This window comes from Dreissena polymorpha, chromosome 5 (assembly GCF_020536995.1).
Source record: "Dreissena polymorpha isolate Duluth1 chromosome 5, UMN_Dpol_1.0, whole genome shotgun sequence".
Taxonomy (NCBI): Eukaryota; Metazoa; Mollusca; class Bivalvia; order Myida; family Dreissenidae; genus Dreissena; species Dreissena polymorpha.
This window is the reverse complement of record NC_068359.1, coordinates 8,839,715-8,911,803: the sequence shown is the minus strand read 5'-3', so window position 1 is coordinate 8,911,803 and position 72,089 is coordinate 8,839,715. Positions and strand designations below refer to the sequence as shown.

General features: G+C 34.2%; 2 protein-coding genes across 2 annotated transcripts; one reads left to right on the top strand and one right to left on the bottom strand.

Annotated features, from left to right (window-relative positions):
• Nucleotides 1-24,513: 24,513 nt before the first annotated feature.
• Nucleotides 24,514-26,440, bottom strand: LOC127880739 (uncharacterized). The gene is made up of 2 exons (XM_052428108.1): nucleotides 26,098-26,440; nucleotides 24,514-25,767 (listed from the first exon to the last, which is right to left on the bottom strand). Exons 1-2 carry the CDS (start codon nucleotides 26,312-26,314, stop codon nucleotides 24,767-24,769), a joined length of 1,218 nt encoding a protein of 405 aa, XP_052284068.1. The 5' UTR covers nucleotides 26,315-26,440; the 3' UTR covers nucleotides 24,514-24,766.
• A 19,032-nt stretch (nucleotides 26,441-45,472) lies between these two features.
• Nucleotides 45,473-51,118, top strand: LOC127880741 (uncharacterized). The gene is made up of 4 exons (XM_052428110.1): nucleotides 45,473-46,194; nucleotides 49,119-49,290; nucleotides 49,906-50,054; nucleotides 50,244-51,118. The coding sequence occupies exons 2-4, from the start codon at nucleotides 49,184-49,186 to the stop codon at nucleotides 50,417-50,419; spliced, it is 432 nt and encodes a 143-aa protein (XP_052284070.1). The 5' UTR covers nucleotides 45,473-46,194; nucleotides 49,119-49,183; the 3' UTR covers nucleotides 50,420-51,118.
• Nucleotides 51,119-72,089: the final 20,971 nt, after the last annotated feature.

Genomic DNA, 72,089 nt, shown 5'->3' with positions numbered 1-72,089 from the left:
AGCCTCGCAATCTTGACAATTATGGAAAAATAAGTTGCACACTTTTCAAAATTGTGAACAAATGTGTTGTGACTGTTGAACATTGTGAAAATAATTAATTGAGCATTGTTCAAATTTGTGAAAATATGAGTCTCAGTAACGACATCAGCAACCATATGCCACTCAGCGTAACAACATCAGCATTAGTCGCTAACTGTTGTGAAATGTGAAAAAATTTGCACGCTTTTTAAAACATTGACCATTTGCATCGCGAATTCCTATTATTTGTGCAAAAACAGCTATCACTATTAATAATTGAGGAGAAAAAAAAGTCTATTTTAAAAAAGTTTTCAGTTTAAACAAATTCGTAATTATTTTTTATTTAAAGTTGTTTACGGCCATTTCATATCACTATCATATTTTTTATAATGATATTGTGTGCCTGTCTATTTTGTAATTTGTTCAAGTTGTTCTATAAAGATGTTATTTTAATAATCTTTATTTTGACATTTTGTCTCATGTTGGATTATTTGTTATATTTTATTATTATATAAAAATGGCATCGCATGATCCAGTAGTCATGGTATAAGCAACATTGAAGCCTAATATGCATTCATCTATTATTATTTGGGCACAAATAATTTTACCGTGTGAAAACCTTACATAAAAATGCTGATTTTTTTCTTACTTGGTATCTGGCGACACACATTTTCAAGTCTTATTTCATTAAATTTGGCATAGATATTTTTAAAAATGGCATCGTATGAACCAGTAGTCATAGTATAAGCAACATTGAAGCCTAATATGCATTCATCTATTATTATTTTTGGCACAAATTATTTTACCATGTGAAGACCCTACATAAAAATGCTGATTTTTTTCTTACTTGGTACCTGGCGACACACATTTTCAATTCTATTTCATTAAATTTGGCATATATATTAATAAAAATGGCATTGTATGAACATGTCGTCATAGAATAAGCAACATTGAAGCCTAATATGCATTCATCTATTATTATTTGGGAACAAATAATTTTACCGTGTGAAGACCCTACATAAAAATGCTGATTTTTTTCTTACTTGGTACCTGACGACACACATTTTCAAGTCTATTTCATTAAATTTGGCATAGATATTTTTAAAAAATGGTATCGTATGAACCATTAGTCATAGTATAAGCAACATTGAAGCCTAATATGCATTCATCTATTATTATTTGAGCACAAATAATGTTACTGTGTGAAGACCCTACATAAAACTGCTGATTTTTTTCTTACTTGGTACCTGGCGACACACATTTTCAAGTCTATTTCATTAAATTTTGCATAGATATTTTTAAAAATGGCATCGTATGAACCAGTAGTCATAGTATAAGCAACATTGAAGCCTAATATGCATTCATCTATTATTATTTGTGCACAAATAATTTTACCATGTGAAGACCCTACATAAAAATGCTGATTTTTTTCTTACTTGGTACCTGGCGACACACATTTTCAATTCTATTTCATTAAATTTGGCATATTTATTAATAAAAATGGCATTGTATGAACATGTCGTCATAGTATAAGCAACATTGAAGCCTAATATGCATTCATCTATTATTACTTGGGCACAAATAATTTTACTGTGTGAAGATCCTACATAAAAATGCTGATTTTTTTCTTACTTGGTACCTGGCGACACACATTTTCAAGTCTATTTCATTAAATTTGGCATAGATATTTATAAAATTGGCATCGTATGAACCAGTAGTCATAGTATAAGCAACATTGAAGCCTAATATGCATTCATCTATTATTACTTGGGCACAAATAATTTTACTGTGTGAAGACCCTACATAAAAATGCTGATTTTTTTCTTACTTGGTACCTGGCGACACACATTTTCAAGTCTTTTTCATTAAATTCGGCATAGATATTTTAAAAAATGGCATCGTATGAACCAGTAGTCATAGTATAAGCAACATTGAAGCCTAATATGCATTCATCTACATGTATTATTATTTGGGCACAAACAATTTTACCGTGTGAAGATCCTACATAAAAATGCTTATTTTTTTCTTATTTGGTACCTGGCGACACACATTTTGAAGTCTATTTCATTAAATTTGGCATAGATATTTATAAAAATGGCATCGTATGAACCATGAGTCATAGTATAAGCAACATTGAAGCCTAATATGCATTCATCTATTATTATTTGGGCACAAATAATTTTACCGTGTGAAGACACTACATAAAAATGCTGATTTTTTTCTTACTTGGTACCTGGCGACACACATTTTCAAGTCTATTTCACTATTTTTGGCAGAAATAATTTTACCATGTGAAGACCCTACATAAAAATGCTGATTTTTTTCTTACTTGGTACCTTGCGACACACATATTCAATTCTATTGCATTAAATTTGGCATATATATTAATAAAAGTGGCATTGTATGAACATATCGTCATAGTATAAGCAACATTGAAGCCTAATATGCATTCATCTATTATTATTTGGGAACAAATAATTTTACCGTTTGAAGACCCTACATAAAAATGCTGATTTTTTTCTTACTTGGTACCTGGCGACACACATTTTAAAGTCTATTTCATTACATTTGGCATAGATATTTATAAAAATGGTATCATATGAACCATTAGTCATAGTATAAGCAACATTGAAGCCTAATATGCATTCATCTATTATTATTTGCGCACAAATAATTTTACTGTGTGAAGACCCTACATAAAAATGCTGATTTTTTTCTTACTTGGTACCTGGCGACACACATTTTCAAGTCTTTTTCATTAAATTTGGCATAGATATTTATAAAATTGGCATCGTATGAACCAGTAGTCATAGTATAAGCAACATTGAAGCCTAATATGCATTCATCTATTAATATTTGGGCACAAATAATTTTACTGTGTGAAGACCCTACATAAAAATGCTGATTTTTTTCTTACTTGGTACCTGGCGACACACATTTTCAAGTCTATTTCATTATATTTGGCATAGATATTTATAAAATTGGCATCGTATGAACCAGTAGTCATAGTTTAAGCAACATTGAAGCCTAATATGCATTCATCTATTATTACTTGGGCACAAATAATTTTACTGTGTGAAGACCCTACATAAAAATGCTGATTCTTTTCTTATTTGGTACCTGGCGACACATATTTTCAATTCTATTTCATTAAATTTGGCATATATATTAATAAAAATGGCATTGTATGAACATGTCGTCATAGTATAAGCAACATTGAAGCCTAATATGCATTCATCTATTATTATTTGTGCACAAATAATTTAACCGTGTGAAGACCCTAGATAAAAATGCTGATTTTTTTCTTACTTGGTACCTGGCGACACACATTTTCAAGTCTATTTCATTAAATTTGGCATAGATATTTATAAAAATGGCATCATATGAAACAGTAGTCATTATAAGTATAAGTAACATTGAAGCCTAATATGCATTCATCTATTATTATTTTGGGCACAAATAATTTTACCGTGTGAAGACTCTACATAAAAATGCTGATTTTTTTCTTACTTGGTACCTGGCGACACACTCTTCAAGTCTATTTCATTAAATTTGGCATACATATTTTTAAAAATGGCATTGTATGAACCAGTAGTCATAGTATAAGCTTCATTGAAGCCTAATATGCATTCATCTATTATTATTTTTGGCACAAATAATTTTACCGTGTGAAGACCCTACATAAAAATGCTGATTTTTTTCTTACTTGGTACCTGGCGACACACATTTTCAATTCTATTTCATTAAATTTGGCATATATATTAATAAAAATGGCATTGTATGAACATATCGTCATAGTATAAGCAACATTGAAGCCTAATATGCATTCATCTATCATTATATGGGAACAAATAATTTTACCGTGTAAAGACCCTACATAAAAATGCTGATTTTTTCTTACTTGGTACCTGGCGACACACATTTTCAAGTCTATTTCATTAAATTTGGCATAGATATTTATAAAAATGGTATCGTATGAACCATTAGTCATAGTATAAGCAACATTGAAGCCTAATATGCATTCATCTATTATTATTTGGGCACAAATTATTTTACTGTGTGAAGACCCTACATAAAAATGCTGATTTTTTTCTTACTTGGTACCTGGCGACACACATTTTCAAGTCTATTTCATTAAATTTGGCATAGATATTTATAAAATTGGCATCATATGAACCAGTAGTCATAGTTTAAGCAACATTGAAGCCTAATATGCATTCATCTATTATTATTGGGGCACAAATAATTTTACCGTGTGAAGACCCTACATAAAAATGCTGATTTTTTTCTTACTTGGTACCTGGGGATACACATTTTCAAGTCTATTTCATTAAATTTGGCATAGATATTTATAAAAATGGCATCGTATGAACCAGTAGTCATAGTATAAGCAACATTGAAGCCTAATATGCATTCATCTATTATTACTTGGGCACAAATAATTTTACCGTGTGAAGATCCTACATAAAAATGCTGATTTTTTCTGATTTGGTACCTGGCGACACACATTTTCAAGGCTATTTCATTAAATTTGGCATAGATATTTATAAAAATGGCATCGTATGAACCAGTAGTCATAGTATAAGCAACATTGAAGCCTAATATGCATTCATCTATTATTATTTGTGCACAAATAATTTAACCGTGTGAAGACCCTAGATAAAAATGCTGATTTTTTTCTTACTTGGTACCTGGCGACACACATTTCCAAGTCTATTTCATTAAATTTGGCATAGATATTTATAAAAATGGCATCGTATGAACCAGTAGTCATAGTATAAGCAACATTGAAGCCTAATATGCATTCATCTATTATTATTTTGGGCACAAATAATTTTACCGTGTGAAGACCCAACATAAAAATGCTGATTTTTTTCTTACTTGGTATCTTGCGACACACATTTTCAAGTCTTTTTCAATAAATTTGGCATATACATGTATATTAATAAAAATGGCATTGTATGAACATGTCGTCATAGTATAAGCAGAGAAGCATAATACGCATTCATCTATTATAATTTGGGCTCATACAATTTTACCGTGTTAGCACCATATATCAAGTTGCAGATTTTTAAAATATTCGCCACATACCCAAAGGCATTTTCATTAATATCTCAGAAAAATAGACCTATATATTAATACACATGGCATCTAAAGAACATTTTATCATAGTTAAACATGGTTCCCAGCCAACCTGGAAATCAGGGAAAACCTGGAAAAAGACTTTCACTTTCACTAACGCCCAGTACAAATATATGGACAGAATGATTTTTTCATTTACCGGTATGTGGGTGTATGTTGGCTCCACTTCACAAGATACAGTCATTGTAGTTTAATTGAAAAACGCATCTTACAATGTGAGATGAGTTCTGGGTTTAAGCCCCAGCAGTGCCCTATCATGTGTGATATACAGAGCCATTATGATTAAATATACAGTAACACAGTTATCTTTTTAAACAATACAATTAAATATAAGTGTTTCAAAGTTAAGAACATATAGAACCTTCAAAACTGAATTTGTTTGTGAAGAATATCTGACACTGAACTTAAAAAGAAATGAACGCGCCTTATTTGCGCAATTCAGAACCGGAATTCTACCACTTAGGGTCGAAACCGGAAGGTATGTGGGTGAAGCCCCCGAGCAAAGACGGTGTAAGCTGTGTCACAGTGGACTGGTCGAAGATGAAACTCATTTTCTTGTTGAATGTGCTCTTTATGAAAACACAAGATCAGTTATATTTGGGAACATTTTGAACTCTGAAGAATATGCTACCTGTCAATCAAATAAAGATAAATTAGTTCTCTTGGTTAAATGTCATCCAAGAAAGTGTGCGAAATTTGTTGTAAATGCTTTTTATATCAGAAGCAGTATTTTATATAAGTAACAATATCTGTTGTATGATGTTGTGTCAGTTAAAACTTTAAAATAATATAATTATGTAAATGGGCTTCTAAGTATCAACTACGAATTACGAATTTTTCAGGCATATGTCTTCTTACTTATGATAAAATTGTACATATCATATTATCATTGAACTCTTGCTATGTTCTTATACATATATTATATAGAAGATGCTAACTTATTCATTGAACTAAGTATGTTGCTCAAATATTTCATTGTCTATTTGTATAATAATGATCACGTTATATTTTACACTGTTGTTAAGGTGACTTATAGGCCTATTAGGCCGGGTGTTCTTGTATGCATTGTATATATGTCTGTTAATCTCCTGTACGTAAACACATGTCACTATAATAAAAGATTATCTTATCTTATCTTTATAAGGAATAATGTTAAAGGGGCATTGCTGCTTAGCCATTTTTGGGATTGTATTGTGATTTTTGGCCAAATTTGACACTGAATAACAGGGTTTATACATCCCAAGCATAGATGCTTCTAAATTTGTAAAAAACAAACAAGTCGAAGTGTGCAGAATATTAAAAATTTGCAACTTTCTGATGTCTAAAGGTCATTAAATGCCACTCAAAGTTTACATTTTTTGTACAAAATTACCCATTTTGTGCTGTCCATTATTGGTTGATGTTTTACGCTGTCTGGTCCAAAAACGCTCATTCTGTAGCTTGTTAATTTGGACTATAATCTATAATGTGGCCAAGTTTCAGCATATTCGACCCAGTGGTTCTGATTTTATACGCCGTGCGTAGCTTTTATTAGTCCACATCCGGTTTCACCGGAGGGGATTTATGGTTTGTGCTCTGTGTCCGTCAGTCAGTCAGTCTGTCACACTTTTCTGAATCCTGCGATAACTTTTAAAGTTCTTAATATTTTTTCATGAAACTTGAAACATGGATAGATGGCAATAAGGACATTATGCACGTGATTTCATTTTGTTCCTACGTCAAAAATTCTGGTTTCTATGGCAATAAATAAAAAAATAAAATAAATTCTGACAATGGTGGAGCCGGTAGGGGACAAATTTGCTTGACAATAGTCTTGTTGAGTATTACTCACTGACTTATGCATATGCGCTCGGCTGTTTTCGGAGAATACCTGAGGTATTGTCATAGCCAGCTCATCGTGTCGTGTCGTGCCTTTTCGTTCCCACATTTTCTTTCCCAAAATTTTCGAACCCACATTTTTAGCTCATCTATTTTTTGAAAAAAAATTATGAGCTATTGTCATCACCTCGGCGTCGGCGTTGGCGTTGGCGTTGGCGTTGGCGTTGGCGTCGGCGTCCGGTTAAGTTTTGCGTTTAGGTCCACTTTTCTCAGAAAGTATCAATGCTATTGCATTCAAACTTGGTACACTTACTTACTATCATGAGGGGACTGGGCAGGCAAAGTTAGATAACTCTGGCGTGCATTTTGACAGAATTATGTGCCCTTTTTATACTTAAAAAATTGAAAATTTTGGTTAAGTTTTGCGTTTAGTTCCACTTTTCTCAGTAAGTATCAATGCTATTGCATTCAAACTTGGTACACTTACTTACTATCATGAGGGGACTGGGCAGGCAAATTTAGATAACTCTGGCATGCATTTTGACAGAATTATGTGCCCTTTTTATACTTAGAAAATTGACAATTTTGGTTAAGTTTTGTGTTTAGGTCCATTTTATTCCTTAAGCATTAAAGCTATTGCTTTCATACTTGCAACACTTACTAACTATCATAAGGGGACTGTGCAGGCAAAGTAATGTAACTCTGACTGGCATTTTGACAGAATTATGTGCCCTTTTTATACTTAGAAAATTGAAAATTTGATTAAGTTTTGTGTTTAGGTCCACTTTATTCCTACAGTATCAAAGCTATTGCTTTCATACTTGCAAGATTTATGAACTATCATAAGGGGACCGTGCAGGCAAAGTTATGTAACTCTGACTGGCATTTGAACGGAATTATGGGCCCTTTATACTTAGAAAATTGAAAATTTGGTTAAGATTTATGTTTTGGTCCACTTTACCCCTAAAGTATCATAGATATTGCTTTCATACTTGGAACACTCACAAACTATCATAAGGGTACAGTAAAAGGACAAGTTGCATAACTCTGGTTGTCATTGTTACGGAATTATGGCCCTTTTTTGACTTAGTAACTTTTAATATATGGTTAAATTTTGTGTTTCGATCCACTTTACTTCTTAAGTATCAAGGCTATTGCTTTCAAACTTCAAATACTTACATGCTATCATGAGGTTACTGTACCTGGCAACTTTAATTTTACTTTGACCTTTGAATGACCTTGACTCTCAAGGTCAAATTATTAAATTTTGCTAAAATTGCCATAACTTCTTTATTTATGATTAGATTTGATTGATACTTTGATGAAACTACTCTTACCTGACATACCACAATAGACTCCACCCAAACCATCCCCCGTGCCGTCCCCTCCCCCCCTCCCCCCCTCCCCCCCCCTATTTTTTTTTTTTTTTTTTTTTTTTTTTTTAAGATCATCTCACAAATGACCACCACACCCTCACACTATACCCCCCCCCCCCCACCCCACCCCCCCCCCCTAATTTTTTTTTTTTTTTTTTTTTTTTTTTTTTTTTTTAAGATCATCTCACAAATTACCACCACACCCTCACACTATACCCCCCCCCATTTTTTTTTTAAAAATGGTTATGTTTGAAATACCGTCCAACCATCGCACCCAAACCCCCCCCCCATCGCCCCCCCCCAACCCCCCCCCCCCCCCGGATTTTTTTTTTTTTTTTTTTTTTTTTTTTCGCTTTTTTGGAAGATAATGTAATAAATGTCCACAACCCCACACTATACACCCCTCTTCACTCCACTCCTCCCTCCTTTGTGATTGAAAATGAGAGTCCCTTCACCTTTAAAAAGAAAATAGATGAGCGGTCTGCACCCGCAAGGCGGTGCTCTTGTTTTAGTTCCCACTCATTCCATCCCGCGAAACCCTTAAGGTGTCGCAACTCTAGTATGGAATGAGTGATGTATTGGACGTCATCATTGATGACGTTCATTCGAACGAATGATAAAGGGGGCTAAGTTTCATTAAGTTGAGGCATATAGTCGCGATTTGTGGCGCTTGAAAACTGGCCCAGCACGTTTGCTGAAATTTGACATGTATATGGACAAGAATGCGATCTACCTGTTGGCGTAGGCGTTATACCTGGCAAAAATCAAGTTTTCGAGTATATTGTGTTTAAATACTTTTATGGGAAAGGGCACGCGCACAGATAAACATTGTGACGTCACTTCACAAACAGCGTTAGACATCCGCCATCTTGTAACGCAACAAAGAAACTCAGTGTTATTAATTCAATAAACACAGAAAATATGATTGTGTTTAATTATCATTAATACAAATGTCTATATTTTGTGCAGCGGATGTTTATTCAGACGGATACGACAGAATTATGTAAGTATCATTCATTCATTGTGTACTTTACAGTAGATTTTACTACGCAAGAAATTTATTAGATCTATATCTCACTGACAAAATGAGCTTGACACATAAACAACAACCGGATCGGATTTACATCCACATAATATTGTGCGAATCCGATGCAATTCAAATTACTAATGTTTGATAACGTTTGATGAATTCGTTATATCAATATGCATTAACTGCAAGGGGAATAATTATAATTGAAATGTGCGATTCAATGACAGTGTTATATTGGGATAATTAGTCGTTTAGCCGTAACAGATAAGTATTTAGTTTGTTGTGTTTCATTTTCAACATAGTTTTACCGTTTTTTGCTTAAAGTAAAACAGTTCAGTCGTCATTATATCTTGAATTTTAAATATTGAAATACATGTCGGATATTTCATATTTTCGGACGTTGCTACGTAAGCTAGTTGTCAACATAATTATTAAGATACATATTTACCTTTTACCATACAGTTGTGCAGCTGTTGTCTACTTAATGACGCGCTGTTTAATGTCTATAATGTTTTTCTGCCCGTGATGATAATAAGTCTTTAAATCAACAAACCCCAGCAATATCAATGGTCTGTCAACATTAGAAAAATATTAGCTAAAGAAACTTCAGCGTACAATTGATATGGTATTGACATACCTGTACTCTGAAGCCAACTCTGTATCGAAAGTCAACCAGAGTCGTAACATATTTATGTCACGCTATAAATCAAAGAATACTCATTTTCTTGGATACATTTCTACATATATTGGTGAATGAATATAAATTACTGCATCGAGGAATATTTTAAGGTTTAAATGTTTCAAATGCATCTAACAATAGATGAAAATAACTCTCATCAGTCTGAAATTCACAATTTTGAAGCCATTGTCGCTTTGTCCAAGACTAGTTTTCATTTGGATACTGTCGAATCATCCTTGACATCTTTTGCTGATATTGTAAACATTACCTTTGTTTTCTGAAATCTATTATTTGTGATTAACAACATACGTCTGGTGGATCATAAAACTGATTCAGTGTGAATTGGGTAGTTTTAAATATTTACTTTGAGTTTGTATTTACACTACAATTTGTTAACAAAACAAGCCAGAATATTCTAAAATACCGGGAAATGTCATTCTGAATTTGAAAACACTTGAGCACATGGTATACAAATACAAATTTTATTTTAGTTTGTACATAACAAGTATAACATTAACGATGTATCGCTATTGACCGACATATGGTATGTTACTAAAAGTAGAAATACCGTGAAATCTCGGGAGATTCGCATTTCAAGAAAGTTTGTCACATCGCTGTTTTTCTCGATATGAAAGAGCAGAATAGATAAATTTTAAATGTTTATGATAGTATTTTGTGAAAGAATGTATCGGTTAAATGTGAAAAATGTCAATCTTTCCAATCAAGTGATTGATTTGGGCCAATAACTGCATTTAAAACCTGTTTTGGACCGGTCTTTGTTAACTGTCAACTTTTCGGGATTTTCTGGTTGACTTTTCTAATGGGGTTGGTCCATAACTATTAAGTCGCGCCAGTCAAAAATCATAAAAAGCGACATTTAAAGTTATGGTAGCCAGAATTAGAAAAATATGTACAACTGATCAATATCAATCATGACAGACTGATGTCTCAGGTTAGTGCAGTGATTTTTACACCAGATTCTCACAAAGGTGATCCCGGTTGATTTCTCCACAATTGAATATATGTCAGTACACAAATAAATTATACAGCAGGTAATGACAATCGATAAATGTCTAAGTTTTAATTTAATTGTTTGCACAAATTTGGACACTCTTTGTGGGAGAGCATCCCGAATCCCACATACTATGTGACAGTCTGCAACAGATGTTTCCTGGTCGAGTGGTAGGTAAGTTTCATCGTTATACATGCATATTACACATTTTACATTATTTGTGCTATTTTTGACACCCATTTTTCATGCTGATGAACCAACGGTCAGTGCCAGTAGTCCTACTGTCATTGGTCTGTGTGATTGTTGAAAGTACATGTAGAAAGGGTTGTTTAGCTCCAATAAGCCATGTTGCTATTTTTTGGATAAAATTTATGGCAGTGGGCTTTTTTATCTTGGTGCAGCAACCTCTGCCGCCTCATTTTGTGAAAACATTAGGCGCACACTGTTCATATTGTGGTAAAAGGAGTCGCGCAATGTTCAAAGTGAGAAAAATTGGTGGTGACTATTCAACATTGTGAAAAAATTTGTCGCGCATTGTTTAAAATTCATAAATATCAGTAGCAAACTTTTAAAAATTGTGAAAACAAGTGTCTCGCAATGTTGAAAATTGTGAAATATGAGTCGTGCAATGTTGAAGATTTTAAAAAATGAGCCTCGCAATCTTGACAATTATGGAAAAATAAGTTGCACACTTTTCAAAATTGTGAACAACTGAGTTGTGACTGTTGAACATTGTGAAAATAATTAATTGAGCATTGTTCAAATTTGTGAAAATATGAGTCTCAGTAACGACATCAGAAACCATATGCCACTCAGCGTAACAAACAGTATTAGTCGCTAACTGTTGAGAAATGTGAAAAAATAAGTTGCAAGCTTTTTAAAACATTGACCATTTGCATCGCGAATTCCTATAATTTGTGCAAAAACAGCTATCACTATTAATAATATTTAGGGAAAAAAACAAGTCTATTATAAAAAAGGTTTTCAGTTAAAAGAAATTCGTAATTATTTTTTATTTGAAGTTGTTTACGGCCATTTCATATGACTATCATATTTTTTTATAATGATATTGTGTGCCTGTCTAATTTGTAATTTGTTCAAGTTGTGCTATAAAGATGTTATTTTAATAATCTTTATTTGACATTTTGTCTCATGTTGGATTATTTGTTATATTTTATTATTATATAAAAATGGCATCGCATGAACCAGTAGTCATAGTATAAGCAACATTGAAGCCTAATATGCATTCATCTATTATTATTTGGGCACAAATAATTTTACCGTGTGAAGACCCTACATAAAAATGCTGATTTTTTTCTTACTTGGTACCTGGCGACACACATTTTCAAGTCTGTTTCATTAAATTTGGCTTAGATATTTATAAAAATGGCATCATATGAACCATTAGTCATAGTATAACCAACATTGAAGCCTAATATGTATTCATCTATTATTATTTGGGCACAAATAATTTTACTGTGTGAAGACCCTACATAAAAATGCTGATTTTTTTCTTACTTGGTACCTGGCGACACACATTTTCAAGTCTATTGCATTAAATTTGGCATAGATATTTATAAAATTGGCATCGTATAAACCAGTAGTCATAGTATAAGCAACATTGAAGCCTAATATGCATTCATCTATTATAATTTGGGCACAAATAATTTTACTGTGTGAAGACCGTACATAAAAATGCTGATTTTTTTCTTATTTGGTACCTGGCGACACACATTTTCAAGTCTATTTCATTAAATTTGGCATAGATATTTTTAAAAATGGCATCATATGAACCAGTTGTCATAGTATAAGCAACATTGAAGCCTAATATGCATTCATCTATTATTATTTTGGGCACAAATAATTTTACCATGTGAAGACCCTACATACAAATGCTGATTTTTTTCTTACTTAGTACCTGGCGACACACATTTTCAATCCTATTTCATTAAATTTGGCATATATATTAATAAAAATGGCATTGTATGAACATGTCGTCATAGTATAAGCAACATTGATGCCTAATATGCATTCATCTATTATTATTTGGGAACAAATAATTTTACCGTGTGAAGACCCTACATAAAAATGCTGATTTTTTTCTTACTTGGTACCTGGCGACACACATTTTCAAGTCTATTTCATTAAATTTGGCATAGATATTTATAAAAATGGCATCGTATGAACCATTAGTCAAATTATAAGCAACATTGAAGCCTAATATGCATTCATCTATTATTATTTGGGCACAAATAATTTAACCGTGTGAAGACCCTAGATAAAAATGCTGATTTTTTTCTTACTTGGTACCTGGTGACACACATTTTCAAGTCTATTTCATTAAATTTGACATAGGTCTTTATAAAAATGGCATCGTATGAACCAGTAGTCATAGTATAAGCAACATTGAAGCCTAATATGCATTCATCTATTATTATTTTGGGCACAAATAATTTTACCGTGTGAAGACCCTACATAAAAATGCTGATTTTTTTCTTACTTGGTATCTTGCAACACACATTTTCAAGACTTTTTCATTAAATTTGGCATATACATGTATATTAATAAAAATGGCATTGTATGAACATGTCGTCATAGTATAAGCAGAGGAGCATAATACGCATTCATCTATTATAATTTGGGCTCATGAAATTTTACTGTGTTAATCAAGTTGCAGATTTTTTAAATATTCGCCACATACCCACAGGCATTTTCATTAATATCTCAGAAAAATAGACCTATATATTAATACACATGGCATCTAAAGAACATTTTATCATAGTTAAACATGGTTCCCAGCCAACCTGGAAATCAGGGAAAACCTGGAAAAAGACTTTCACTTTTTCCAGTCAGGGAAAAGTCAGGGAATTTGGGAAAAGTTTCTGAAATCAGGGAAAAATCAGGGAATTTTGTTTGGGCAGACTTTCCCAACTTGTCTCGAGAAGTCCATACAATTAAAACAGCAAATTATTTCCTGTGCATGGCTATGGTGACTTTGTAGTATACATGTAGCTTTAAAAATAAGTTATGTCTGCAACTGCTATTTATTTAGGGTGTCTAAAACAAGAAATAGGTTGAAATTATGATCCTGGACGTTATATTTTCCATCAAAAAGCTGGGAACCCTGTAATAAAGCAATCTAGAGGCATGAAATGCATTTTTCTATTATGATATGTCCACAAATTATTTCACTAAGTGATGACCCATCTTGAATATGAGGATTTGTTGAATATTTCATGCTAACCAACATACATTTTTATTGTATATCAGGATTCAATACCTATTCCTTAGTGAAAATGGCATCGGAAGAACATTTGTTCATTGTACTAGATGGAATGAAACATTATATCTATCCATCTTATAGTTTATTGCAGTTTCAGTAATATTCTGTGTATAAATGATTTCAACATGATATAATTATAAATCATTGCTAGCAAATGTGTATATATGAAACAAAAATTAAAAAATAGACGGTTTATTTTTTCCCCATTTATGTATATATACATGTTTGTATCTATGTATACATCTTTTGTTGTAAACAGTTATGCGACATGTGTCAGAACCCTTGTCAAATAAAAACGCACTTTTTACCAAAACACACATTTAGCGCACTTAAAAGTGCGTTAATTGTGTGTTTTTTGTTTATATGTGCGTTTTCAGTGTTCAAAAGTGCATTTAAGTGCGCTTTTTGTGCGTTTTTTCTTTTCAATTGCGTTATTTTAGTGAAAAAGTGCGTTTTTTGTGTGTTTTCTTCATCTGTAAGTGCGCTTTTGAGTGTAGATGTGAGCAAAATGTGTGTTTTTTATCTAAGAAGTGCGTCTTTTATTTAGGAAGTGCGTTTTTTTGTGTGTTTTCTTCATCTGTAAGTGCGATTTTGAGTGTAGATGTGAGCAAAATGTGTGTTTTTTATCTAAGAAGTGCGTCTTTTATTTAGGAAGTGCGTCTTTTATCTAAGAAGTGTGTTTTAAGGTTTACAGATGTGGGTTTTTTCTCACAAAAGTGCGTTTTTCTATTTTGATGTGCGTCTTTTTTAAGCATAAGTTAGTCTTTTATTTCATAAGTGTGTTTTAATCATATGATCTGTTTTAAAAGGATGTATCTAAAAAGACACATGTTTAACACACTTCTTAACAACCGTTTAGCAAATGTTGTACAGAAATTGAACAAGAAACAAAATTGTTGCAGGCTCTAACAATTTATTTACATAAAATGATTAAACATAGACATATATCTCAGTAACCTGTAATAATATAAGGGGCAGTTTGAATTATTACTGGTTGTCCATATTAACCTGTTTAATGTTTACATACTTTATCATACAATTTCAATGCATACCCTATTGCTTACGTTTTAATCTCAAACATTTCTAAAAATTTCCACCTAAATCAGACTGTGTGTAACTAATTAAAAATATTGAAAGTGTCAAAAGTATTATGTGGGCTTGATAGTATCAATTATATTTCCTCAACATAAATAAGTATTTGAACTTTCTTATACTGATATTTATACCCTAATACAATTAATGTCTACCACATTGACCATAAACATACATTTTAAAAGGCAATTAAAATAATATTTATACTATTAATATTATTTGCTAAAACCATTCAGCATGTTATATTTAAATATTTACAATTAAATATAATGTGTTAAGGGTGCTGTGTATTATTCAATAAATATTTTGGTGTTGAAATGACTGCCTTATCAGTATTTCTCAAATTATGCAATTTTTGGCTTAGACACAGCATGGTATCAGATAAGAGAATAGCCAGTCCCTATCAGTCCTCCATCTAAGCCTAACTAAGGGGTGTTGATATACTTTTGATTTGTTCAGGCACCATCTATTTGAGAACCACAGATAGGAAGTTATTTTTTTAAAACAAGCAGCATCAGCAACTGACTTTAAGCTAGAATTAAGACTTATTATTCTAGTGTAAAATGTCTTGAAATACTTTCAGCATGAAGTATTGTGTGATGAAAAAATGTGTATTTACTACAATGTGTAAATCAACAATGAAGGAGATTAAAAGTGGGTGGTTAAAGACATATAAAGTGATATGGTCTAGTTCAACAACTGCCTGTATTTTTGGAATACTGAAGAACAGTCTGTTGTAACAGGTTCGTATTTTCAATTTTGCATCCCTTTTTTATTTAGTTTATTGAATTAATTATGATCATTATCATATTTATGTATTGTCACTGGGAAATACAAATGGATGAGTAAATGTAATGCAATTTTAAAGAAAAACAACACCATTTGAATTATTATGGCTGTATTTTATGGTTATTGTCATCTTAAAGTTATTTATACCTATTTTTGGTCATTAATGAAGAGATTTTTCCCCCATATTAAATGAGAACTTTTAAATTTAAAGGTTAAACCCCATGGAAAGAATGTGCATCATCGCATCGCCTGCCAAAAAAGGGAGCAAAAGAGAGACTACCTGATGTATGGACTTGAATACCAGGTTTTACCCTGCACAAGCTGGCCGACATGAGGAGAACAGGAGTGGGAAAATCGCGCCCTCTCCTTGACCAAGAAAAGCTGGATTTGTTTAGAGGTAAAACTATACAGGGTACTGGTTATTGCATTTTAAAGGTGTCACACTTCCGACCAGTCCACACAGCAAAATGAGACCACGTATCTTGGTACATTTTCGAACAGTATTTTCTATCAAACGTATTTATTTATGAAAAGCGTTAAGTCACATGTGATCAGGGGATTAAAATTGCAAAATAAACAACCAAATACAACAAGCAAACAAACTAGTTTTGATTTAAATTTATAATTTTTATAGCAACAAGATTACCATAACAGCAATATTCAACACTTACATTATAAAATATCTTTCAGGACCTGATCAAATGAGATCATGCACGAGACACATCGCGCAAAGGCCATGACAGTATAATAGTTGCAAAGAAGTTTGACCGGCTGGTGGAAGACTTGGAGAGAAAGATGAGAGCTGCACTCCGCTGCCTCAAAGAAATGCTGAAAGGCCTTGATTGATATGCATCTTTCTTATGTATATAGCTGTTCGTGTGTATATACTGTACATGTTATTATAGTATGCTATTATTTTTTGTTTATTTATAATCAAATTATGTTTATATTTATTTCATCAAATTGCCATTGATATTTAATTACTCATGTATGTTAAAAAAATGTTGGTGTACATTAAAGTATAAAATTGAATTATCTTGTAATTATTAAAATACACAAATATATATGTTTATATAATTATTGGTTTTTATTGCATATCTGAATTAAAAAAAACTTTTAACAGCATATAATTGAATCAACTGTTAAGGCAAAAGATGCACCTTTAACGCACATGTGTGCTTTTCTGAGTGCGTTTTTTGCTGCCATTCATGTGCGTAAATTGTGCGTTTTGTGTGGGTTATAACTGCGCTTAACGTGCGTTAAATGTGCGCTTTTTGTGAGTTAAATGTGCGCTTTTTTATTTAAAAAGCGCACATTTAACGCACATAAAAGCGCACATTTAACACACATGTGCGCTTTTATGTGGGTTATAACTGCGTTTTTCGTGAGTTAAATGTGCGCTTTTTAAATAAAAAAGCGCACATTTAACTCAGAAAAAGCGCACATTTAACGCACTTAAAAGCGCACATTTTACACACATAAATGACAGTAAAAAACGCACTTATAAAAAGCGCACGTTTAACGCACATTTAACGCACATAAAAGCGCACTTTAACACACATGTGCGCTTTTATGTGGGTTATAACTGCGCTTTTCGTGAGTTAAATGTGCGCTTTTTAAATAAAAAAGCGCACATTTAACTCACAAAAAGCGCACATTTAACGCACTTAAAAGCGCACATTTTACACACATAAATGGTAGTCAAAAACGCACTTATATAAAAAGCGCACGTTTAACGCACATTTAACGCACATAAAAGCGCACATTGAGCACACTTATAAAAAGCACACGTTTAACGCACATAAAGCGCACATTTATCCACAAAAAGCGCACATTTTCATGTTTGTTTGTTTTTGTTAAAAACTCACTCGGTAAGAAAAAGCGCACAAAAAACGCAGTGCCAATACCGCCACGTTTAACGCACGCAAAACGTACATAAAACGTACATTTCACACACTTTTTTGAGAAGGGAAACGCCCAGTACAAATATATGAACAGAATGATTTTTATGCCCCCCTTCGAAGAAGAGGGGGTATATTGCTTTGCTCATGTCGGTCGGTCGGTAGGTCGGTCGGTCCGTCCACCAGATGGTTGTCAGAAGATAACTCAAGAACGATTGGGCCTAGGATCATGAAACTTCATAGGTACATTGATCATGACTCGCAGATGATCCCTATTGATTTTGAGGTCACTAGGTCAAAGGTCAAGGTCACGGTGACCCGAAATAGTAAAATGGTTTCCAGATGATAACTCAAGAACGCATACGCCTAGGATCATGAAACTTCATGGGTAGATTGATCATGACTTGCAGATGACCCCTATTGAATTTGAGATCACTAGGTCAAAGGTCAAGGTCACGATGATTCGAAATAGTAAAATGGTTTCCGGATGATAACTCAAGAACGCATACGCCTAGTTTCACTTACCGGTATGTGGGTGTATGTTGGCTCCACTTCACAATATACAGTCATTGTAGTTTAATTGAAAAACGCATCTTACAATGTGAGATGAGTTCTGGGTTCAAGCCCCAGCAGTGGCCTATCATGTGTGATATACAGAGCCATTATGATTAAATATACAGTTATCTTTTTAAACAATACAATTAAATATAAGGAATAATGTTAAAGGGGCATATCTGCTTAGCCATTTTTGGGATTGTATTGTGATTTTTGGCCAAATTTGACACTGAATAACAGGGTTTATATACATCCCAAGCATAAATGCTTCTAAATTTGTAAAAAAAAACAAAACAAGTCGAAGTGTGCAGAATATTAAAAATTTGCAACTTTCTGATGTCTAAAGGTCATTAAATGCCACTTAAAGTTTACATGTTTTGTACAAAATGACCCATTTTGTGCTGTCCATTATTGGTTAATGTTTTACGCTGTCAGGTCCAAAAACGCTCATTCTGTAGCTTGTTTGGACTATAATCTATAATGTGGCCACGTTTCAGCAGATTTGGCCCAGTGGTTCTGATTTTATACGCCGTGCCTAGCTTTTATTAGTCCACTACCGGTTTCACCGGAGGGGACTTATGGTTTGCGCTCTGTGTGTCCGTCAGTTACCGGTAGTCAGTCAGTCAGTCTGTCACACTTTTCTGAATCCTGCGATAACTTTAAAAGTTCTTAATATTTTTTCATGAAACTTAAAACATGGATAGATGGAAATAAAGACATTATGCACGTGATTTCATTTGTTCCTACGTCAAAATTGCTGGTTTCTATGGCAATAAATAAAAACATAAAATTATGACAATGGTGGAGCCGGTAGTGGACAAATTTGCTTGACAAACGTCTTGTTGAGTATTACTCACTGACTTATGCATATGCCCTCGGCTGTTTTCGGAGAATACCTGAGGTATTGCCATAGCCAGCTCATCGTGTCGTGTCTTTTCGCCGTCCGGCGTCCGCCATGCTAAAACCTTAACATTGACCCATTGTACCCACAATTTTCGTACCAACATTTTTTTTTTCGTAACCAAAATTTTCTTACCCACATTTGTTTAGTACCCAAAATTTGTGTTCCCACATTTTCTTACCCAAAATTTTCGAACCCACATTTTTTTAGTTCCCACTCATTCCATCCCGCGAAACCCTTAAGGTGTCGCAACTCTAGTATGGAATGAGTGATGTATTGGACGTCATCATTGATGACGTTCATTCGAACGAATGATAAAGGGGGCTAAGTTTCGTTAAGTTGAGGCATATAGCCGCGATTTGAGTTTCTTGAAAACTGGCCCAGCACGTTTGCTGAAATTTGACATGTATATGGACAAAAATGCGATCTACCTGTTGGCGTAGTCGTTATACCTGGCAAAAATCAAGTTTTCGAGTATTTTGTGTTTAAATACTTTTATGGGAAAGGGCACGCGCACAGATAAACATTGTGACGTCACTTCACAAACAGCGTTAGACATCCGCCATCTTGTAACGCGACAAAGAAACTCAGTGTTATTAATTCAATAAACACAGAAAATATGATTGTGTTTAATTATCATTAATACAAATGTCTATATTTTGTGCAGCGGATGTTTATTCAGACGGATACGACAGAATTACGTAAGTATCATTGTGTTCTTTACAGTAGATTTTACCACGGAAGAAATTTATTATATCTCACTCAGTCACTGACAAAATGAGCTTGACACATAAACAACAACCGGATCGGATTTACATCCACATACTATTGTGCGAATCCGATGCAATTCAAATTACTAATGTTTGATAACGTTTGATGAATTCGTTATATCAATATGCATTAACTTTCAAGGGGAATAATTATAATTGAAATGTGCGATTCAATGACAGTGTTATATTGGGATAATTAGTCGTTTAGCCGTAACAGATAAGTATTTAGTTTGTTGTGTTTCATTTTCAACATAGTTTTACCGTTTTTTCCTTAAAGTAAAACAGTTCAGTCGTCATTATATCTTCAATTTTAAATATTGAAATACATGTCGGATATTTCATATTTTCGGACGTTGCTACGTAAGCTAGTTGTCAACATAATTATTAAGATACATATTTACCTTTTACCATACAGTTGTGCAGCTGTTGTCTACTTAATGACGCGCTGTTTAATGTCTATAATGTTTTTCTGCCCGTGATGATAATAAGTCTTTAAATCAACAAACCCCAGCAATGTCAATGGTCTGTAAACATTAGAAAAATATTAGCTAAAGAAACTTCAGCGTACAATTTATATGGTATAGACCGTTTGCAATAATAGGAGATTTTTACGTACGCACCGTTTCGGCCGCCATATTGGAGGTATACCAGCGAAGCGTAAACATCGATCAAAATTAAGAGAGCGTAAAACTGTGACTCATGGCGTCTAAATCACTGAACCAAAAAGGGCCGTACAAAGATAGACTGGAGCCTGCAACAAAAGCAAGATACATTGAAATACTTGCATTGATTGGTGGTATTGACCCATATGATTTGAAAAAGCTTTGTGATGATGTGAATCAACTTCCATCGTTGACCTACCCTGACATCGTTAATTATTTGTTGTTTACACCTAGTATTTACACGATGGAAGATCTGAAAAACTTCAAAAGCTTAGAAGCAGTGAATCAAGTTGAGTGTGGCTGGGTTTCTGGCGTGACTTCTGCTGTGTTGAGTAACAGACTGTTGGTGAAAGGAAGGGTAAGTTATTGCTTTTTTCTTGAAATTCATTGTTCTGGATATTAAATTTTTTTTTTTAATTTTCTCTCATTACTACATCAGCCCTGTTCACAGATTTGTACTGGTATATATGTATCGAGGTAAACGGCATTTGTACTACCACCCCTCGAAGCTAGCTTTTTTTAGCAAGTACTTTTGCCAGACGTGGTAAAATGTCTGTGTATGGCTCGAGAGGTCCTGGGTCTGATTCCCAGTCGAGGCGTGTTACTGTATGTTTCAGCCAGTAACACATAATATACACTACTAAGTACAATGTTATTCTCATGTATACCAAGAATTGAACTGAATTTTACCTATGCTGACCTATGATATCGGATTTATAAGATCCAGTTATGATGTTCTTAACGACAAAACGCATGGTTGGAAACAATTATTTTAGACTTTGGTTTCGCTTCAAACAGCATATGCGACATGCTTACAACTTAGGTATTTTTTAGCTTTTATGCTGACATTTTGTATGTGTTTCATATGTCACGATGCTTAATATCTTGTAAATGTAGTTTACTATTGCTTTTTTATACTTACAGGTTCTTCACTCTCAAAGAATGCATGAAAAACCACTGTCCCCATGGTTCATCTCGACGAAGGATGGTCAAGTTTTGGCCAGTCACTGTGACTGTATGGCAGGATGTGGAGAAACTTGCACACATGTTGCTGCCTTAATGTTTTGGGTTATGAGAACTGTTAAAGTAAGAGACGAAAGGACTGTAACACAGGAACCAGCATATTGGACCATCCCCCATCCGTGAAGAATGTTGAGTATAGAGAAATTTCTAACATTAACTTTCAAAGTGCGAAGTCCCTCAAGAGAAAATTTGAAGAGTGTTTAAGCAGCTCAACTAGTCAAATTTCTAAAAATGTTCATCCTGTAAGAAAGACTAGGAAAATCCCTTCCCCTACAGAAAATGAATTAGACTCTTTCTTCTCTGATCTAGTTTCCACCAAACGCAAGCCTGCAATCTTATCAATTGTGCCTGATTATCTTGAGAGCTACAAACCTAAGTCAGCAGTGCTCAAGTTGCCTAAACCACTAACTGAACTCAAGAACAAACAATCGATGAATTTAGATTATGACCAGCTAATCGAATCATGTGAGGGCATTGAAATTACGGTCACTGACGAGGAAATTGAAAATGTAGAGAAAATCACCCGAAAACAGGCAAGTGAGGGTAAGTGGTTCAATTACCGCGCTGGGCGTATCACAGCCTCAAAAATGAAGAGTGTTTACACTGCAAACATTGATAATCCGTCAAGTGCGTTAGTAAAATCTATTGTTTATCCCAATGTAAACTTTAGAAATGAAGCCACCAAATGGGGGATTGACAATGAGAAAAAAGCTGCCACTTTGTGTTGTGAAGCCCTTGCTACTGACCACGACAATGTTGAGTTGATAGAAACAGGACTTTTTATCTCAAAGGACAGACCATTTATAGGTGCTTCCCCAGATGGGATCATCAAATGTGATTGCTGTGGGTCCTGTTTATTGGAAGTTAAGTGTCCATTCAATCACAAAGGAAAAGTGATTGATAAATCAGTGCCTTATTTGATTAAAGGGGAAGATGGAGAGCTATGTTTGGACAGAAATCATCCATACTTCTTCCAAATTCAAACTCAACTTGGGGTAACAGAGTTGGAATCGTGTTACTTTGTTGTGTGGAGTGACATCAGTGTTCACATTGAACAAATAAATTTCAACCCGGAATTTTATGAACAAATCTGTGCTAAGGCAGAAGTTTTTTTTCGTAGGGCTTTGTTACCAGAGCTTGTTGGAAAGTACTTTACCCGTCTGTCTAACATCAATCAAATTGATATGAACTCAGTTCATATTCTTAAGGAAATAACATCCAGCCAAAAAGATGACGGTAATGTGGGAGAAAGGTTTTGCTATTGTAGAGGACTTGAGGAGCCACCCATGGTTGGTTGCGATGGAGAAAATTGCAAAATTGTATGGTTTCATTTTAGCTGTGTAAATATCACCAAGTCGCCTGAGGAAATTGAAACAGTGAAATGGTATTGTCCAGATTGTGCTATGTAAATGATAACTTACTTGAAATGGAAGTGACAACTTGATCGCAACAATTAAATTGAAACAGTGAAATGGTATTGTCCTGATTGTGATATGTAATTGTTAACTTATTTGAAATGAAAGTGACAACTTGATTGCAACAATTTCAGAGAAATGTGTATCTGTTTAATTAATAATTTTTCTCCTGAGAAAATATTGTACCATTTTCATATTGACAGATATTTGTTTTGAATGAGTGATGCATTTTGGCTAATTATGTGACTAATATGGTTAATGGAGTTGTGTTGCTTGATCATTTGAGCCTTGGTTCTTAGAAAACTGGGCTTAATGCATGTGCGTAAAGTGTCATGCCAGATTGGCCTGTGCAGTCCGGACAGGCTAATCAGGGACGACACTTTCCGCCTTAATTGGATTTTTGCTAAGAAGAGACTTCATTTAAACAAATGTCAAAAAAGCGGTGTCGTCCCTGATTTGCCTGTGCAGTCTGCCCAGGCTAATCTGGGATGACACTTTATACATATGCATTATGCCCATTTTTCTCAGAACGCGACTTAATTTGGTCATAAAAATGTCTTATTTGTTAAGTCTTCTGAGTAAAAGATTGGTATTTTTGTTTTTTTAGGAAATCTTCTTGATTTTGCAAAATTGAGAATTGAATAAAGACGTCATAATGATAATGCAATTCCATGTGTACTGTTTTGCTTATCTTTATTTCTTACATATTGGTCCAAGTCAAGGAGTCGAATGACAAAAAGTCCTTTAACAAAGTAATTCAACTGTTTATTACACTTAAGTAAATATTGAAGTATTTAAATGGAAAATCAATTCACAGAATTTTTTTTTTTAACTATGTGTACTAAATTCATAATACAAGTTGAATTATTTTTTTTAGGACTTTTTGTTCAAATATTAATCCTTTATCAACAGCTCTTTAATCATAGTATTTGAGAAGTAACATCATTTAGAGAGTTAAATTTAATCAATAAAATATGATTTACAGAATGAATTATGAAACTATATAATGCTATATACTATATATACTAAACACAGAGAGCACGGATAAGACAATACAATAGACAGTCTATTTATCAAAGTCGACCACTGATTCACATAAGTTAACCAGCGCACAACACACATGAGCTATTTTGTCAATTGTAGTAAAGCCATCCTCATCTTTGGTAATCACTAGGTCCAATGGTAGTGTCCCATTTAAGAATGTGTACTTTTGGCGCACAAGCCCAATAACTCTCTCAACATGTATCCGTACATTGGCTATTTTTCTTGTTGTTTCTACATCCAATGGAGAGAGTTGGTCTTAACCTTTGGTGAAAGCTGGAATTTTCAATGACCCACAAACAGAACCAACACTATCCGCAATGTCAAATCCTCTATCTGCCAACACTAAATCCCCCGGCAAAATGTTATCTAAAAAATTGCAATGTTCAGTGACATATTTGTCACTTGCACGACCGCCCCAACCTTTGGAAATAAACGACACTACTCCCTGTGGTGTGATTCCAATAAGGAACTTCACAGTGTTGTGATGTTTGTATGACGACCATGTCTCTGCCCTCGCTATAAGATTTGATGGACGCTCTATAAAGATCTCGAAGCAATCAATGATTACTGCACACTTATTACCAAACTGTCTTTGGAACTGTACTGGCATTGTTGCTCTCAATGAGGCTCTGTCAGGCCATCGCACAATTGGTTTTAGTCTTACATACATGATGTCAATAGTATTCACAAAAGTTCGAGAAATGGTTGCACATGAAACATTCAGTTGGTAGGCAAGGTGATTGACAGTCAAATTTAGGCGAAGTCTACTTAAAGTCATCACAAGGCACTCAAACTTTCCAAGTGTTACACTATGTTTGCTTGTTAAATAAGGATATAGATACTTGTACAATGACATCAGTATAGCAAAACAAGAAAGTCCTGTAAAGTACCTCACTCTTTCATCATTGTCTTTAAGAGTCTCCTGAGAAAACATAGACGCATTCCGGATAGATGTTTTTAGATTTTCATTTTCTAGTTTCAAACGTTTATTTTCCTGTTCCAATGATTCTACATCTGAAGTAAGCATATCAGTCTGAACATTCTTTGCACTATCTAAATTTACATCAGGTGGTAACTCTGGAGTGTTGTTGTCTGAAAGATCTTGGACCAATGATCTTGCAGTCTCAGCACGTTTCTTCCGTCTCTCAAAGCGCTCAGCAGCAACTTTAGGGGCAGGCGTACTCGGAGCTTGACATCCCATGTTCACTGATGGCGCCCAATCAGGACTGTCTCGGTCAAAAAGTTCTGCCTTTTGCTCTGAAAATATAAAGTGACATAAAGTATGACTTGTGTGGTATAACAATTTTCTTTCCACTTTCCTGGTCTTAACTATGAGACTCAAACCACCAATTTTTAGTCTGAGCTCCAGCTATGATCTTCTGGTGAATAGACAAAGAATTTCATAATTTGAATCTTTTCAATATCAAAGTGTATTGATTCTTTATGTGGATGTAGACTTGATCAATGATCAATGCTTAAAATTGTGTACCAGTACCGTAGACTGTTCAACTTGTACATGTACATGGTATAAAATTATTATCACTACATTCAAGTTATTTATTCATAAATATTTGCACATTAACTTACTAGATACAAAATGGTCAGAACACACTCGAATATTCTTCAAATTCTTTCCACTGAAGTCTTGTTGTAGCCTTGCTAACCATAATCGCCGTCTCTCTGTTGACAACTCACTGGTTTTCTTGCACTGATTAGTAATTATCTCAGGTAATCTATAAAAATGTCTGTCCTTCTCCCTTGTAGAATTGTTATGACAGCCGATAACTCGGCAATAATTGACCATTTTGACATGTAAAGAGAAATTAAGCGGCGAATTGTAAATAGCTGTCAATGATGCGTAATGGTTAATCGAGCGTGTCCCTCCAATATGGCCGCCGGATATTCGAACAGACACCTGCAAACGGTCTATTGACATACCTGTACTCTGAAGCCAACTCTGTATCGAAAGTCAACCAGAGTCGTAACATATTTATGTCACGCTATAAATCAAAGAATACTCATTTTCTTGGATACATTTCTACATATATTGGTGAATGAATATAAATTACTGCATCAAGGAATATTTTAAGGTTTAAATGTTTCAAATGCATCTAACAATAGATGAAAATAACTCTCATCAGTCTGAAATTCACAATTTTGAAGCCATTGTCGCTTTATCCAAGACTAGTTTTCATTTGGATACTGTCGGATCATCCTTGACATCTTTTGCTGATATTGTAAACATTACCTTTGTTTTCTGAAATCTATTATTTGTGATTAACAACATACGTCTGGTGGATTATAAAACTGATTTCAGTGTGAATCGGGTAGTTTTAAATATTTACTTTGAGTTTGTATTTACACTACAATTTGTTAACAAAACAAGCCAGAATATTCTAAAATACCGGGAAATGTCATTCTGAATTTGAAAACACTTGAGCACATGGTATACAAATATACAAATACAAATTTTATTTTAAGTCAGTTTGTACATAACAAGTATAACATTAACATCTACATTTTCACAACAATAACACGTATACTGAAAGCGCTTGGACAAAGCGGAAAGAATCCGGGTATTTCGGACCAGGGTATTTCCGGGACAGATTTACTCGTTATGCAAAGGAAAAATATGATATGTGTAATCGACAATTTCAATTGGGTTTCGGAACGCATGGTTTTATTTTTCTATGCGTAATTGGCAATTTTACATTGGGTATTTACACAAATGCGCACCTTATCTGTAGCTCTGTTACAGTAATCTGTGAAACAACGTCATTAATAAAACAAAAAAATATGTTTGACCACAACGGTGGCTAATAATGTTTAGGAAAAATACAAACAATATAGATTTATCTATAACATAACATGTTAGAATTTTATCATGCATTTATAATCACTCATAATGAGAGTTCAATATACAGTTACATGCATAGACAGTTTTTTTAAGCCAGTGCCTTTTGAATTCAGAAAATAAGCAAGATAAACCATAAAATTGGGAAAAATAGATAGTAAACCATGAAATGGAGAAAAATGAGGCATTATTAATATGATTATAAATAACAGAATCACAATAATATTGTTTTTAAGTGCATGATTTAGTGCATTTTTAAATTTATATTATAAAATGCTGCTTGAATTTCTTTTTACCTTTCATATGTAAAAAAAGAAATATCATCTGCTAGTGCAAAATATGACTGGTCATTTCGCAGCAAAAGATAAGAAAATAAGTGCATTAAATAAATGAATTAATATTTTTGTATCTGGAATAGTTGTATTTTAAATCGATCCTCCACCCTATTATGGCTGAATAAGGGCTAAATTGCTTTCCAACTTGAAATGAAAAGGCATATTGGTTGATCGTGTAGCGTTAATGTGCAAAATTTGAGGGCCAATTGATAAAGCTTGTCGATGCCAAAACAGGTAATAATAATAATTTATTATCAGGTACATGTACACAAGCAAATAAGTATATTTAACCCTTTCAGCGCGGGAACAAAAGGCCTTTGAAAAAAGTTTGGATTCAGATGAGACGCCACAGAACGTGGCGTCTCATCAGGATCCAAACTGCTATTCTGATAGTATTATTTGAAAAAAAAATCGAAGAAAATGCTAATTTTAGAAATTCAGCAGACGACATTTTAGCAGACGACAAATTTCCCAGCATGCAAAGGGTTAAGATGCTTAAGGTGTGGAAGACTCATAATCAGGTTTGGTGTCCCTCAAACCCTAAGCGTCTTGTTATTTCTTATGCAGTTTGTATAGATAGTGCCACATCCTGACACGTAAAGCTTGTGCTTTGTTGGCAGCGTTAGTTGGCTGTTAACAGGTTCATTGTGGTTATCTCCACCATCAGTCTGTCCGTCTGTCCTAGCCACTATCTCTTACACCATAAACACTAGAACCTTGAAACTTAAACACATGGTAGCTATGAGCATTATGTGCGACCCTGCACTATTTGGAATTTTGATCTGACCCCTGGGTCATAAGTTATAGGGGTTGGGGTGGGGACGGGTCAGAGATTTTCAGGGTTGGCACCAATCGACCGCCCCCGGTTTTAACCGGCGGTTTTTACCGGTTAAAACCGCCCCGGTCAATACTCCAGAAGTGGTTGTTACTGGTCAATACTGGTCGATTGAACTTTACCCCCAATTTTAATTTATATTCCATGCCTAATTAAACAATATTGATAATATAAATTAAACAGACATGTTGCCAATAATGTCTTAAGCTATTAATACCCACTATTTTATACATGTTCATGCAATTTGTAGGCCAATCTCTCAAAATTTTGCAAATAAGTCAAAGTTTGTCAATTTGATTTTTCTGGTTGATTGAACTTTTTTTCAATTCTACTGAATTATGATGCTCAGATAATTCTATGCTTGATTCAACAAGAACCTGTCAATTACTGTGTATGAGTTGTTCCTCATACCCCACTGTCCCCACAGTCTTCTAACAGTCTTCTCACCTATACAGGTGGGGCACCCAAAACTGATAATAGGGCCTTAAATGGCACCTTTTTGACACAATCCTTACTTGTCATGTATTCTTGCATTGATTTCTTAAAATACTTTTTAAACAAAATAGTGAAAAGGCCCCTTTAAAACATACTAGTAAGCGGCTGTTGATTTAAGCGGCTCAACACTTTGTTTACAAATATTGAAAATGAAAGTGGAACTCGTTTTCTGTTAAATTAATTGTACAAGCACGTCAGGCTTGTAACATTGGATTTCCTACAAGCCAGAAAGAAAAAATACTAGTTTTTTGCTGTCGGACTAGTGCGAATTTCGACGACTGCTTTAACAAATTATTTATATATTTTTTTTATGCCCCCCCCCCTTCGAAGAAGAGGGGGTATATTGCTTTGCACATTTCGGTTGGTTGGTCCGTCCACCAGGTGGTTTCCGGATGATAACTCAAGAACGCTTAGGCCTAGGATCATGAAACTTCATAGGTACATTGATCATGACTCGCAGTTGACCCCTATTGATTTATAGGTCATTAGGTCGAAGGACAAGGTCACTGTGACCCGAAATAGTAAAATGGTTTCCGGATGATAATTCAAGAACGCTTATCATGCCTAGGATCATGAAACTTGAAAGGTAGATTGATCATGACTCGCAGATGACCCCTATAGATTTTCAGGTCACTAGGTCAAAGATTAAGGTCACGGTAACCCGAAATAGTAAAATGGTTTCCGGATGATAATTCAATAACGCTTATGCCTAGGATCATGAAACTTGATAGGTACATTGATCATGACTCGCAGATGACCCCTATTGATTTTGAGGTCACTAGTTCATACATGTATTTCTTTACCAACATGACCCTAATCTATAAACAAGAGCAGACAACTGTATCAAGCATTTTGACGGAATTATTGCCCCTTTTATACTTAGAATATGCATATTATTGATAAATCTATGTTAAAGTTTGCATACCACCTCAAATATGTTCTATGTCCTTTGACATATTGCTTTCATATTTTGCATACTTCTTTACCAACATGATCCCAATCTATAAACAAGAACAGACAACTGTATCAAGCATTTGACAGAATTATTGCCCCTTTTATACTTAGATAATTGAACATTTTGCTTAAATTGCCATAACTTCTTTATTTATGATCACATTTGATTCATACTTTGACAAAGCAACACTTACCTGACATACCACAATGCACTGCACCCAAACTATCCCCCATGCCCCACCCCAGAATCCCCCCCCCCCAATTTTGTTTTTTATAATTATTTTTGAAAGTTCATCTTTTAAATTACCACCAACCCACATAAACCCCCTGCTCTCCATGATGGCTTACAGTAACCTGTCAAGCACTCCAAATCTCTTATGACAATACGGTCAATCTCAACCATGCATGGCCGCATTACCAACCCTTGAGGCGCCCCCTGGGTCAAACATGCGGCGTGGGAATACGCGTCGGCCTCTGCAGCACCATTTTTCACCAATTGACTTCAAATTAATACTTAAGATTTCTTATGACAACACAGTCTATCTTGACCATCCATGTTCACATTACCCACCCCAGGGCCCCGCCCACTTTGGTGGTAAAGATCCCAAGCTATTTCAGCATAATTAAAATCCAAGCCATTTTTGTGGTCAAGACCCGAGCTTTCTCACCATAATTAAAATCCAGGCCAGTTTGGTGGCAGAGACCCCGAGCTATTTCAGCATAATTAAAATCCAAGTCAGTTTAGTGGTCAAGATCCTGGACTATTTCGGTATAATTAAAATCCAAGCCAGTTTGGTGGTCAAGACCCCGAGCTTTTTTAGCATAATAAAAATCCAAGTCAGTTTAGTGTTCAAGATCCTGAACTTTTTCGGTATAATTAAAATCCAGGCCAGTTTGGTGGTCAAGACCCCAAGCTTTTTCAGCATAATTAAAATCCTAGCCAGTTTCGTGGGGGAGACCCTGAGCTATTTCAGCATATTTAAAATCAAAGTCAGGTATAATTCGGTATAATTAAAATCAAGGCCAGTTTGGTGGTCAAGAACCCGAGCTTTTTCAGAATTATTTAAACCATAGCCAGTTTCATCGCCGAGACCTCGAGCTATTTCCGCATATTTAAAATCCAAGCCAGTTTGGTTGTAAAGACCCTGAACTATTTTGGCATAATTAAAATCCAAGCCAGTTTGGTGGTCAAGATCCTGAGCTATTTCAGCATAATTAAAATGCAAGCCAGTGTGGTGGTCAAGAACCCAAACTATGAGCATAATTCAAATCCAAGCCAGTTTGGTGGTAAAGATCCCGAGCTATTTCAGCATAATTAAAATCCAAGCCAGTTTGGTGATCAAGACCCCTAGCTTTTTCAGCATAATAACCCAAGCCAGGTTGGTGGTCAAGATCCTGAGCTATTTCAGCATAATTTAATTCTAAGCCAGTTTGGTGGTCATGACCCCGAGTTATTTCAGCATAATTAAAATCCAAGCCGTTTTGGTGGTCAAGACCCCAAACTATGTAGCATATATTGTTTTCGGCATAATTTTTTCGTACCCATTTTTTTCTGTTTTTTGACAGAATAATGCCCCCTTTTATAGTTAGAAAATTGAAAATTTGGGTAAATTTTGTGTTCAGTTCTACTCTTATCCTATTTGTGTTAAGGTCTACTCTTATCCTTAAGTATCAAAGCTATATCGTCTACTTAATGTTATAAGTCATGTAAATGACATTTTTATACATTTTATTTCTTTCCCATTTTTGTGTTTTTATTAAGGTGACATACATCAACTGTTTAATAATATTAAGTCTACCTTTTTGGTAAAAATAATGTTTTTACCAAATTTTCAAAATTGACATTACTGACACATGTCATTTGCTGAATGTAAAAAGTAGCATAACTGACATTTAGTTAAATTTTCAGGAGAAGGAACAACTGCTTTATTGAAATAAAATAGGGATACTTACAGAGTAAAACAAACACATGGGATATTTTCAGATTTGAAAACTGGTATTTTACGCATCTTTAGGCAGTTCTGTGTACTAAGGATAAATACAATACTTAAACATTCATGTACAACGCACAATACTAAAAACCTGAATTGTAACTGTAATGTATTTCAGATTCAGAGATGTCTGTTTTGTTTCTAAGGTCATGTGAAAAATTAAGTTTATATGTTTATAGGTTTAAAATTGCAAATTGTCCTCATACTTGCCCTTGTATTTCAAGATAGAATACTTTCCTTCCCAGAGGAAAGAGATCGGGGTTTGAATCCCAGTGGGGGCTTCAGAGGATGATTCATTTTAAGAAAAATGAATATATTTGCTTTACTTTGTCTCTAACTTAACCAATTAACTCTGACAATGCCTTTAAAAGTATGCAGTTTTTGATAATTCAATTATGCAAAAAAACATGTATAATTGTAGGGTAGACTAAGTCATTACAACAATAAATGCATATAGGAACACATATTTAAATTAAAAATGCAACAATCAGAGGACATAATCAATTAAATATTAAATGACTACTTAAAATATTTTTTAGCACTGTTTGTTTTCCAGAGATTTGTGAATATGCCGTTTTATGTTCTTGTCCTTGAACTAATGCAATATGTGCTTTGGAACTGGAATCATATAGTGTTGGAAAGCTGGTGTTTCACGTCCAGAGGGTCCTTGCGTCCGGAAGCTGAAAATTGTAAAATATGACCTCCCCACTCATTCCATCCCGCGAAACCCTTAAGGTGTCGCAAGTCTAGTATGGAATGAGTGATGTATTGGACGTCATCATTGATGACGTTCAATTGAACGAATGATAAAGGGGGCTAAGTTTCGTTAAGCTGGCGAGAATCACTGCGATTTGGGAGTCTTGAAAACTGGCCCAGCATTGTGCCTGAAATTTGACATGTATATGGACAAGAATGCGATCTACCTGTTGGCGTAGGCGTTATACCTGGCAAAAATCAAGTTTTCGAGTATTTTGTGTTTAAACTTTTTTTGTGGGAACGGGCACGCGCTCAAATAAACATTGTGACGTCACTTCACAAACAGCGCTAGAGATCCGCCATCTTGTAACGCAACAAAGAAACTCAGTGTCATTAATTCAATAAACACAGAAAAATATGATTGTGTTTAATAATCATTAATACAAATGTCTATATTTTGTGCAGCGGATGTTTATTCAGACAGATACGGCAGAATTATGTAAGTATCTTTGTGTACTTTACAGTAGATTTGATAGTGGTAAACAACTCCGTACCGGTAAAGTTCAATCTAGCCGATTTTACTACGCAAGAAATTTAAGTATCTCACTGGCAAAATGAACTTGACACATAAACAACAACCGGATCCGATTTACATCCACATAATATTGTGGGAATCCGATGCAATGCAAATTACTCATGTTTGATAACGTTTGATGAATTCGTTATATCAATATGCATTAACTTTCAAGGGGAATAATTTTAAATTGAAATGTGCGATTCAATGACAGTGTTATATTGGGATAATAAGTCGTTTAGCCGTTATCATGATAAGTATATTGTTTGTTGTGTTTCATTTTCATTAAAAACATACTTTTACTGTTTTTTCCTTAAAGTAAAACAGTTCAGTAGTAATTATATCTTGAATTTTAAATATTGAAATAGATGTCGGATATTTCATATTTTCGGACGTTGCTACGTAAGCTAGTTGTCAACATAATTATTAATATACTGATTTACCTTTTACGCATACAGTTGTGCAACTGTTGTCTACGTAATGATACGCTGTTTAATGTCTATAATGTCTTCCTGTCCCTGATGATAATAAGTATTTATCTCAACAAACCCCAGCAATGTCAATGGTCTGTCAACATAAGAAAAATATTAGCTAAAGAAACTTCAGCGTACAATTTATATAGCATTGTCTGACAAATCCATTGCCCGGAGCCCGGGGGCTACAGAATTTTTTCATCGGGCTACTGAAATGTTCCAGCTGACGCCCGCCGGGCTACTATAAATCTATAAGAGCGGTAGCCCGTTTTATTGACAGACATACATAGAATAAACACGCTGACCATGTGTTTCTACACCGTGTCTTGTTTATAATCCGATAACAAAGTGCAATCAATTATCTTATCAGTCACCGATCACTTGCGGTAATGTCGTAAACAGTAAGAGTGAATTTTAATCATTCAATCAGAATCAACATTTGTCGTCTGCTAATAATATAATGAGAGCCGGTTGGATAGTTGGCGCACATGATGCAACATCATTTCGCAGTTTGGAATTCTTTGTTAACCGCAACAATGAGTAAGAGCGACTACGTTTTTGATGTCGTTAAATATCCAAGGATGCCGAACATTAAATAAATCAAAACAATAGCGGATTCTTCAAAACGGTAACGAAACCGAAAATGAATATTAATAACAACGCGGTTAACACCTGCTAATTAGTTTGCATTGTCAATTAATAATTGGATTGATCGACTGTTAATCAATAATCCCATATATGCCCAATTTAATTTTTTTTTAAACCAAATTATGGGAGGGTAATATAGACGATGAGAGTCATAAACACAAACGTTTGAAATTTCTAAAGTGTCAATTGAATTTCGGCATATGATTCTATTTAAAGATATGATGAAATAAGCTCCCAATCAGGACCGTTCAATTGCAACTTGCGTAAATCACCTGCGACGGTTTGCACACGTTGTGTACAGTTATTTTAGGTTACAAAATTCTACATTTAATAAATGAATTTCTTTGTCCAGACAGGGACCTATACAAACGTATAGGCCCCTGGTCCAGATAAAAAGCGCGCACAAATTGGCATGGGTGTTTTTATTTGTAAATAAAAATTTCGTAGCGGGTACATCATTGAGATCATTTAATTTCCATTAAAAGTTTCGTTGTGAATTTCAACTAAAGTACCGGGGTATCTCGCGAATTATTTGGCATTGACATTTCCTCTTAATAAAATATAATGTAAACACGCTGTATCGTTACCGTTACACTGTATCAGTTCCTTCATTATTGAAACAATTATTGTATTGTATACTGACTGCACACTAGTGTCGTAACATACGGATGCAATACGTAAATTCGGACAGAACTTAAAGTCGGACACAAGTAAATAAATGATTTAATACTCTTGATTTCTTGAAACTCGGTATTTGTTGTTAAAAAGAGCAATTGCATTGATTAACACCAAACGAGTCAGTCGTATTGATCATCTAAACACTTTATTTACGTTTCCAACTTAACGTGCTGTCCGAATTTAAGTACACATACATGTGCACATACATGTAATATCTACATGTAGTATATGATTTTCTTTGGTACATTTACATTTAAGTACACGGTGCCTGTACTGTAACATTAATTAACAATATTGACTGTGTACATCAGACTACTTGCTGTATTATGTATATGTATGTATACATATTATGTATATATGTAAATGAAGAAATAAAATAAAGATGAAAACCTGCATCTTATCATTTTGTAGGAAAATTATATGGGCTACCAAATATTTTTATTGGTAGCCCAGTGGGCTCCCTGAAAAATAAGAAATTTGTCGGACACTGATATAGTATTGACATACCTGTATGATGAAGCCAACCCCGTATCGAAAGTCAACCAGAGTCGTAACATATTTATGTCACGCTATAAATCAAAGAATACTCATTTTCTTGGATACATTTCTACATATATTGGTGAATGAATATAAATTACTGCACCGAGGAATATTTTAAGGTTCAAATGTTTCAAATGCATCTTACAATAGATGAAAATAACTCTCATCAGTCTGAAATTCACAATTTTGACGCCTTGTCGCTTTGTCCAAGACTAGTTTTAATTGGATACTTTCGAACGACCTTGACATTTTTTGCTGAAATTGTAAACATTACTTTCGTTTTCTGAAATCTATTATTTGTGATTAACAACAAGTCTGGTGGATTATAAAAATGATTTCAGTGTGAATCGGGTAGTTTTAAATATTTACTTTGAGTTTGTATTTACACTACAATTTGTTCACAAAACAAGCCAGAATATTCTAAAATACCGGGAAATGTCATTCTGAATTTGAAAACACTTGAGCACATGTATGTTACTAAAAGTAGAAATACCATCATATGACCGTGAAATCTTGGGAGATTCGCATTTCAAGAAAGTCTGTCACATCGCTGTTTTTCTCGATATGTAAGAGCAGAATAGATAAATTTTAAATGTTTAAGATAGTATTTTGTGAAAGAATGTATCAGTTAAATGTGAAAAATGTCAATCTTTCCAATCAAGTGATTGATATGGGCCAATAACTGCATTTAAAAGCTGTTTTGGACCGGTCTTTGTTAACTGTCGACTTTCGGCATTTTCTGGTTGACTTTCCTAATGTGGTTGGTCCATAACTATAAAGTCGCGCCAGTCAAAAATCATAAAAAGCGACATTTAAAGTTATGGTAGCCAGAATTAGAAAAATATGTACAACTGAGCAATCAATCATGACACTCTGATGCCTCAGGTTAGTGCAGTGATTTTTCCACCAGATTCTCACCAAGGTGATCCCGGTTGATTTCACCACAATTGAATATATGTCAGTACACAAATAAATTATACAGCAGGTAATGACAATCGATAAATGTCTTAGTTTTAATTTAATTGTTTGCACAAATTTGGACACTCTTTGTGTCTGAGATATGTTGGGTTAAATGACCTTTACAACAAACATACATCTCTGAATCTGCGATACATTACAGTTAAAGTTTAACACATGTAAAATACCAGTATTCAGATCTGAAAATATCCTAAAAAACTCGTATGGTATGAAGTACATATATCTTGTGACGTATTTTCATTTTAAATCTTGAATTTAATGACGACTTGAATTTAATGACGACAAGTCGGACATGCAGTTAAATATTTTTATATGTATATCGTGTGACATAATTTCATTTAAACTCTAGATTTTAACGACATTAGTCTGACGCGTGCGGCGTTATTTTATTTAACAGTAAAACAAAAATTAAGTAGACTATCAAAAAATACAAAAAGTGTACTTGTAAATAAAAACTCCTTCATTCCGTATAAAGATTGTACGTTACAGCAGAGCTCCAGATAACTTTTCTGAGTAATTGGGTTAATACCCACTACTTTTGAGTTCAATTGGGTATTTTCATATTCAGTTGGGTACAAAAAAGTCGGTACCCACTACCGGGTACTTTAATTGACAATTGGGTACCTTTGTTTTATAATTGGGTATGTTCATTGTCTTAAATTCTCACCTGCTTACCTGAATAAGCTGGTTGTAGTTCCACTCTTAATTGATTAGTTTCAGAGATTTTGTGTCATTATGTAGATGTATCCATAATTATATACAGTCTTGATTTAAAAAAAAAGTTCAACGATTTTTTCCACCAGTTTTCTTACAATGTAAGCACTGACAGCGATTGCCTCCGACATAATATCGTCAAGAATTAGTTTCACTATATTTTCCGCTTCTGATTTTGTGTTGCCTTCGGTTAAATATCTTAAAATTGAGTTTCTTTGTGCCTAGGATACGATGTTTCCATTTTTAAGGCCTCACGATTTCGACATTTTCACAACAATAACACGTAGTCACAAAGACACTTTTTTCCGTACATATTATTGTGCTGAAGGTTATACTGAAAGCGCTTGGACAAAGCGGAAAGAATCCGGGTATTTCGGACCAGGGTATTTCCGGGACAAATTTACTCGTTATGCAAAGGAAAAATATGATATGCGTAATCGGCAATTTCAATGGGGTTTCGGAACGCATGGTTTTATTTTTCTATGCGTAATCGGCAATTTTACATTGGGTATTTGCACAAATGCCCACCTTATCTGTAGCTCTGTTACAGTAATCTGTGAAACAACGTCATTAATAAAACAAAAAAATATGTTTGACCACAACGGTGGCTAATAATGTTTACGAAAAAATACAAACAATATAGATTTATCTATTACATAACATGTTAGAATTTTATCATGCATTTATAATCACTCATAAAGAGATTTCAATATACAGTTACATGCATAGACATTTTTTTTAAGCCAGTACCTTTTGAATTCAGAAAATAATCAAGATAAACCATAAAATTGGGAAAAATAGATAGTAAACCATAAACTTGAGAAAAATGAGGCATTATTAATATGATTATAAATATCAGAATTACAATAATATTGTTTGGAAGTGCATGATTGAGTGCATTTTAAAATTTATATTATAAAATGCTGCTTGAATTTCTTTTTACCTTTCATATGTAAAAAAAGAAATATCATCTGCTAGTGCAAAATATGACTTGGAAAGCTGGTTTATGGTCATTTCGTAGCAAAAGAGAAGAAAATAAGTGCATTAAATAAATGAATTCATATTTTTGTATCTGGAATAGTTGTATTTTAAATAGATCCTCCACCCTATTATGGCCGAATGTTGCTTTCCGACTTGAAATGTAAAGGCATATTGGTTGATCGTGTAGCGTTTATGTGCAAAATTTGAGGGCCAATTGATAAAGCTTGTTGATGCCAAAACAGGTAATAATAATAATTTATTATCAGGTACATGTACACAAGCAAATAAGTATATTTAACCCTTTCAGTGCGGGAACCGAATTTTAAAGGCCTTTGAAAACAGTTTGGATCCAGATGAGACGCCACAGAACATGGCGTCTCATCAGGATCCAAACTGTTTGCTATTCTGATAGTATTCTTTGAATTTTTTTTGAAGAAAATGCTTATTTTAGAAATTCAGCAGACGACATTTTAGCAGACGACAAATTTCCCAGCATGCAAAGGGTTATTAAGATGCTTAAGGTGTGGAAGACTCATAATCAAGTTTGGTGTCCCTCAAACCCTAAGCGTCTTGTAATTCCTTATGCAGTTTGTATAGATAGTGCCGCATCCTGACACGTAAAGCTTGTGCTTTGTTGGCAGCGTTAGTTGGCTGTTAACAGGTTCATTGTGGTTATCTCCACCATCAGTCTGTCCGTCTGTCCTAGCCACTATCTCCTACACCATAAGCACTAGAACCTTGAAACTTAAACACATGGTAGCTATGAGCATTATGTGCGACCCTGCACTATTTGGAATTTTGATCTGACCCCTGGGTCAAAAGTTAAAGGGGATGGGGTGGAGACGGGTCAGAGATTTTCACTCATTTTTAGCTTGACTAATATGTATGAAATATATATAATGGAGCTATCCTGGTCACGTCGGCGTTACCGTTAGCGTGCACATGTTAAAGTTTGTGTACTACCCCATATATTTTCTTTGTCCTTTAACAAATTACTTTTATACTTTGCATACATGTACTTCTTTACCAACATGACCCTTATCTATAAACAAGAGCAGACAACTGTATCAAGCATTTTGACAGAATTATTGCCCCTTTTATACTTAGAATATGCCTATTATTGATGAATCTATGTTAAAGTTTGCATACCACCTCAAATATTTTCTATGTCCTTTGCCATATTGCTTTGACTTATTGTTTTCATATTTTGCATACTTCATTACCAACATGATCCCAATCTATAAACAAGAGCAGACAACTGTATCAAGCATTTTGACAGAATTATTAACCTTTTATACTAAGAATATGCATATTATTGATAAATCTATGTTAAAGTTTGCATACCACCTCAAATATTTTCTATGTCCTTTGCCATATTGCTTTCATATTTTGCATACTTCTTTACCAACATGATCCCAATCTATAAACAAGAGCAGAAAACTGTATCAAGCATTTGACAGAATTATTGCCCCTTTTATACTAACTTAGATAATTGAACATTTTGCTTAAATTGCCATAACTTCTTTATTTATGATCACATTTGATTCATACTTTGACAAAACAACACTAACCTGACATACCACAATGCACTGCACCCAAACTATCCCCCATGCCCCACCCCAGAATCCCCCCCCAAATTGTATTTTTATAATTATTTTTGAAACTTCATCTTTTAAATTACCACCAACCCACATAAACCACCCGTCTCCATGATGGCTTACATTAACCTGTCAAGCACTCGAAATCTCTTAAGACAATAGTTACGGTCAATCTCAACCATGCATGGCCGCATTACCAACCCTGGGGCGCCCCCTGGGTCAAACATGCGTCATGGGAATACGCGTCGGCCTCTGCCGCACCATTTTTCACCAATTGACTTCAAATTAATACTAAAGATTTCTTATGACAACACAGTGTCTCGACCATCCATGTTCACATTACCCACCCCAGGGCCCCGCCCACTTTGGTGGTAAAGATCCCAAGCTATTTCAGCATTATTAAAATCCAAGCCATTTTTGTGGTCAAGACCCGAGCTTTCTCTCCATAATTAAAATCCAAGCCAGTTTGGTGGCAGAGACCCCGAGCTATTTCATCATAATTAAAATCCAAGTCATGTTAGTGGTCAAGATCCTGAACTATTACGGTATAATTAAAATCCAAGCCAGTTTGGTGGTCAATTTTTGTGGTAAAGACCCCGAGCTTTCTAACCATAATTAAAATCCAAGCCAGTTTGGTGGCGGAGACCCCGAGCTATTTCAGCATAATAAAAATCCAAGTCAGTTTAGTGGTCAAGCTCCTGAACTAATTCGGTATAATTAAAATCCAGGCGATTTGGTGATCAAGACCCCGAGCTTTTTCAGCATAATTAAAATCCTAGCCAGTTTCATGGCCGAGACCTCGAGCTGTTTCAGCATATTTAAAATCCAAGTCAGTTTAGTGGTCAAGATCCTGATCTATTTCGGTATTATTAAAATCAAGGCCAGTTTGATGGTCAAGATCCTGAGCTATTTCAGCATAATTAAAATGCAAGCCAGTTTGGTGGTCAAGAACCCGAACTATGAGCACAATTCAAATCCAAGCCAGTTTGGTGGTAAAGATCCCGAGCTTTTTCAGCATAATAAAAATCCAAGCCAGGTTGGTGGTCAACATCCTGAGCTATTTCAGCATAATTTAATTCTAAGCCAGTTTGGTGGTCATGACCCCGAGTTATTTCAGCATAATTAAAATCCAAGCCGTTTTGGTGGTCAAGACCCCAAGCTATTTTAGCATATATTTATGGCATAATTTTTTCTTACCCAATTGTTTTCGTACACACATTTTTTTCGTACCCATTTTTTTTCTGTTTTTTGACAGAATAATGCCCCCTTATATAGTTAGAAAATTGAAAATTTGGGTAAATTTTGTGTTCAGGTCTACTCTTATCCTATTTGTGTTAAGGTCTACTCGTATCCTAAAGTATCAAAGCTATATCGTCTACTTAATGTTATAAGTCATGTAACTGACATTTTTAAACATTTTATTTCTTTCCCATGTTTGTTTTTTTATTAAGGTGACATACATCAACTGTTAAATAATATTAAGTCTACCTTTTTGGTAAAAATAATGTTTTTACCAAATTTTCAAAATTGACATTACGGACACATGTAATTTGCTGAATGAAAAAGTAGCATAACTGACATTTAGTTAAATTTTCAGGAGAAGGAAAAACTTCTTTATTGAAATAAAATAGGGATACTTACAGAGTGAAACAAACACATGGGATATTTTCAGATTTGAATACTGGTATTTTACGCATCTTTAGGCAGTTCTGTGTACCAAGGATAAATACAATATTTAAACATTCATGTACAATGCACAATACTAAAAACCTGAATTGTAACTGTAATGTATTTCAGATTCAGAGATGTCTGTGTTGTTTCTAAGGTCATGTGAAAAATTAAGTTTATATGTTTATAGGTTTAAAATTGCAAATTGTCCTCTTACTTGCCCTTGTATTTCAAGATAGAATACTTTCCTTCCCAGAGGAAAGAGATCTGGGTTTGAATCCCAGTGGGGGCTTCAGAGGATGATTCATTTTAAGAAAAATGAATATATTTGCTTTACTTTGTCTCTAACTTAACCAAATAACTCTGACAATGCCTTTACAAGTATGCAGTTTTTGATAATTCAATTATGCAAGAAACATGTATAATTTTAGGGTAGACTTAGACAGCAAACTAAGAATTGGCATCCATTTTAGTTTTTTAAGTCAATACAACAATAAATGCATATAGGAACACATATTTAAATTAAAAATGCAACAATCAGAGGACATAATCAATTAAATAGTAAATGACTACTTTAAATATTTTTTAGCACTGTTTGTTTTTCAGAGATTTGTGAATATGACGTTTTATGTTCTTCCCATTGAACTAATGCAATATGTGCTTTGGAACTGGAATCATATAGTGTTGGAAAGCTGATGTTTCACGTCCAGAGGGTCCTTGCTTCCGGAAAGCTGAAAATTGTATATGATCTCCCCACTCATTCCATCCCGCGAAACCCTTAAGGTGTCGCAAGTCTAGTATATGGAATGAGTGATGTATTGGACGTCATCATTGATGACGTTCAATCGAACGAATGATAAAGGGGGCTAAGTTTCATTAAGTTGGTGCATATAGTCGCGATTTGGGCGCCTTGAAAACTGGTCGGTAACTTTTGCTGAAATTTGACATGTATATGGACAAGAATGCGATCTACCTGTTGGCGTAGGCGTTATACCTGGGAAAAATCTAGTTTTTGATTAAATCACGAAAAAGTGGTGTGTTTTAATCGCGCAATCGCTATAAAATGAGTTCTCGCCGGAAGCCGATTCACCCCAGGAGACAATTCACGCGCTAGGCAATTCAAATTTGATTTTAAATAATACATATTGCTTTTTATTCCCAAATTAATTAATATTTCATCTTGCGTTTGACATACGTTTTAGAAAATATTAACAAAACAAACAAAAAACAAAAAAACGTTAAATTTTATTGTTGTAAATATGGTAACCTGATTACATATCCACTAGCGTCTATGCATATTTACACATAAAAAATAGTTCGCAAGTAAGCAACAAACAATCACATTTAAACGCAAATTATTTAACAAAATATATAAATTTAAGCTAGAAATCGAAACTTAAATACAATTTCTGCACTAAAAACACAATACCAATAGTTTTTACAATAACACATTCGACATGTACATGTACTTCCAACAACACGCCAACCGCTATTTTGAAAGCGAATGTGTAGAGTAACATTTCGAACAATAAAGACAGAATGGAACTGGAGTTTAACGTAGTGCGCAAATCGGAAGTGATAAGAGTAATTTATTTTTCAACTTGTCAATCTCCGTAGTACACGTTTAGTTGTGAGATGTTAACGGTTTCCCCCCCAAAAAAACATGCCTTCGCTGCGAAGTCAAAGTGGGTGGGGAACGAGACTGCTTGTGGATTTCGAGTTGCTGGAAGTTTGTAACGAAGCTGCTTTTGTGCAATATTCAGCGATTTTGCAAGCTGTGTGTTTGAAGTCGGAGATATATATTGCTGACATTAAATGATGTTGTGTACGTTCTTGTGACCACTGATCTGCATATGATACCAGTGGTAGAGCATCCCGAATCCCACATACTATGTGACATAGTCTGCAACAGATGTTTCCTGGTCGAGTGGTTGGTAAGTTTCATCGTTATACATGCATATTACACATTTTACATTATTTGTGCTATTTTTGACACCCATTTTTCATGCTGATGAACTGTCATTGGTCTGTGTGCTTGTTGAAAGTACATGTAGAAAGGGTTGTTTAGCTCCAATAAGCCATGTTGCTATTTTTTGGAAAAAAATTATGGCAGTGGGCTTTTTTATCTTTGTGCAGCAACCTCTTCCGCCTCATTTTGTGAAACGATTAGGCGCACACTGTTCATATTGTGGTAAAAGGAGTCGCGCAATGTTCAAAGTGAGAAAAATTGGTGGTGACTATTCAACATTGTGAAAAATTTGCTGCGCATTGTTTTAAATTCCTAAAATATCAGTAGCAAACTTTTAAAAATTGTGAGAACAAGTGTCTTACAATGTTGAAAATTGTGAAATATGAGTCGTGCAATGTTGAAGATTAAAAAAAGAGCCCCGCAATCTTGACAATTATGGAAAAATAAGTTGCACACTTCAAAATTGTGAACAAATGAGTTGTGACTGTTGAACATTGTGAAAATAATTAATTGAGCATTGTTCAAATTTGTGAAAATATGAGTCTCAGTAACGACATCAGCAACCATATGCCACTCAGCGTAACAACATCAGCATTAGTCGCTAACTGTTGAGAAATGTGAAAAAATAAGTTGCAAGCTTTTTAAAACATTGACCATTTGCATCGCGAATTCCTATAATTTGTGCAAAAACAGCTATCACTATTAATAAATTAAGAAAAAAAAACAAGTCTATTATACAAAAGTTTTTCAGTTTAAAGAAATTCGTATTTTTTTTTATTTAAAGTTGTTTACGGCCATTTCATATGACTATCATATTTTTTTATTATGATATTGTGTGCCTGTCTAATTTGTAATTTGTTCAAGTTGTGCTATAAAAATGTTATTTTAATAATCTTTATTTGACATTTTGTCTCATATTGGATTATTTGTTATATTTTATTATTATATAAAAATGGCATCGCATGAACCAGTAGTCATAGTATAAGCAACATTGAAGCCTAATATGCATTCATCTATTATTATTTGGGCACAAATAATTTTACCGTGTGAAGACCCTACATAAAAATGCTGATTTTTTTCTTACTTGGTACCTGGCGACACACATTTTCAAGTGTTTTTCATTTAATTTGGCATAGATATTTTTAAAAATGGCATCGTATGAACCAGTAGTCATAGTATAAGCAACATTGAAGCCTAATATGCATTCATCTATTATTATTTGGGCACAAATAATTTTACCATGTGAACACCCTACATAAAAATGCTGATTTTTTTCTTACTTGGTATCTGGCGACACACATTTTCGATTATATTTCATTAAATTTGGCATATATATTAATAAAAATGGCATTGAATGAACATGTCGTCATAGTATAAGCAACATTGAAGCCTAATATGCATTCATCTATTATTATTTGGGAACAAATAATTTTACCGTGTGAAGACCCTACATAAAAATGCTGATGTTTTTCTTACTTGGTACCTGGCGACACACATTTTCAAGTCTTTTTTAATTAAATTTGGCATAGATATTTATAAAAATGGTATTGTATGAACCATTAATCATAGTATAAGCAATATTGAAGCCTAATATGCATTCATCTATTATTATTTGGGCACAAATAATTTTACTGTGTGAAGACCCTACATAAATATGCTGATTTTTTTCTTACTTGGTACCTGGCGACACACATTTTCAAGTCTATTTCATTAAATTTGGCATAGATATTTATAAAATTGGCATCGTATGAACCAGTAGTCATAGTATAAGCAACATTGAAGCCTAATATGCATTCATCTATTATTATTTGGGCACAAATAATTTTACCGTGTGAAGACCCTACATAAAAATGCTGATTTTTTTCTTACTTGGTACCTGGCGACACACATTTTCAAGTCTATTTCATTAAAGGTCAACAGAAGAAATCTGACTCACTGTTCATATTTTATAAAGTAATACCATATTATAACAACAAAGTAAAAAAATAAAATTAAAAAAAAAAGTTAGAGCTAAAAAAACGATGATTTTGATGATCGGGAATTTCCGTAACGCGTTCGGCAATTTCCGCCGCTATTTTACCCCGATGACGTATGTGTGCACCACTGCGCATGACGAATATTCCCATGTTATGTACAGTATGCACTGAAGCATGCAAATTTCCTCAAAACTTCAAGGATTACAAGACTGTGTTGATCATTCACTTGCATATACTTAATTTATAATCTCTTTTGTGTTGATTACGAGTCGAACTTTTACATGACATTGAGGATTTACTGATTTATAAGATGGTTCAATGTGCAGCGTTTGGCTGCAATGCTCGTTCTGAACAGCAAACGGAGAAGTAAGGATTCTTCGGCTTCTCAAAGGACGAAAGTATTAAGCGGAAATGTATTCTAGCCGTGAATTCACGAAGGATTATCGACGGAAAGGTGGTGGACTTTACGCCAAGCAAATATGCAAAACTCTGCATAAAACATTTTGAGGATAAGTGCTTTGTCCACACCCCCCCCCCCCCGAGTGTGATGGCGAGTGCGGGCTTTGGGATGAGACTGTCGCTGCATCCTGATGCAGTGCCAACTTTGTTCCCTGACACGGACAACTTCAAGGCATTACAGCCGAAAGCTTTAAGGCCAGACGAGTTAGGAGCCCCCAAACGGAAACGTGACAACTAAGGTGCTTTTTCCAAGAGAAATCGCAAAACGGTAAGAACTTAATTAATAAGGTCAATGATCAGATATGCATCTTAATACCACAAGTTCTATGTTATTTCAAAAAGCTCAAACACTGACAATGTAAAAAATACTTTTGAATTAAAAATCATTGTATGTAGTTAGAATAGTTGGCAGCTAGTAACCAAACTGACTTTGGCAGTACGGCAAGATCTAATTATTTATTGTAAGTGTTTTAACAGGCATCAGTTTGAAATCGACACATTTCGATCTTAATACAAATGTGTATCTATCTAAATATACTGCTAGTCGACACAATTAGCATTTCAAGCAGTGGACACTGTTGAGTCCATTTCCTGGGAAGAACCAGTACTTGGTGTCTATGGAGGAGATAATGAGAAAGCTCCCTGAGTAGGGAGAACCCAGGAACTCCCGATCGCTAGACGGACACCACATCCACTACACCACCGTGACCTCTTACTGTTTTCCACCACGGTTAATTTAGCTCAAGTTCTAATGTAAAGCAGTTGCTGACAAGCCATATTTTCTACCTATTTACCAAAAATTCAATTAATAATGTGTTGCTTATCTTTTTATTGTTTAAAATGTGAAAACGCAAGGGCTTTTTAGTAAATACATTCAGACTTCCAATAATGTATTAATGCTGGTTTAGAAAAAGAGATGATAAGTTAGAAATAGTGTGCCATTTAACTGTTAAAAGAATAAAAAAGAAATTTGAATTAGTAGCCGACAGGTGTTTTATTATTTATATACCATTTATTCTTCATGTAGTGTGAATCATAAAATGCATCTTGATTTTTTTGTGTTTTCATAAATTGAACAGCAACTGATTCTAGTACTTAGTAGCTGATGGCCATTTAGGCTACTGGTAGTGCCATGATAATTTAAATAACAGTTCAATTTCAGTCTTCATGGTAATATATTTATCCAAAATCATTGTACTATATTAGAAACAGGAGAAAAATCCAATAGCCTGACTATATAAATTATTAATTTCTAGAAGCCCAAATAACATCTTACCAGACCCGGGATGTCTGGCTTATAGTTTAAGACTGAATAAATATTATATTTTCAAATTAATATTGTTACATGCATTAATTGCATTGGAAACAGTTTTCAGTGTAATAAACTCATTTTGCTCCTTATGGGCTTTAGCCATTTTGAGATTTCATTATAGCATTCAATGTACTAAAGATGTGTAGTTTTACTATTATGAATACAAAGTTTACTTTATTTTACAATTTTGTGTTACAAATCTTGTAGAAAATAAATGACAGCATTATAATATGTGTAAAATTAAATAAGCTTTTTTCGGGTTATCATTTTTATATTTTATTTATAAAGTTGCTTCAATTAGGTGGTTTCTGTACAAAATAAGTTGGTCACTAAACTAGCTGAATTTTTGCAAATCACCATGCCAACAAGGCACCAAGTTGGCAGATTGTGGTGTATTACCACCCTACAGCTGCCATAAATCAAGCTGGTGTCATAAAATAGATGGTCCTCTTTGTTTCTGTAAAGTCAAGTATTGTTATCAGTGATCTACTGTTATCAATTGTATTTGGCACAGACAGTAATAAAACAAGCAGATTATCAGACTTCAGTAATCATAACAACTGAATATACAACATACTGCACTAGTAGATAGAACAGTATTTATAAATAGAATAGGAAATAATTGCAAAAAATATATATAACATTTTAATTTTGACCAACAGCAAAAAATATAAATAACATTTTAATTTAGAACAACAATCTACACTTTTATTCTTGTCTTTTGTCTTTATGCTTTCTTTTAATTTAAACACTGTATTATTTTAATTGGGATATTTTTTTTTATATATTGTATTTATTTAGTTTGACAAATTATAATTAAAACAGATACTTGCATAAATACTGGCATCATTTAAATACATTTCTTCAAAACTTGATTTTTTTATTAATTAAAAAACAAATCCTCATGAAATGAGCTATAATGCTGCGCATGGACACAGTTTTAAAATACAGTTAAAATGAAAAAAAACAAACAACCATTTTTAATGAAATAGTCATTGAAAATTGCTTACCGGTATAAAGCTTTAATTAAAGATACTAATACTATATTGCAAAAATAAATGTAGATCATGAAATGAATAGTTTTGTTTGAGAAAATCACCAAAATGATGTCCATTCCCTGTTTGATGTCTTATTCTCAATTCACATAATACAGTGTTTTTAGAACACATCATGACTTGCAGTTAACCCTTTTGATTTTGAGGTCACTAGGTCAAAGGTCAAGGTCACGGTGACCCCAAATAGTAAAATGGTTTCCGGATGATAACTCAAGAACGCATACGCCTAGGATCATGAAACTTAATGGGTAGATTGATAACGACTCGCAGATGACCCCTATTGATTTTGAGGTCACTAGGTCAAAGGTCAAGGTTATGGTGACCCGAAATAGTAAAATGGTTTTCGGATGATAACTCAAGGACGCATATGCCTAGGATCATGAAACTTCATAGGTAGATTGATCATGACTCGCAGATGACCCCTATTGATTTTGAGGTCACAAGGTCAAAGGTCAAGGTCACGGTGACCCGAAATAGTTAAATGATTTTCGGATGATAACTCAAGAACGCTTTTGCCTAGGATCTTGACACTTTATAGGTGCATTGATCGTGACTCGCAGATGACCCCTATTGATTTTCAGGTCACTAGGTCAAAGGTCAAGGTCACAGTGACAAGGTCACAGTGACAAAAAACGTATTCACACAATGGCTGCCACTACAACGGACAGCCCATATGGGGGGCATGCATGTTTTACAAACAACCCTTGTTTCATTTACATTTATCGGATTATATATTTAACATCCGATTAATGTAAATGAAATGATTATGAAATTTTGTTCAATGACATGTGTTGCCATGAAAGTTGGACTATTACTTGTCTTTAGGCTCGAAGGCGCACAAGGAATTACTGTTGGTCATCGGAAGCAAGCGTCTTCTCTCTGACATTCGCATGCTGTCACCAGCTGAACAGACCTTGATGCTGGAGGCTCAACACAAGGTGGTCTGCCAATTTGCGCCAAAATTTGTCTGCTTTTCATACGCAGCAATGAAACAGAGGTATGAATTGTGATCGATTAATATTATATCTACAGAAGAGCTAGCGCAGGCATGTTGTTTTTGTCTTTCATAGTCCAGTGGTAATAATTTATAAAACTACAACTTTAAGGCAAAAATTAGTTTATTTCCTATACAATTGATACATATTTGTGCAAGTTTAATGAGAACAACATTTGATTATGATGCGGTTTGGGTTTTTTTACATTCGGCATTGGTTGCGGAAATTCTAACAACCAAAAATATGATCTTTAATTCGAGTAAAATTAATATCCTAGTTGACCAATAAACATTGTCATTTGCAGGTCATAAACCATCAAGTGCCCATGAGCATATGTCCATTATAAATATGCATTAGTTGTGAAAATGATTTTAGTTCCTTTTTATGCCCGTGAAGGTGGGCATATAGTGATCGCACTGTCCGTCTGTCTGTCTGTCTGAAATTCCGTCACACTTTGCGTTTAGGTTTCGAAAAATGTGGAAAAACACTTTGCGTTTAGGTTTAGACAAATTTGGAAAAAGGGGGCATATGTCATCCTATGGTGACAAGCCTTGTTGTTATATGAAATAGTAATTGTTGATATAATCTGTGATTAAAGGCTATTTTTTGTAATCCAGATTGCATCTGGCAGCCCTGCATTCCGTTTCTAATGCGCACAGGAAACATGCAGAGACGAAGAACGGCGAAAAGCGCTACAGGATTTCGTATCCAAAGTACAAGGCGGGACACCATGTCGTGAAACCTGTCAAAGAGGCCTGCACTTATGGTAATGGTCCTTCTAAGCAAAATAGAAAATTGGCATTCTAATATATAATATACAAAAACCTAACAGTGAAACTGACTAAGTTGACTGTTGTTGTTGTTTTTTATGCATAATATGTGTATTTTTATTTATTTGTTCAATGTGCATAGTTTAACCAAGTAGTAAAAAATAAATTGTTGATGCTTTTTTCAGATTATGTCACAGAGCTCATGGTTGAATTGCTGCAATTAAAACAACAGTTCAAGAGCACCCGGATTGCTAAGCAGGCATCTTCTTCCATTCTGTTCTCTCCGCCACCATTAGCATCATCTGCGAAGAAAATTTTAAAGAATGAAGCAGTGCAGTTGCACCGCTCTAGGTTTAATTAATTACAGTAATTGGAAACAACTTGGCATGCCATTTGTCATGTATTGATCCAGCTGGGTTTAGTGTACGTGCGTAAGGTGTCATCCCAGATTAGCCTGTGCCATATATGTTTGTAATTAATTTAAAAAATCCTCGCGCTGGAAAGATGGGACAAAGCGTGCGCAAAATATCTCGTCCCATATTAGCCTGTGTCCCTGATAAGACTGTGCAGACTCGACGTGAACACATGAAATGCCCCAAGTTTTATATGACAATGTCTACGAATGTGCCCTTTTGACAAATTAGAACCTAGCTGAAGCACTGATCACGTATTGTTTCAAATTAACATAGCAACTACAGTTATTTTTTTGAAAAATGTGAATGTATTATTTTGACAAATATGCTGTAATAATAGTTTTCCCATTGTGTGCTATACTGTTAGTATAAAAATGTTAATGTCAACACCTTTATTTTTAAATGTTGGGACCATGTAGTGTTTTTGTGTGATAGTATTGGTCTGTAAAAGATGTTTTAAAAGTCATTTTGTTAAAGGTACTTAATTTGACTCCATGACAAGTTGTATTGCAACATTGTGCTAGTAAAGCTCATTTACTTATTCCGTCCAGTTTTCTAAAACTTGTCGTCAGGTTACAAGTTGTTCTGTTGTTGTGTCTGTGGTAATTTATATTTTTAGATGTTGCAATAAACTTGTATGCTACATATATATTGTTGTGTTGGAATGTTTTCTCCATTTCAAAAACATCGAGAGTAAAAATTTGACATGCTATTTCTCATTAATAATATTAAGTCACCTCGCTCGTGGAGAGTTTAGAAAAATTCAATTGCGTCATATTTATATAAAATCAAGACTAATTATTAAAAAATATTTATTAAAAACAACAGAAATGAGATCATTCAAACTTTGAAGTGAATGTCGACATACATGAGATCAATTTACCATAAATAAAAAATCGTGTGCAGGGAACACATCGGGTTTCAACAAAATGGCCATGTCAGGATACTAGCAAAAGAAATAAAACATCTATTCTCGGTCATTTAGTATTAAATGACACGACCATTTAAGTAAGAATTATTCATTTCAAATCAACATTATTTATTTCAACTAGTACGTTGTTGAAGTGTTGAACTCGAACGGTTAGTAAATTTTGACTGGCATTCGTACGTCGATCAGTTTCAGCGAATAATTATATCTTTTCAATGTGTCAATTATATTTGCCTGATTAAATTATAATTAAATACTTAAACAGTCAAGATGCGATGTCCTGTGGATGTGTACTATGAAAAAAAACACGTTATATGACGAACTTTAAAAAGACAAAAGCTGATACCGTTTCCTTTGTTATGAACTCGTAGCAAGTGGTTAACTCATACGTCACTTCCGGTTGAAACAAAAATGTCGACTCGATCACGAAGTGCGAAAAATCGGCATAGTTATCGCCTGTATACTCGCTGAATACGATGGTTTTAATCGAATTATGATATGGAAATGCATTTAAACGTTATAATCTCCCATAATATTGGTGTATTTTAGGATTTTTTAATCGGGTCCGTTGATCTTTAAATTTGGCATAGATATTTTTAAAAATGACATCATATCAACCAGTAGTCATGGTATAAGCAACATTGAAGCCTAATATGCATTCATCTATTATTATTTTGGGCACAAATAATTTTACCATGTGAAGACCCTACATAAAAATGCTGATTTTTTTCTTACTTGGTACCTGGCGACACACATTTTCAATTCTATTTCATTAAATTTGGCATATATATTAATAAAAATGGCATTGTATGAACATGTCGTCATAGTATAAGCAACATTGAAGCCTAATATGCATTCATCTATTATTATTTGGGAACAAATAATTTTACCGTGTGAAGACCCTACATAAAAATGCTGATTTTTTTCTTACTTGGTACCTGGCGACATACATTTTCAAGTCTATTTCATTAAATTTGGCATAGATTTTTTTTTAAATGGCATCGTATGAACCAGTAGTCATGGTATAAGCAACATTGAAGCCTAATATGCATTCATCTATTATTATTTTGGGCACAAATAATTTTACCATGTGATGACCCTACATAAAAATGCTGATTTTTTTCTTACTTGGTACCTGGCGACACACATTTTCAATTCTATTTCATTAAATTTGGCATATATATTAATAAAAATGGCATTGTATGAACATGTCGTCATAGTATAAGCAACATTGAAGCCTAATATGCATTCATCTATTATTATTTGGGAACAAATAATTTTACCGTGTGAAGACCCTACATAAAAATGCTGATATTTTTCTTACTTGGTACCTGGCGACACACATTTTCAAGTCTATTTCATTAAATTTAGCATAGATATTTATAAAATTGGCATCGTATGAACCAGTAGTCATAGTATAAGCAACATTGAAGCCTAATATGCATTCATCTATTATTATTTGGGCACAAATAATTTTACTGTGTGAAGACCCTACATAAAAATGCTGATTTTTTTCTTACTTGGTACCTGGCGACACACATTTTCAAGTCTATTTCATTAAATTTGGCATAGATATTTATAAAAATGGCATCGTATGAACCAGTAGTCATAGTATAAGCAACATTGAAGCCTAATATGCATTCATCTACATGTATTATTATTTGGGCACAAACAATTTTACCGTGTGAAGATCCTACATAAAAATGCTGATTTTTTTCTTATTTTAGTGTTTTTCCCAGGAGGGCAAAGGGGCATGGCCATTACTTTTAAAAAGGGCATTTTAGCGCGCAGTTTAGGCAAAAAAGGGCAAAAACGTTCCCTGAATACCTGAATTACGGGGCAACATGTAATCGCATCTGAAGCAGTTGCGGAAAAAATAACATATAAACAAGCACATTAAATGGTAATTGATGTATTTAACTGACTATGATTTATATTAATATATTTACCTTGCAATGTACAGTTCCATGCTGTTTCAATAAACTGTACAGCACCACAAACATAATAAAGCAATATATGCATATGATTCTGATTATACACAGATCCACTTACATATAAATGAAACCATGTTTGTCTTATGATATTATCCCATTTTCTAACAATAATCTTGCCAGATGTTTAAAATAACATTGCGAGTAAATTGATCGCTAACAATATGCAAACACTCGTTTCCGTGACATACATCCACCAAGTAGATTACAAATAAATACATAATGTTGTTGCTATCTAAAACATTTTTATGCATCGTTGATTATCGCAGACATTTCATTAATTCCTTCTTAATGTATAATCTCCATCGTTAATTCGATCATTTACGACGTTATTTGCCAGTTTTGCCGACTCGCAATTTAATTCTGTATTGTCCGCCATGTTGTTCAAATGTCAAATGATGTAATTTACAGGTGCGCATGGCAATGTTAAATCGTATACGCGATTCACATTTTGTTAAATTATTATACGTCTCAGTAATTATTCCAATAATTAGATCTAATTTTCTTAAAGACGAAATCGATAAAGAATAAATATGTTTGAGTTTTTTAATTTAATTATGCGTAAAAATATGTTTTGATATAACTGAATAATGCATGCAATGCACAATTGCCACAAGCATAACATCGAGTTTTTCATCAAAAGTCTCCATAGTAAGTGCGCTTGGTATAACATAGCCTCTGGCATTATGGATTAATACTGACACGGGGTTATTCACGCATGACTAATTCACAGCTTCGGAGCAGTCTTCCTATAAATCGAGCACTGTAATAGATTAAATCTGCTCAAATAATATAGTCGATTAGACGTTGACGTCTCTCGAGTAAATCAAGCACAGTCAGAGCGTCACAGACAATCAAGGACGCTGATTTTGCGCACCAAGTAAGATCGTAAGGCAATAAAGATGTTATCGACAAGGGGGCGTGGCGAAATTTGCCTTTGAAAAGGGCAGCGTGGCGATCCGGGAGGGCAGCGTGGCTTTTGGCCACGCTAAAATGGCCTGGGTAAAACTCTATATTTGGTACCTGGCGACACACATTTTCAAGTCTATTTCATTAAATTTGGCATAGATATTTATGAAAATGGCATCGTATGAACCAGTAGTCATAGTATAAGCAACATTGAAGCCTAATATGCATTCATCTATTATTATTTGTGCACAAATAATATAACCGTGTGAAGACCTTAGATAAATATGCTGATTTTTTTCTTACTTGGTACCTGGCGACACACATTTTCAAGTCTATTTCATTAAATTTGGCATAGATATTTATAAAAATGGCATCGTTTGAACCAATAGTCATAGTATAAGCAACATTGAAGCCTAATATGCATTAATCTATTATTATTTTGGGCACAACTAATTTTACCGTGTGAAGACCCTACATAAAAATGGTGATTTTTTTCTTACTTGGTACCTGGCGACACACATTTTCAAGTCTATTTCATTAAATTTGGCATAGATATTTATAAAATGGCATCGTATGAACCAGTAGTCATAGTATAAGCAACATTGAATCCTAATATGCATTCATCTATTATTATTTTGGGCACAAATAATTTTACCCTGTGAAGACCCTACATAAAAATGCTGATTTTTTTTTTACTTGGTATCTTGCGACACACATTTTCAAGTCTTTTTCATTAAATTTGGCATATACATGTATATTAATAAAAATGGCGTTGTATGAACATGTCGTCATAGTATAAGCAGAGAAGCATAATACGCATTCATCTATTATAATTTGGGCTCATACAATTTTACCGTGTTAGCACCATATATCAAGTTGCAGATTTTTTAAATATTCGCCACATACCCACAGGCATTTTCATTAATATCTCAGAAAAATAGACCTATATATTAATACACATGGCATCTAAAGAACATTTTATCATAGTTAAACATGGTTCCCAGCCAACCTGGAAATCAGGGAAAACCTGAAAAAAGACTTTCACTTTTTCCAGTCAGGGAAAAGTCAGGGAATTTGGGAAAAGTTCCTGAAATCAGGGAAAAATCAGGGAATTTTGTTTGGGCAGACTTTCCCAACTTTTCTCGAGAAGTCCATACAATTAAAACAGCAAATTATTTCCTCTGCATGGCTATGGTGACTTTGTAGTATACATGTAGCTTTAAAAATAAGTTATGTCTGCAACTGCTATTTCTTCAGGGTGTCTAAAACAAGAAAAAGGTCGAAATTATGATCCTGGACGTTTTATTTTCCATCAGGGAAAATCAGGGAATTTTGTTCATACAAAAAGCTGGGAACCCTGTAATAAGGCAATCTAGAGGCATGAAATGCATTTTTCTATTATATGTCCACAAATTATTTCACTAAGTGATGACCCAGCTTGAATATGAGGATTTGTTGAATATTTCATGCTAACCAACATAAATTTTTAGTCGTATATCAGGATTCAATACCTATACCTTAGTGAAAATGGCATCGGAAGAACATTTGTTCATTGTACTAGATGAAATGAAACATTATATATATCCATCTTATAGTTTATTGCAGTTTCAGTAATATTCTGTCTATAAATGATTTCAACATGATATAATTATAAATAATTGCTAGCAAATGTGTATATATGAAACAAAAATTAAAAAATAGACGGTTTATTTTTTCCCCATTTATGTACATATATCTATGTATACATCTTTTGTTGTAAACAGTTATGCGACATGTGTCAGGAACGCCCAGTACAAATATATGAACAGAATTATTTGTATGCCCCCCTTCGAAGAAGAGGGGGTATATTGCTTTGCTCATGTCGGTCGGTCGGTAGGTCGGTCGGTCCGTCCACCAGATGGTTGTCAGAAGATAACTCAAGAACGATTGGGCCTAGGATCATGAAACTTCATAGGTACATTGATCATGACTCGCAGATGATCCCTATTGATTTTGAGGTCACTCGGTCAAGGTCACGGTGACCCGAAATAGTAAAATGGTTTCCGGATGATAACTCAAGAACGCATACGCCTAGGATCATGAAATTTCATGGGTAGATTGATCATGACTTGCAGATGACCCCTATTGAATTTGAGGTCACTAGGTCAAAGGTCAAGGTCACGATGATTTGAAAGAGTAAAATGGTTTCCGGATGATAACTCAAGAACGCATACGCCTACTTTCACTTACCGGTATGTGGGTGTATGTTGGCTCCACTTCACAAGATACAGTCATTGTAGTTTAATTGAAAAACGCATCTTACAATGTGAGATGAGTTCTGGGTTCAAGCCCCAACAGTGGCCTATCATGTGTGATATACAGAGCCATTATGATTAAATATACACAGTTATCTGTTTAAACAATACAATTAAATATAAGGAATAATGTTAAAGGGGCATTGCTGCTTAGCTATTTTTGGGATTGTATTGTGGTTTTTGGCCAAATTTGACACTGAATAACAGGGTTTATATACATCCCAAGCATAAATGCTTCTAAATTTGTAAAAAAAAACAAGTCGAAGTGTGCAGAATATTAAAAATTTGCAACTTTCTGATGTCAAAAGGTCATTAAATGCCACTTAAAGTTTACATTTTTTGTACAAAATGACCCATTTTGTGTACAAAATGACCCATTTTGTGCTGTCCATTATTGGTTAATGTTTTACGCTGTCAGGTCCAAACACGCTCGTTATGTAGCCTGTTTGGACAATAATCTATAATGTGGCCAAGTTTCAGCAGATTCGGCCCAGTGGTTCTGATTTTATACGCCGTGCCTAGCTTTTATTAGTCCACTACCGGTTTCACCGGAGGGGACTTATGGTTTGCGCTCTATGTGTCCGTCAGTTAGTCAGTCAGTCAGTCTGTCACACTTTTCTGAATCCTGCGATAACTTTTATGGAATGAGTGATGTATTGGACGTCATCATTGATGACGTTCATTCGAACGAATGATAAAGGGGGCTAAGTTTCGTTAAGTTGGAGCAAATCACTGCGATTTGTGGCGCTTGAAGACTGGTCGGTAACTTTTGCTGAAATTTGACATGTATATGGACCAGAATGCGATCTACCTGTTGGCGTAGGCGTTATAACTGGGAAAAATCAAGTTTTCGAGTATTTTGCGTTTAAATATTTTTATGGGAAAGGGCACGCGCGCGTGACGTCATGAAAAGCGCTTAGGCTAGCTTCCATCTTGCTACAAAACAAAGAAACTGACGTTACGCGTTATTAATTCAGTTAGGCGTTTAATCGGTAAACAAAGGCGTAATAATTGTGTTTGAATATCAATCGGTAGTACACATGCATGTCTTTTGTGCACATTGTGGTTTTTTAATGAACATGACATAAATCTATGTGTTATTCAACGTATTGAGTCGACGAGTTAAAGAAAGGTTTACACGGCTAGGCTTTCCGAGATAAATGTAAGTACACACTGGTATTAGAATGGTATTCTATTTATCCGATAATATCTTGAATATAAATGATATTCAGACAATTACATTATTATGGTTTAATAATTTATTATTTAATCAATAAATAAACGCAAGCAGCAAATCAATTAATTTCGTTTGTAGTGGAAACCGAAATTAAACAAACCAACCGCCAAAATGGCTGACGACATAGCAACGTAGGAATTAACGCTCAGAAATTATTTACAAAATAAGATCATCAGAAATGATGTAAAGTGAACGCTAATTCGCTGTTTTGTAGATAAGTATACGATCTATTGAAAAACCATAACATTTGACATAAAAACACCCGCGGATATGGAAATATTCAGCGTAACGAAATAGCAGACATCACACGGCGTCTCATCAGATTCTACGCTGTTTGCCAAGGCCGATAATATAATGAATGGAAATGCACAAACTCAGTAACTGGCAAGCATATATGCATTAGTAGGTTGTTTCGTGATTATTTAGAAACGACTACATAATTCTTTTGGTTCAGCCAGTGCAACTTAACAGAAATAAGTATAAAAAGTTTCTACACCTGACAACAATGTGCCAACTTAATACAAGGTAAGTTGTTTACATTATTTAAAATATTGCAAGCTTACAGTATTCAACAATAAACAGTTGGTACAATGTAATGTCATCATTTTAATTTTAATAAGCCCGTGGTTAATTACCCTTTTTAATCTTATGGATCAATGCTTCTCTAACACCTTCAATTGACTTGTTCGTGAAAAATATACACCCTCAGTGCATGTTATCCGCTACACCATCACTCACTTACTAAGGCTCGATTGATCATTCTCGGCCCGGGTACTACTTACCGGTACATGTACCCCGGGTACTCTTAATTTTACTTACATGTACCCCGGGTACGGTAAATAAACTTAAACATACCCGCAAATATTAGATTGTATCCGAGTTGTATATCCGCCAAAAATCCGATGTCGTTAAACATGCTACCGATTAACGTAAAACAATATTGTTTACCTTAAACAAACTTCTCTTTTAAAAAATCTGCATCAACATGCTTTTTAGTATGAGTGTTGAGAGGACGCCGTAGGAATAAGCAAGTAATCAAGAATACGTCTCTGTTTCTGCTTTTATTTCCTTCATGTATAATGACGATAAGGATTGACGACTAACATTGACGACAATGATCACAAGCATTTACGACTTACACTGACAACAAGCATTGGCGACTAGATGTAACATTGACGATTCTCTACAATAAATGAAATTAACAGTAATAAATGAATAATAAGATTATAGTACAACATATATGCTTTTCAAAGTATAATATAATAGTATACACTCATACACTCATTAGAATAAGAGGTTTCATATATAACAATTTGAAACATTTTCAATAAATATCGGAATATCTTATACAATATTTATTACACAGCATTAATTAATTGTTAAAACATAATATAAACACCGAATATGGTGTTCGCTATTTAACGGACCTTGGTAACCAAATAATGTTTCTTTTAAAAAATCTATGACGGTAAAAAGTGAACGTGCGATGTCGCGGAAAATATTATACTTGACGACGTCATACAATGACGTGACTTTAAACAATTTAAGATTTAAAATTAAATCACATTATTGATTTTAACAATGAGTTTTGATAATATAAATGCCATTTTACAGAAAAATGACATAAATGTAAACATAATAAATTTTTACAAAATAGCCTACAACAACCGATTTAGTGTTAAAATTCCCGCGTACGTTTTAGTATATTTACCGTACCCAGGGTACGAGCCTTACTAACTGTATTATTATTATATCTCACCGACTACAAGGTACCTTTACCTTGTTGTGTTTATCAACCTAGAATTTATGTAAAATCCGGCTAATTAGTAACAGATGTGATACACTGAGATAAAGATATTGCCTTAGTCCTTATGTATTTGAGGCTGTTTCCATAAATAATTAAGAAGTAACTTTTTACAGCTTTAAATATTTTTTTAAAAATAAATAACTCAGAAAAAAGTTTATCAATTACAGAATAATTATTGATTTAATATAAAATGGCTCCTTTGTAATGTTTAAATGCTACAATTTTCAATCGACCAGTAATTACCAGTATTGACCGGTTTTAACCGGGTATTGACCGCCGGTCCGGTCAATACTCAATTGACCGGTCAATATGCCAACCCTGCATTGAAGCCTAATATGCATTTATCCATTATTATTTGGGCACAAATAATTTTACTGTGTGAAGACCCTACATAAAAATGCTGATTTTTTTCTTACTTGGTACCTGGCGACACACATTTTCAAGTCTATTTCATTAAATTTGGCATAGATATTTATAAAATTGGCATCGTATGAACCAGTAGTCATAGTATAAGCAACATTGAAGCCTAATATGCATTCATCTATTATTATTTGGGCACAAATAATTTTACCGTGTGAAGACCCTACATAAAAATGCTGATTTTTTTCTTACTTGGTACCTGGCGACACACATTTTCAAGTCTATTTCATTAAATTTGGCATAGATATTTTTAAAAATGGCATTGTATGAACCAGTAGTCATAGTATAAGCAACATTGAAGCCTAATATGCATTCATCTACATGTATTATAATTTGGGCACAAACAATTTTACCGTGTGAAGATCCTACATAAAAATGCTGATTTTTTTCTTATTTGGTACCTGGCGACACACATTTTCAAGTCTATTTCATTAAATTTGGTATAGATATTTATAAAACTGGCATCGTATGAACCAGTAGTCATAGTATAAGCAACATTGAAGCCTAATATGCATTCATCAATTATTATTTGGGCACAAATAATTTTACCGTGTGAAGACCCTATATAAAAATGCTGATTTTTTTCTAACTTGGTACCTGACGACACACATTTTCAAGTCTATTTCATTAAATTTGGCATAGATATTTTTAAAAATGGCATTGTATGAACCAGTAGTCATAGTATAAGCAACATTGAAGCCTAATATGCATTCATCTGTTATTATTTTTGGCACAAATAATTTTACCATGTGAAGACCCTACATAAAAATGCTGATTTTTTCTTACTTGGTACCTGGCGACACACATTTTTAATTCTATTTCATTAAATTTGGCATATATATCAATAAAAGTGGCATTGTATGAACATATCGTCATAGTATAAGCAACATTGAAGCCTAATATGCATTCATCTATCATACATGCCATAATTTTTCAGACCAATTCCGGGACATTGAGTTTAATTGTCCGGGACTTTTGTCGATTTTCCGGGACGTATAAAATGTAGCGATATTAATAGACATATGCATTTTTGGTACGTTTTTTTTGTTTCGCATCGTTAATTGCAAAAGTTTGAAAGCCTATCCGAAATACACTTGATCTATTAACGTCAAATTAAACATTACTACTTCCGTTACTAGATAAAAGCCACGTGTTTTCAGTGTAAGCTTTATAAACATAGATGGTGACGTCACTGCGTTATTGTTATTAAGACCGGTGTGTAACGTGTAGTTGTTGATATGCCTTTATTCATTCATTCACTGGGGGTTTAGAACAAGACAATAATAAACCTAGTGAGGATGACGTTTTTATATTCTTACTTTTTTACTCAACTTCTTTGTCGGTTAAACGTGCGAACATAAACTGCTTTTAATTTTTTACTCAGCGATGTTGGACTTCAGATGTGTGAACAACTATCCTTTGCCCTTATGCAGCGGGAAATAATGACGTAGTAGATTAAAGTCAATAAACAACCACATTAAACATTAACAACCACATTAAACAATGCCGCCTTTTCGGTTTGACCGCGAACGTGAGACAATCTATATGATAACAGGACCCCTGTTAAATGATCGATTTTGACACGTAGCGTAGTCTGCCTATTCGGGTAGGCATTGTCATGGAGACACTGCAGATATACACAGATTCGAGTTGCAATTAAGCCTAAGATAAGGTACATGTATATATGGATTTTGTAAATTCCGGGACATTTGACAGATTTCCGGGACAGCGGGACAAGTTCTTCATTTCCGGGACTGTCCCGGACAATCCGGGACGTATGGCATGTATGCATCTATTATTATTTGGGAACAAATAATTTTACCGTGTGAAGACCCTACATAAAAATGCGGATTTTTTTCTTACTTGGTACCTGGCGAATCACATTTTCAAGTCTATTTCATTAAATTTGGCATAGATATTTATAAAAATGGTATCGTATGAACCAGTTGTCATAGTATAAGCAACATTGAAGCCTAATATGCATTCATCTATTATTATTTGGGCACAAATAATTTTACTGTGTGAAGACCCTACATAAAAATGCTGATTTTTTTCTTACTTGGTACCTGGCGACACACATTTTCAAGTCTATTTCATTAAATTTGGCATAGATATTTATAAAATTGTCATCGTATGAACCAGTAGTCATAGTATAAGCAACATTGAAGCCTAATATGCATTCATCTATTATTATTTGGGCACAAATAATTTTACTGTGTGAAGACCCTACATAAAAATGCTGATTTTTTTCTTACTAGGTACCTGGCGACACACATTTTCAAGTCTATTTCATTAAATTTGGCATAGATATTTATAAAATTGGCATCGTATGAACCAGTAGTCATAGTATAAGCAACATTGAAGCCTAATATGCATTCATCAATTATTACTTGGGCACAAATAATTTTACTGTGTGTAGACCCTATATAAAAATGCTGATTTTTTTCTTATTTGGTACCTGGCGACACACATTTTCAAGTCTATTTCATTAAATTTGGCATAGATATTTATAAAAATGGCATCGTATGAACCAGTAGTCATAGTATAAGCAACATTGAAGCCTAATATGCATTCATCTATTATTATTTGTGCACAAATAATATAACCGTGTGAAGACCGTAGATAAAAATGCTGATTTTTTTCTTACTTGGTACCTGGCGACACACATTTTCATGTCTATTTCATTAAATTTGGCATAGATATTTATAAAAATGGCATTGTATGAACCAGTTGTCATAGTGTAAGCAACATTGAAGCCTAATATGCATTCATCTATTATTATTTTGGGCACAAATAATTTTACCGTGTGATGACCCTACATAAAAATGCTGATTTTTTTCTTACTTGGTATCTTGGGACACACATTTTCAAGTCTTTTTTATTATATTTGGCATATACATGTATATTAATAAAAATGGCATTGTTATCCCCACGCTTTTTGAAAAAAAGGTGGGGATATTGTGGTTATCTCCGCCGTCCGTCTGTCTGTCTGTCTGTCTGTCTGTCCGTCCGTCCTGGCCACTATCTCCTCCAACACTAAAAGCACTAGAACCTTGAAACTTATACACATGGTAGCTATGAGCATATGTGCGACCCTGCACTATTTGGAATTTTGATCTGACCCCTGGGTCAAAAGTTATAGCGGTTGGGGTGGGGCCACGTCAGAAATTATCACTCATTTTTTTTAGGTTATTTTACATTTACTTTATTTCTACACCGATTCACTTCAAATTGATACTGGACCTCTCTTATGACAATACGGTCAATCTCAACCATGCATGGCCCCATTCCCAACCCTGGGGCGCCCCGCCCACATAGGCCACACCCACCAAAAATTTCCATTTACTATAATTTTTTCATTTCTACACGGATTCACTTCAAATTGATACTGAACTTTTGTTATGACATTAGGGTCAATCTCAACTATGCATGGCCCCAATCCCAACCCTGGGGTGCCCGCCCACATAGGCCACACCCACCAAAAAATTCCATTTACTATAATTTTTTCATTTCTACACGGATTCACTTCAAATTGATACTGAACTTCTCTTATGACATTAGGGTCAACCTCAACTATGCATGGCCCCATAACCAACCCTGGGGCCCCGCCTACATAGACCACACCCACCCAAAATTGCCTTTACTATAATTTCTTCATTTCTACACCGATTCACTTCAAATTGATATTGAACTTCTCTTATGACAATACAGTCAATCTCAACTATGCATGGCCCCATTGCCAACCCTGGGACGCCCCGCCCACATAGACCACACCCACCCAAAATTGCCTTTTACTATAATTTCTTCATTTCTACACCGATTCACTTCAAATTGATACTGAACTTCTCTTATGACAATACGGTCAATCTCAACTATGCATGGCCCCATTACCAACCCTGGGGCACACCTAGGTCAAACATTCGGCGTGGGGATACGCGTCGGCCTCTGCCGCGCCATTTCTAGTATGAACATGTCATCATAGTATAAGCAGAGAAGCATAATACGCATTCATCTATTATAATTTGGGCTCATACAATTTTACCGTGTTAGCACCATATCAAGTTGCAGATTTTTTAAATATTCGCCACATACCCAGAGGCATTTTCATTAATATCTCAGAAAAATAGACCTATATATTAATACACATGGCATCTACAGAACATTTTATCATAGTTAAACATGGTTCCCAGCCAACCTGGAAATCAGGGAAAACCTGGAAAAAGACTTTCACTTTGACTAACGCCCAGTACAAATATATGGACAGAATGATTTTTTCACTTACCGGTACGTGGGTGTATGTTGGCTTCACTTCACAAGATACAGTCATTGTAGTTTAATTGAAAAACGCATCTTACAATGTGAGATGAGTTCTGGGTTCAAGCCCCAGCAGTGCCCTATCATGTGTGATATACAGAGCAATTATGATTAAATATACACAGTTATCTTTTTAAACAATACAATTAAATATAAGGAATAATGTTAAAGGGGCATTGCTGCTTAGCCATTTTTGGGATTGTATTGTGATTTTTGGCCAAATTTGACACTGAATAACAGGGTTTATATACATCCCAAGCATAAATGCTTCTAAATATGTAAAAAAACAAGTCGAAGTGTGCAGAATATTAAAAATTTGCAACTTTTTGATGTCTTAAGGTCATTAAATGCCACTCAAAGTTTACATTTTTTGTACAAAATGACCCATTTTGTGCTGTCCATTATGGTTAATGTTTTACGCTGTCAGGTCCAAAAACGCTCATTCTGTAGCTTGTTTGGACTATAATCTATAATGTGGCCAAGTTTCAGCAGATTCGACCCAGTGGTTCTGATTTTATACGCCGTGCCTAGCTTTTATTAGTCCACTACCGGTTTTCCCGAAGGGGATTTATGGTTTGTGCTCTGTGTGTCCGTCAGTCAGTCAGTCAGTCAGTCTGTCGCACTTTTCTGAATCCTGCGATAACTTTAAAAGTTTTTAATATTTTTTCATGAAACTTGAAACATGGATAGATGGCAATAAGGACATAATGCACGTGATTTCATTTTGTTCCTACGTCAAAAATTATGGTTTCTATGGCAATAAATAAAAAAATAAAATAAATTCTGACACTGGTGGAGCCGGTAGGGGACAAATTTGCTTGACAATAGTCTTGTTGAGTATTACTCACTGACTTATGCATATGCGCTCGGCTGTTTTCGGAGAATACCTGAGGTATTGTCATAGCCAGCTCATCGTGTCGTATATTGTCTTTTCGCCGTCCGCCATGCTAAAACCTTAACATTTACCCATTGTACCCACAATTTTCGTACCCACATTTTTTTTCGTAACCAAAATGTTCGTACCCACATTTGTTTAGTACCCAAAATTTGTGTTCCCACATTTTCTTACCCAAAATTTTCGAACCCACATTTTTTTAGTTCCCACTCATTCCATCCCGCGAAACTCTTAAGGTGTCGCAACTCTAGTAAAAGTTCTTAATATTTTTTCATGAAACTTGAAAGATGGATAGATGGCAATAAGGACATTATGCACGTGATTTCATTTTGTTCCTACGTCAAAAATTCTGGTTTCTATGGCAATATGGAATGAGTGATGTATTGGACGTCATCATTGATGACGTTCATTCGAACGAATGATAAAGGGGGCTAAGTTTCGTTAAGCTGGGGCAAATCACTGCGATTTGGGTCTCTTGAAAACTAGTCGGTAACTTTTGCTGAAATTTGACATGTATATGGAGAAGAATGCGATCTACATGTTGGCGTAGGCGTTATACCTGGGAAAAATCTAGTTTTTTTATTAAATCACGAAAAAGTTTCGCAAGTTTGACAAAACCTCAATTAAAAATGCGGTATGTGGATATACCGAAGTCCTACCGAAATCCCCGAAATCAAACTTTGATAAAACAATGTTTCATTAGTGATTTCAGTGTATTTTGCAACGATCTATATTAAAATACGCAGTTTTTCAATAAACAATCACTATTAATGGGGATTTCGTGGGATCTCGGGGATTCCTGGGGATTTTGGTAATTACGGGAATTTCGGTATTTCTTCACACCCGTCAAAATGGCTGCTTCGTCAGAATGAACGCTTAGAAAGTATTTACAAAAAATACATCATCACAAACGATGTTACGTGAACGCTACTTATCTGTTTTGTAGATAAGTATACGATCCATTGGAAAACACTAACATTTGACATAAAAAAACGCCAGTGGATATGGAAATCTTCATCGTTCGAAATAGCAGACGGCGTCGACCAATGGGCGGCTGGCTGCCAATACAGGTTCGAAAACAACGCGAGAAAGTATTAACAAAATCACATAATTAAAAATGATGTAAAGTGAACGCTAATTCGCTGTTTTGTAGATAAGTATACGATCTATTGAAACACCATAACATTTGACATAAAAACACCCGAGGATATGGAAATCTTCAGCGTAACGAAATAGCAGACATCACACGGCGTCTCATCTGATTCTACGCTGTTTGCCAAGGCCGATAATATAATGAATGGAAATGCACAAACTCAGTAACTGGCAAGCATATATGCATTAGTAGGTTGTTTCGTGATTATTTAGAAACGACTACATAATTCTTTTGGTTCAGCCAGTGCAACTTAACAGAAATAAGTATAATAGTTTCTACACCTGACAACAATGTGCCAACTTTATACAAGGTAAGTTGTTTACATTATTTAAAATATTTCAAGCTTACAGTATACAACAATAAACAGCTGGTACAATGTAATGTCATCGTTTTAATTTTAATAAGCCCGTGGTTAATTACCCTTTTTAATCTTATGGTTCAATGCATCTCTAACACCTTCAATTGACATTCTCGGCTCGGGTACTACTTACCGGTACATGTACCCCGGGTACTCTTAACTTTACTTACATGTAGCCCGGGTACGGTAAAGAAACTTAAACATACCCGCAAATATTAGATTGTATCCGAGTTGTATATCTGCCAAAAATCCGATGTCGTTAAACATGCTAGCAATTAAAGTAAAACAATATTGTTTACCTTAAAGAAACTTCTCTTTAAAAAAAATCTGCATCAACATGCTTTTTAGTATGAGTGTTGAGAGGACGCCGTAGGAATAATCAAGTAATCAAGAATACGTCTCTGTTTCTGCTTTTATTTCCTTCTGTTCATGTATAATGACGATAAGGATTGACGACTAACATTGACGGCAATCATTACAAGCATTGAAAACTAACACTAACGACAAGCATTGGCGACTAGATGTAACATTGACGATTCTCTACAATAAATGAAATTAACAATAAAGAATGAATAATACGATTATAGTACAACAGATCTGCTATTCGAAGTATAATATGATAGCATACACTCATTAGAATAAAAGGTTTCATAAATAACAATTTGAAACATTTTCAATAAATATCGAAATATCTTATACAATATTTATTACACAGCATGAATTATTTGTTAAAACATAATATAAATACCAAATATGGTGTTCCCCATTTAACGGACCTCGCAAACCAAAAAATGTTTCTTAAAAAAAATCTATGACGGTAAAAAGTGAACGTGCGACGTCGCGGAAAATATACTTGACAACGTCATACAATGACGCGACTTTAAACAATTTAAGATTTTAAATTGAATCACATTAATGATTGTAAAAATGAGTTTTGATAATACATTGTATAAATGCCATTTAACAGAAAATTGACATAAATGTAAACATAATTAATTTTTACAAAATAGCCGACAACAACCGATTTAGTGTATAAATTCCGGGTACGTTTTAGTATATTTACCGTACCCAGGGTACGAGCCTTACTAACTGTATTATTATTATATCTCACCGACTACCTTTACGTTGTTGTCTTTCAACCTGAAATTTATGCAAAATCCGGCTTTCTTTACTTTTATTTTTCATTCATTTGATTACGCAATTGTTGACGTATCTCGTGGAAAATTATTTGAATCTTTGGATTTTAGTGACGACAAGCTGGAAGTGTCAATTTATTTTTACAATGAATCTAAGATGTATTTAATTTTTGTGTGTTTGTCATGCATAGTTCAGTGTTTTCCAGAAAAATTTGAGTAGCCAGTTATATGGCCGGCAACTATGCAGTAAAACCAAAGCATTTGTGACATTTACTTGATATATTTGGGAAAAGTAGCCGGCATCAAGAGTTAATGTAACCGGCAAGATCGCTAGCAGCCGGTATTTAAAGAGAACACTGATAATAGTAAACTAAATTTCTACGACGGGATTACAGCTTTGTAAAATTGTTTTTTGGGTGATAATGGTTAGTAATTCATACTAATGTTATTAAAAAATATCGGCTTTAAATTTAATTTTGAGAATGGGATGGAAGAACAGAAAATGAAGAGCATACAGGGATGGAAATAAGTGGTTTACCGTGAACCCGGGGCAAGTAGATTTTGGCCTGGGCAACTCAATTTCAAAAGTTGGTAAACTTCTTTTTTTTAAAGCTTAAAACAATTCACTGCAATAAAAATTGAAAAACTATTGATCCCCATGGATCAATACTAGTTAAATAACATTCATTATTTAGGAATAGGACATGATTCAATTCAGGCTCATAATAAAACATCATGCATTGAACATGTGTTGTCTGCAAATGTATTTAATTATCTATTATTTTATTAAAAGAATGTATAATATTCACATGTTCATATTTCTGGGCTCGTTATTCTTTATCTGGGCAACCAAAATACTAAAGATGGTTGCCCACAATAGTAAACAGTTAGTTTCAATCCCTGGCATATCATTGTATCTCTATTGTTATAAGCATTGCATTAAAGTTGTGATTGAGGTTAGCTTGTTGTTTATGGTATATTTACATTTTAGCTTGACTGTTATATATGAAATATATATAGTCGAGCTATCCTACTCAACCGGGCGTTGGCGTGCGCATTGGAATGTTTGCGTACCACCTCAAATATATTTCCTATGTCCATTGACATATTGCTTTTATATTTTGCATACTTCATTACCGACATAACCCCAATCTATAAACAAGAGCAGACAACACATTTACTGTATCAAGCATTTTAACAGAATTAGGCCCTTTTTCACTTAGAATAATATGCATATTATTGATAAATCTATGTTAAAGTTTGCATATGACCTCAAATATTTTTTATGTCCCTTGACATATTGCATTCATACACCATGTATTTTGCTTATTAACCAACATGACCCCAATGTATAAACAAGAGCAGATAACTGTATCAAGCATTTTGTAACAATTATGGCCTTTTTTTCACTTAGAATACGCATATAATTGATAAATCTATTATTAAGTTTGCGTACCACCTTTAAATTGCCATAACTTGTTTATTATGCTCCCCCCCCCCAAATTTTTTAGGGGGAGCATATAGTCGCCGCTTCGTCTGTCCGTCGGTGCACAAATTTGTTTCGTACCCAATTTTTTTTGTACCCAAATTTATATATGTACCCTTTTTTTTTTCGTTCCCAAATAGTTTTTTTGTACCCTAATTTTTTCGTTCCCTATAGGTTTTCATAACCAAATTTTTTTTCGTACCCAATTTTTTTTGTACACAAATTTGTTCGTTCCCAAATTTCTTTAAACCCATTTGTTCGTACTCAAATTCGTACCCAAATTCGTTTTGTTCCCAATTTTTTTTGTACCCAAATTTTTATTTGAACCTTTTTTTTTTCGTACCCAAATAGTTTTTCGTACCCTATTTTTTTTTAATAACCAATTTTTTTTTTCTACCCACATTTTTTTGTACCCAATTTTTTTGTACACAAATTTGTTCGTACCCAAATTTCTTCGTACCCATTTGTTCGTACTCATTTTTTTTTTCGTACACAAATTTTTTCGTTCCTTTTTTTTTATTTGTACCCATTTTTTTCGTACCAAAATAGTTTTTTCGTTCCCTTATTTTGTTTGTACCCTTTTTATCGTACTCAAATTTGTTTTCGTACCCAAATTTTTTTTTCCTACCCACATATTTTTTCGTACCATTTTTTTTTAGAAATATGGAATGAGTGATGTATTGGACGTCATATGGAATGAGTGATGTATTGGACGTCATCATTGATGACGTTCAATCGAACGAATGATAAAGGGGGCTAAGTTTCATTAAGTTGAGGCATATAGTCGCGATTTGGGCACCTTGAAAACTGGTCGGTAACTTTTGCTGAAATTTGACATGTATATGGACAAGAATGCGATCTACCTGTTGGCGTAGGCGTTATACCTGGAAAAAATAAAGTTTTCGAGTATTTTGTGTTGAAATATTTTTATGGGAAACGGCACGCGCGCATGACGTCATGAAAAGCGCTTAGGCTAGCTTCCATCTTGTTAATAAACAAAGAAACAAAGTTACGCGTTATTAAATCAATAAAAGTTAGGCGTTTAATCGATAAACAAAGACGTAATAATTGTGTTTGAATATCAATCGGAAGTACACACGTGTGTTTTTTTAATAAACATGACATAAATCTATGTGTTATTCAACGTATTGTGAATTTGTGTGCTACGAGTTGAAGAAAGGTTTACACGGCTACGGGCTAGGCTTTCCGAGATAAATGTAAGTACACACTGGTATTAGAATGGTATTCTATTTATCCGATAATATCTATTACATTATTAGGGTTTAATAATTTATTATTAAATCAATAAATAAACGTGAGCAGCAAATCAATTAATTTCGTTTGCAGTAGAAACCGAAAGTAAACAAACCTACCGTCAAAATGGCTGACGACATAGCAACGTAGTGAGCAACGTAATTATTTACAAAATAAGATCATCATTAATGATGTAAAGTGAACGCTAGTTAGCTATTTTGTAGATAAGTATACGATCCAATGAAAAAACAATAAAATTTGACATAAAAAAACACCAGTGGAAATCATCAAGCGTTCGAAATAGCAGACGGCGTTTCAATGGCTGCCAATACAGGTTCGAAAAGAACGCGAGAAAGTATTAACAAAATAACAAAGATGATGTAAAGTGAACGCTAATTCGCTGTTTTGTAGATAAGTAAATATCTATTGAAAAACCATAACATTTGACATAAAAACACCCGTGGATATGGAAATCTTCAGCGTAACGAAATAGCAGACATCACACGGCGTCTCATCTGATTCTACGCTGTTTGCCAAGGCCGATAATATAATGAATGGAAATGCACAGACTCAGTAACTGGCAAGCATATATGCATTAGTAGGTTGTTTCGTGATTATTTAGAAACGACTACATAATTCTTTTGGTTCAGCCAGTGCAACTTAACAAAAATAAGTATAAAAAGTTTCTACACCTGACAACAATGTGCCAACTTAATACAAGGTAAGTTGTTTACATTATTTAAAATATTGCAAGCTTACAGTATACAACAATAAACAGCTGGTACAATGTAATGTCATCGTTTTAATTTTAATAAGCCCATGGTTAATAACCCTTTTTAATCTTATGGATCAATGCATCTCTAACACCTTCAATTGACTTGTTCATGAAAAATATACACCCTCAGTGCATGTTATCCCATACACCATCGCTCACTTACTAAGGCTCGATTGGTCATTCTCGGCTCGGGTACTACTTACCGGTACATGTACCCCGGGTTCTCTTAATTTTACTTACATGTACCCCTGGTACGTAAATAAACTTAAACATACCCGCAAATTTTAGATTGTATCCGAGTTGTATATCCGCCCAAAATCCGATGTCATTAAACATGCTAACGATTAACGTAAAAAAATATTGTTAACCTTAAACAAACTTCTTTTTAAAAAAATGTGCATCAACATGCTTTTTAGTATGAGTGTTGAGAGGACGCCGTAGGAATAAGCAAGTAATCAAGAATACGTCTCTGTTTCTGCTTTGATTTCCTTCATGTATAATGACGATAAGGATTGACGACTAACATTGACGACAATGATCACAAGCATTTACGACTAACACTGACAACAAGCATTGGCGACTAGATGTAACATTGACGATTCTCTACAATAAATGAAATTAACAATAAAAAATGAATAATAAGATTATAGTACAACAGATA

Bases quoted from the DNA above. Each gene is read 5' to 3' on its own strand.
- LOC127880739 (XM_052428108.1), bottom strand. From the start codon at position 26,314: ATGGTCAATTATTGCCGAGTTATCGGCTGTCATAACAATTCTACAAGG. The intron at 25,768-26,097 runs GTAAGTTAATGT...TTATATTTTCAG, and splicing joins TTCTGACCATTTTGTATCTA to AGCAAAAGGCAGAACTTTTT.
- LOC127880741 (XM_052428110.1), top strand. From the start codon at position 49,184: ATGCTGTCACCAGCTGAACAGACCTTGATGCTGGAGGCTCAACACAAG. The intron at 49,291-49,905 runs GTATGAATTGTG...TTTGTAATCCAG, and splicing joins TACGCAGCAATGAAACAGAG to ATTGCATCTGGCAGCCCTGC. The intron at 50,055-50,243 runs GTAATGGTCCTT...TGCTTTTTTCAG, and splicing joins CAAAGAGGCCTGCACTTATG to ATTATGTCACAGAGCTCATG.